Below are 72,089 nucleotides of genomic sequence, written 5' to 3' on the forward strand. Positions count from 1 at the left end.
GAAGATAGAGAGAGAATGAAAGTCATTCCCTATGCCTCAGCCATAGGTTCTATAAAGTATGCTATGCCATGTACCAGACCTATTGTATACCCTGGCCCGAGTTTGGCAAGGGAGTACAATAGTGATCTAGGAGTAGATCTCTGGATAGCAGTCAAAAATTGTCCTTAGAGGACTAAGGAAATATTTCTCGGTTATGGAGGTGATAAAGAGTTCGTCGTAAAGAGTTACGTCGATGCAACCTTTAACACTGATCTGGATGACTCCGAGTCTCGATCTGGATTCATATTGAAAGTGGGAGCAATTAGCTAGAGTAGCTCCATGCAGAGCATTGTAGACATAGAAAATTTGCAAAATACATACGGCTCTGAATGTGGCAAACCCGTGGACTGAACTTCTCTCACAAGCAAAACATGATCACACCTTAGTACTCTTTGGGTGTTAATCACTTAGAGATGTGAACTAGATTACTGACTCTAGTAAACCCTTTGGGTGTTGGTCACATGGCGATGTGAACTATGGGTGTTAATCACATGGTGATGTGAACTATTGGTGTTAAATCACATGGCGATGTGAACTAGATTATTGACTCTAGTGCAAGTGAGAGACTGAAGGAAATATGCCCTAGAGGCAATAATAAAGTTGTTATATTTCCTTATATCATGATAAATGTTTATTATTCATGCTAGAATTGTATTAACAGGAAACTTGATACATGTGTGGATACATAGACAAAACACCGTGTCCCTAGTAAGCCTCTACTAGACTAGCTCGTTAATCAAAGATGGTTAAGTTTCCTAACCATAGACATGTGTTGTCATTTGATGAACGGGATCACATCATTAGGAGAATGATGTGATGGACAAGACCCATCCGTTAGCATAGCGTATTGATCGTTTAGTTTTATTGCTATTGCTTTCTTCATGACTTATACATGTTCCTCTGACTATGAGATTATGCAACTCCCGAATACCGGAGGAACACCTTGTGTGCAATCAAATGTCACAACGTAACTGGGTGATTATAAAGATGCTCTACAGGTGTCTCCGAAGGTGTTTGTTGGGTTGGCATACATCAAGATTAGGATTTGTCACTCTGTGTGTCGGAGAGGTATCTCTGGGCCCTCTCGGTAATGCACATCACTATAAGCCTTGCAAGCAATGTGACTAATGAGTTAGTTGCGGGATGATGCATTACAGAACGAGTAAAGAGACTTGCCGGTAACGAGATTGAACTAGGTATGATGATACCAACGATCGAATCTCGGACATGTAACATACCGATGACAAAGGGAATATCGTATGTTGTTATGCGGTTTGACCGATAAAGATCTTTGTAGAATATGTAGGAGCCAATATGAGCATCCAGGTTCCGCTATTGGTTATTGACCGGAGATGTGTCTCGGTCATGTCTACATAGTTCTCGAACCCGTAGGGTCCGCACGCTTAACGTTCGATGACGATTTATATTATATGAGTTATGTGATTTGGTGACCAAATGTTGTTCGTAGTCTCGGATGAGATCACGGACATGGCGAGGAGTCTCGAAATGGTCGAGAGGTAAAGATTCATATATAGGACGATAGTATCGGACACCGTAAGTGTTCTGGGGGTACCGGGTACGTATCGGGTCACCGGAAGGGGTTCCGGGCACCCCCCGGCAAAGATATGGGCCTTATTGGGCCAAGGGCGGGACAGACCAGTCCCTAGTGGGATGGTGTGCCCCATATATGCCAAATATGAGGAGAAGGAAGGAGGGGAAGAGAGAAAGGAAAGAGGAGGATTTGGCCTCCCCTTCCCTTCTCTCCCCCCTCTCTTTCCTTCCCCCTCCAACACTTTTGGAAGGGGGAGGCCGAATTGGACAAGGCCCCCAAGTAGGATTCGTCCTACTTGGGCGCGCCCTTGCTGCTCCCCTCCCCCTCCCACCTATATATACGTGGGGAGGGGGCGCCTAGAACACACAACAAACATTGTTAGCCGTGTGCGGCGCCCCCCTCCACAGTTTACGCCTCCGGTCATATTCACGTAGTGCTTAGGCGAAGCCCTGCGCGGATTGCTTCACCATCACCATCACCACGCCATCGTGCTGACAGAACTCTCCCTCGACCCTTTGCTGGATCAAGAGTTCGAGGGACGTAATCGAGCTGAACATGTGCAGAACTCGGAGGTGCCGTACGTTTGGTACTTGATCGGTCGGAACGAGAAGAAGTTCGACTACATCAACTGCATTGTCAAACGCTTCCACTTTCGGTCTACGAGGGTACTTGGACACACTCTCCCCCTCTCCTTGCTATGCATCTCCTAGATAGATCTTGCGTGATCGTAGGAATTTTTTTGAAATACTGCGTTCCCCAACATTAAGTTCATGGAAAAATGGAGTAATGCAATAAGAACGATGACATGATGTAGACAAGATCTATCTATGTAGAGATAGGCCCCATTGTTTTATCCTTAGTAGCAACGATACATACGTGTCGGTGCCCTTTCTGTCACTAGGATCAAGCACCGGAAGATCGAACCCACTACAAAGCACCTCTTCCCATTGCAAGATAAATAGATTAAGTTGGCCAAACAAAACCCAAATATCGGAGAAGAAATACGAGGCTATAAGAGATCATGCATAAAAGGGATCAAAGAAACTCAAATACTTTCATGGATATAAAAAGATAGATCTGATCATAAACTCAAAGTTCATTGATCCCAACAAACACACCGCAAAAGAGTTGCATCATATGGATCTCCAAGATACAATTGTATTGAGAATTCAGAGAGAGAGAGAGAGAGAGAGAGGAAGCCATCTAGCTACTAACTATGGACCCTAAGGTCTACAAAGAACTACTCACGCGTCATCGGAGAGGCACCAATGGAGGTGGTGAACCCCATCCGAGATGGTGTCTAGATTGGATCTGGTGGTTCTGGACACTGCGGTGGCTGGATCAATATTTCGTTGACTCCCCTAGGGTTTTGGGAATATTGGGGTATTTATAGAGCAAAGAGGCGGTTCGAGGGGCACCCGAGGTGGGCACAACCCACCAGGGCGCGCCTGGGCCTCCTGGCGCGCCCTGGTGGGTTGTGCTCTCCTCGGAGCACCCCCCAGGCGCAGCCAGGGCCCATTACCTGTCTTCTAGTCCATAAAAATTCTCCGTGAAGTTTCGTTGCGTTTGGGCTCCGTTTGGTATTCATTTCCTGCGATGTAAAAAACATGCAGAAAATAGCAACTGGCACTTGGCACTATGTCAATAGGTTAGCACCAAAAAACGATATAAAATGATTATAAAACATCCAAGATTGATAATATAATAGCATGGAACAATCAAAAGTTATAGATACGTTGGAGACGTATCAGAGATGCACTGTTTTATCGCCAACCTGGAAGGAGATCGTCTTCAGTTGCCAGTGACAATTCATAGGGCTGTGCTGCGACAGCCAATCCATGCCTAGTACCCCGTCATACGCACTGAGTTGGAGCACACGCAGATCGGTGTGGAAAGTGTGCCCCGACACTTCCCATTGCAGTGATATGACGATCTTGTCACAATGCAGGCGCTGGCCATTCGCAACACGAACAGAGACTGGCGGCAGAGGTTCAGTTTGGACAGACAACCGTGAGAGGAATGACTCGCTGACGAAACTGTGGGTACTACCTGAATCGACCAACAACAACATCACCTGATCCCCTACTTGAGCTCGGAGGCGCATGGTAGAGGGTGCTTCCTCGCCGGAGATGGCATGGTGGGATAGCGAACAACAGTCTGGTTCTTGAGCTTCTGGTGGGTCGAGCAGTTGCAGAGCATGTATTGTGTCATCTGACAGAATTTCACCGTAGTCGCCCACCTCGATCATGAGTATCTGCCCAGTTCGTTTGCACTGATGTTATCTGAAGTATTTATCTCCACAACGAAAACAGAGTCCATTAGCGCGCTGGTATTCTTTCAACTGTCGCTCCCGAGCGAAATCATCATCGCCTTGGCGTGGAGGAATTGTTGCTCTAGCAGGTGCTGGGTTGTTGAGTGCTGGCGGTGGTCGTCCCACTGGTGTGATCCTGTTGCGCCGTGCTCTCTATTTCTCTAGTTCCTCCTCCTGAATGCGCGCGAAGACTGCCGCGCGAGTGATGCTGGTGGGTGCCTGTAGCCTGGCGCCAAGTCGGAGCTCATCCTTGAAGCCCAGTAAGAACTGAGAGATGAACAACTTCGAGCTCAATGTGGGATCCAAGGAGAGCAAGTGAGACATGGCCGTCTCGAACTCCTGACGATATTCCTGCACTGTACCAGCCTGTCTCAACTGAACCAATGTGTGCATCTGTACTTGAAACTCCTCTGGTCTGAATTCCTCTTCCACTGCTACTCTGAATGTCGCCCAGGTGATGTTAGTATGCTTCTGTCGGTAGGCCTGAAGCCACATCGCAGTCAGGCCCTCCATGTAGAGCACGGCGGTGGTGACCCAATTGTGCGCCGGCACACGGTAGAGCTCAAAGTAGGAAGTGCAATGCTCGAGCCAGATGTGCGGGGTGGTGCCGTCGAAATGAGGGAAATCATGCTTGGGCGGCTTGGTGAAGGTGTCGGCGTAGCGTCCGTGCTCATGTGCCCTCCGTGTAGAGGGGGGTCGGCGCTGGGCGAGGTGGCAGCGGTGGTGGTGGCACATGTGCCGTGGAGCCCGCAGTCACCGAGGGAGACCGTGCTTCGGCGCTGCCCATGGCCGCGGGATCGGGCGACGGCGCGCCCTTGCGGGCCTCGTCCATGTCGGCCTGCGTGAGGTCGATCTGCTTCGCGAGATGCTTGAGCTCGGTGGAGACGTGGTCGTTGTAGGAGACTACGCCTGGTGGCGTTCGTCGGCGGTCTTCTGATTCGCGTCCAGCCGGCGAATCACCGACTCGAGCAGGCTCTGCAACTTGTCGGTGGTCTCCGTCATCGCGTCCAGGACATGGCGGGTCTGCGCCGAAGGCTTGGATGGCGGCGCCGTCGTCTCGGTCCGAATCGAACCGAACCTCGAGCAGGATTTTGTGCGAGCTCGCCGGGGCGACTCGCACCTGGCTCAGTGGATGTTACCGGACGATCAAGAGGTTGGGAGAGCGGCGACGCGGCGTGGATCGGAGAAAAAATTGGCTCTGAGTACCAGATTGTAATGCCCTGGGATCCCTGATCTAGAATTGGGGGAGAAGGAGAGAAAGGGGAGTAGGTGAGAAGCATGTGAGGGGAGAGTTTAGTTCAGATCTTTTCCTTCCTGCCGAATCATCCGGGTCTTGGTGCAATATGTAGCCGGCACAACGGGCCAGCCACCCTCGACACACGCACGCTTACAAGGCCCACGGCCCAGCTCGCCACGCAGGGCGCTGCAGGTGCAATTCAGGTGCAACTCTGAACCTGTACTTCTTCAGTCCGCTGCATATGCAGGCTACTGTCATATGCAGGCGCGACAGTTGTTCCTTTTTTTATTCAGATTTTGTTCATGAATCATGATGACTTCTTTTTTCTTTTGACTTCGTATTGAGACAGTTTGCTGTGTATCCGTGCTACAGAACATTTTATAATATTTTTCTTCATATATACTGCAACAAGTGAGATACATTTTTCATTTCCTGATGCTATATAGCATTTTACAACGATTTCCCTTGTCTGATCTGTAGCAAGACCTACAATACACATATACAATCTGTAACAATGTTTGCGCTGCTGTACAAAAGAATCCATTCTGATCTAGATATATCCACCATGTCAAATATCACCATATAATTAACTGATGATAATTGCGACGTGCATTCGCACGTGCACGCTTACTAGTTGACTGATAAATATACGATTAATAGATAAATAGTGTTCAAAACAATTTTACCTATAGATAGAAAGATGGATGGATGGATGGATGAATGAATGGATTGATTTATTGATAAATAGAGTAACAAGAATTTATCTACCAGCTTTTGCTGACCCTCCACATTGAGGTACCTTTGGATAACAAAAGCCTCGAAAAGGCCGCAAAGAAATACGCCGAGGTAGCAGAGCAGAAGCATGAGGATCCTCATGCGGGGGTTGTTGTGGTGGTCGACCAGACAGGCGATGCGAAGAAGCGAGATGCCAGCGCAGCCAATAAGGCACGTCACTGCCCATCTGCTACGCTCGTCGGCCTCCGGCACCGCCAGTTCCACCTCCTCCTCCAGCTCGTCGGCGGCCACATCACTATATCATTTCTTAGTCAAACAAACAAGGCACGCATACATTCGCCCCCCGAAAAAGCAAGACGTACATGCAGAATATGGATGAAGTTAGTGTGACATTCAACAGAGTATCGATCTCATGGGCAAATGTATAGTTGTAGATATGTACTTACTACTTAGATGAATGCATCGACGGATGAGTGGATTTATTTTTTGTTTCTTTTGAGAACTGAATGAATAAATTAAGAAGATGTGCTTTAGCAAAACTGATAAATTAATAGAGCAGCAAGAATTTATCTACTAAGGTTCTCCGGACAAAGGTACCTGTCGTTTGCATAAAGCCACGCAAGGTCGTAAACAAATACGGCGAGGAGGCCGAGCAGAAGGATGAGGAGCGTCAAGGGCGGGTCGTCAGTGACCAAGTGGCAGTAGATGCAAACAAGCGAGACGCCGGCGCAGCCCACAGGGTGCCGCGCTATCCAACGGCTACGCTCGTCGGCCTCCGGCACCACCAGCTCCTGCTCCTGCTCCTGCTCCAGCTCGTCGTCGGCCATCGTCGGTTCAACCTCCGTCAAGCGATAGATCTACTTGGGGGGTGGCGTTGGGTTGGGTTGGTCTGGTAGTGCGTTGTACAATGATCTGTTTGTTGGGATCCATCTTTATTTCAGGGAGGTTTGTTAGGGTCCATAGTCGAAGGGGTGAAGAATTTTTTTTTTCCGAAACTGAAGCAAAAGATTAGTCTCATTGATTAATTAAGCAGAAGAGAAAAATGATCCCCACGTCCGTAACTCGAGCCCGTGGGCGCCGCTGCACTGGCCTGGCCCGAGTCACTGGTAGTCAGTCATGCATGCCGCTCAGAAAGAAAAACAAAATGCAGCTTAGAGCATCGCCAGTCGTGCCCCAGGAGACGATTTTCGCCTACCTGGGCCGAAATCAGCGCCGGCGGACCCAGGCCGAACCCGGCGCGCTGGGGGCGCCCGGGGGCGAGCGGTTTTGGCGCGAAAGAGCCGCGGGCCAGCCGCGTCAGTGACACCGCGCCTCGTCTTCCCCAGCCGCGTCAGAACGCCTAGGTTTCCCGCGGGGAATCAATGGCAAGGCTGCCGCCGGCCAGCCTTGCCATTGATTCCTCACGGGCGGCGCGGCGACGCCTCCCCTCCCGCCACGCGTACACACGGGCGCGGTTATATAAGCCGGTGGCCTCCCTCGCCTCTGGCCACACCAGTGCCCGAGCCGCCGAGCTCTCCCTCTCCCATGCGCCGCCGCCGAGCCCTCCCTCTCCCTCCCCCGTGCGCCGCCGCCGAGCCCTCCCTCTCCCCCCACCGACAGCCCCGATGGCCGAGCGTTTCCCCGACGACGAGGCGGCGGCCAACGGCTTCGGCCGCCGCTCGCTCCGCGAACAGGAGTCGTGGCTCCTATTCGAGGCGAACATCCCGACGCCGCCGGACATGCGCGCCGGGCCGACGGGGTGGAGGCTCAGCAACGGGGGAGTGCCCATTCCTCCGTTGCCCGACGCCGTGGCGCGCGCCTCCTACTTTGCGGCCGAGGTCGAGATCGTGCGCGACTCCCTCACCGACGAGCAGCTCGCCCTCCCCCGGTACGCCGCCGACAACCACGCGGCGTGGGCGGCATACTTCGAGCGCCGTCAGCAGCAGAGGCTGGCGTCCACCAACAGGACGCCGGTGGTGGGCGGCATGAAGAACAACGAGGGGCGCCAGCTGTGGTGGGGCGTCCCCGGTCGCACGCTCGAGGGCGTGCTGACGCACCTTGAGGGCGGCAACAACCCGCCGCTGGCATACCCCCCGGCGAGGGCGGCCGCCCTGGCCCACAGCCGATGCGACGGGCAATGGATGCCCAGGAGGTTTGGCTCCTCCTCTTCTTCCTACTCGCACTCTTCCTCCCACTCCTCCGGCTCTCCGGCGCTGCTCGGCGTCAAGGCCGAGCCCGCGGCGGAGACGCCGCTCGGCCGGCGCACTCGCAGCGCTGGCATCGTCATCAATGAGGGCGGCCGGCGCGCCCCCTCGTCGGCTCCTCCACGCTTCGTCAAGCCAAAGACGGAGCCGGGTCTCCCCGCTGTGAAGAAGGAACACGGCGACATGGAGCTCGACGACGACGCGACGCTCGAATGGGCGCGCAAGGACTCCCTGAAGATGGCGAGGGAGCGCCAGTGCGCCGCCCTACGGCGCTTCGTGCAGCGCCGCCGGGGCTGCGACGAAGGAGGAGGAGTCGTCATCGACAACAGCGACGACGACAACACGCCGCCGCCGCCACCAGTCCGCCATGGCGACGCCGGGCAGGGCTCCACCAGGGATGGCCGCGTCAAGGAGGAGAAGGGCCGACGATGACGACAGCGGTGAGGATGGCGGCGACGACGGCGACTACTCCGCTTCAGCCAGTTCCTTTTTAGTTAGATATATATTTGCTATGTAAAAAACGCAAACATGTCAATATATGCTAAAGTTTGCCAAAATTTAGACGTGTTTAACCGAACTTCGCCGAACGTTTCAATTTTTAACGCGCCTGGGGGCGGCCCTGGGGCCGACGGCTGGGGACCAACTCGCCCCAGACTGATTTTTTGAGCCGGCTCATCCTCAAACGGTGATTTTAGACGCTCCCTGAGGGGCAACGGCTGGAGATGCTCTTAAGCGACGCGTACGTGCCTCCTCGGCCTACTCACCGGCGTCGAGCGGCCGAAGCTCTCACTTCTGGCTCAAATAGCCATGGTGCCCGTGTACGACGAGTGGATCGATTAGCCTAATCGATCACCTACTAATCCATCAATACAGGGAGAGCATATTATTGGCTACATGTATCAGTCCATGCATGCATGGTTGTAGACGAACGTAATTGGTAGGTCGCATGCAGTCCTTGGAATGCAAATTTTACATGTTCAGTAATCTTAACCACTAGTAGAAAAAGGGCCTATTGTCCCGGTTGGTAAGGGCATTTTGTCCCGGTTTTTGAACCGAGACTAAAGGGTCGTTACTAATGGCCTAACCCTTTAGTCCCGGTTCTTACACGAACCGGACAGATGGGCCACCACGTGGCCGGTGCGGCGAGCCCAGGCAAGAGGGCCTTTGGTCCCGGTTGGTGGCATTAACCGGGACCAACAGGCATCCACGCGTCAGCATTTTAGGGGCTGGGGTTTTTATTTTTTTTGAAGGGGGGGTTGGGGGTTTTGAGGGGTTAATTTAGGTGTTTCATATATTGTGTTAGCTAGATAATTAATAGAGAGAAGTGTCCTCTCTTATCTCCGTGCTTGGTCGACGCTACGTACTATATACGTATGGAGAGGACTAGACATGCTAGCTAGTAATCAAATGAAGGAAACAGAAGATCGTCATGAACATATGCATACAGAGAGAACTGATATCGACCACCTCTCCTTCTCCGAGAGATTGGTCGAACAACAAGTTCTCGTATATCTATCCGACACTACCGGCTACATATATACAATAATTATCTCTTAGAATATAATCTCCTAATTAAATTGTAAGAACACAGGGTTCACATAGTATTCTCCGTTTTCAGTGATCACGTGGTCAAGGAAGAATGCCGCCAATTCCTCTTGAATTGCTCGCATACGATCTGGTGCTAGGAGTTCATCCTGCATCCGAAAGATCTAATTTGAAGAAGGGGGTCAATACATATATATATATATGAATAAATGAAACTCAACACAAATGATGGTAATAAAATAAAATCGTGAATATTATTGCTTACGCACTTCATATTGTTCGTCAGAGTAGCCCCGCTCACAGGTCGTGTAGCGGATGGACTCGCAAACGTAGTATCCACAGTAATTATTCCGGGTTCCTGCCACAACCACTTTACAAGAAATAGAGGTCAATCAAACTGATAAGCAAGCACGCTAAATGGTATTGATGAAACTAGCGCTTGAATCACTAGGAGATGCGTGGAACATGCTACTATAGTACTTACTTTCGGGTGTTTAAATTGCAGCTTCTTCGGCAGTCCCGGAACTTTTTTGGTGAATTTTCTCCAAACCCTGCCAGACAAAGAAAACAATTACTTGATATCAGGAAATGAACAAAGTTGCTGATATGGTGGATAATGATCGATTTAACTTACTTCTCGAGCATTTGAGTCATGTCCGCATAGTCCTGGGGATCTTTTCGTCTCGAGTCTAAGACGGTTACTACTCCCTGCTCAAGCTTAATCTCTAGGGGAATATAGTGGAAGCTGCGCACGCATGTATAAGTCATCAATTACATTACTACAACCTGGACTAATAAGGGAAACCGAATATGCACAAAACAGTAACACTCACTTGAAGTTGTAAGGAAAGAGTATTATATCTTTGTTTTCATTTATTACCAACGATCGTAGCAAGTTGGCCTCGGTATTTTCGGCATGATATTTAACCTCAGTTGCATCTGTGAGATTTGTGTTAATGAACCCAATATCACCGATTTGTCTTTTCTTCAATTCGGCGATCTTCAATCTGCATAATATAGTGAGGATAATTATAAATACATGCAATGAAGGAGCTGGTCTATATAGAGACTTAATGACAGAAGTAGTACTACTTACAGACAGTAGCAAGTGATCGTTGATTTATCGAGGGCCTTTTGATTGAAAAACTGGAATAACTCCTCAAATGGAACATTCAACAGTTCAATTCCAACGAGGTCATGCTCCGGTTTAACTCTCAGCGTCAAAGTATTCGTCCCCCCAGACTCTTTGCAGGTTTTCATGTACCAATCATGTAATCTTCGCATCATCATTGTTAGAGATCTTTCATCTTTGACGAGAGGCTTCCCGTAATGGTATTTGTGTTCGTCTACCTCCAAGATATCATAATGTACATCGTCGGGCAGGTAATCTCCAAGATTGCTATAACCGGGCACCATCCTCGGATCATTAGCGACGATGTCGCTAGACACCTTGAGCGGGGGGCACAATTGGTTTGCTTGTTCGCCGAGCTAGGCAATTTTTTTCCCAGCTCGTCGTTCTTTTAACCTTTGATCACTGACACTACTTCCCGACCGCTCCGTTTCGGCAAATGTCTTTGCAATAATGTGCTCATAGTTGCCTTTCGGCGGAGACTTTGGTGGTTTTGTCAGGGCAGCCAGAGTGCGCTTCGCTTTCACCGGATCTACCTTCTCCTCCGGAGGTGGATGTTTATTTTCTTTCACCCCTTCAAAGAAGTTCATCACTTCGGCTCGCACGATCTTCGTGGTTTCCTCCTCGATCCTCTCGTATGGTAACTTCTCTGGAGTCTTTAGAGAAGGACCGAATCTGTATTGGCTCCCGCCTCTGGCTGTACTGCTAGACGCCGGCAGAGCAGACGGAGCTGCTGCGGCTGTCTTCTTTCCTTGCTTACGAGGCGGAGGAGAAGGACTACGACGCGCCGGAGCAGCCGGAGCGGCGGCGGGTCTCTTCCGCCCTTGCTGACGAGGCGGAGAAGGAGGAGGCTGGCTGCTCTGGCGCGCCGGCGCAGGCGGAGAAGGAGGCGGAGTGCCGCCACGCGCCAGAGAAGGAGGCGGAGTGCCCTGATCACTCACCAGAGGAGGAGGCGGAGTGCCGCCACGCGCCAGAGAAGGAGGCTGAGTGCCCTGATCACTCGCCGGAGGAGGAGGCAGAGGAGGAGGCGGAGTGCCCTTACTCGCCGGAGGCGTCCAGTTCGGAAGGTTGATGAGCTCCTTCCGCCATAGGCATGGAGTCTTCAGAGCAGAACCTAGCCAAGTCTCCCCTTCACCGGTAGGGTGGTCAAGCTGGAGGTCCTCAAATCCCTCCGTTATTTCATCCACCATCACCCTAGCATATCCTTCTGGAATCGGCCGGCAGTGGTAGGTTGCGCCGGGTTCAGGAGGTAAAACAGAGCCAACAGCCGCCTTGACTTTGAAGTTCTGCCATTGCGTCATAAGGTGGCAATGTTGAGACTCCGTGATAGCATCCACGGGGTAGCTAGCAGGAGCCGTCAAGACATGCTCCGGCTGAAGCAGCTCGGTGGAAGCCACGCTGCTTCTCCGCTGAGATGGCGGGGTAGCTTCGGGGGTAGTTTCGGCATGTCGATTGCCGTCTCGTTCCTCTAGCGCTTGAACCCTTTCGTGCAGCTTCTGAATTTGGGTCTGCTCCACTTTTTTCCTCCTCTCCTGGCTTTTGTAACCGCCTGCGTCCGGAAAACCAGCCTTCCACGGAACGGAGCCTGGCGTGCCTCGTGTCCGTCCAGGGTGCTCAGGATTCCCGAGGGCCATTGTGAGCTCGTCGTTCTCTCTGTCTGGAACGAACGTCCCTTCCTGCGCTGCATCGATATAGTGCTGAAGCCTCTTGACTGGTATTCTCAAAAGCTCGTCCGTCCAAACGCACCTCCCTGATACAGGGTCCAATTTTCCGCCAGCCCCGAAGAACCAAGTCCGGCAACGGTCTGGCCAGTTCATTGTCTGTGGTTCGATCCCTTTATCAAGCAGATCATTCTCAGCCTTGGCCCACTTAGGCCGGGCTTTGAGGTAGCCACCTGACCCCGTGCGATGGTGAAGCTTCTTCTTCGCAGCATTCTTCTTGTTTGTCGCTGACATCTTCTTACTCTTTTCCGATGTCTTGTGGGCCACAAATGCGGGCCAGTGATCTCTGATCTTCTCATACCGGCCGATGAATTCTGGTGTCTCTTCTTTGTCGACAAACGTTTTCAGCTCATTCTTCCACCTCCTGAATAGGTCTGCCATCTTCTTAAGAGCATGAGACTTGATTAATTGCTCTTTAACTGGCTTCTCCGAATCCTCCTCTGGCGGTAGGGTGAAATTTGCCTTCAGCTCAGTCCAAAGATCATCTTTCTGCATATCATTGACATAAGACACCTCAGGGTCTTCCTTCTTAGGCTTATACCATTGGTGGATGCTGATCGGGATCTTGACCCTAACAAGAACCCCGCACTGAGCAGCAAATGCATCCTTTGTCCGGATGGGTTCAATCTGTTGGCCGTCGCGCGCGATTGCTGTGATCTCAAACCTTTCATCCGAGCGCAACTTTCTCTTCGGGCCTCGTCTCTTTACCGAAGTTGTGCTCGATCCAGAGGGCTAGAAAAAAGAAGAAAGACAAGAGTTAATTAATATGTGTACATACCAAAACAATGAATGCATCAATTAACTAGTCAACACTGGCTTAACTAATATATTTACCTGGCCGGACTCTGTTCGGTCACCGGAGCCATCACCACGGGCTCCTTCTTGCACCAGCATTGGGTCACCGGAGCCATCATAATCATTTCTTTCCTCCTCCACTCTTCGATCACCATAGCCTGCTTCTTCACCCTGTTCTTCCAGACCATCATTGTCGTTAAGATATGACAAGATATCACCTCCGGCTAAGATTATGTCCCCCAACACCTCTTCTGCTTCCTCGTCTCGTCCGTGCTCCATTGTTTCTGCAAATATTACAACATGGCAATTATTACACAAACATGACAGCAGGTGGATATATTAGTGCAAACGTAGACCTAGCTTATTCCGGGTTTGGGGTGGCCTCGAGAGTTTTGGTCAAGCGGGAGGGTCGGGGGGTGCTCCCGTGGTATAAGTTATCACGGTCGAAGTTATCCGGGAGGGGGTTATATCGACGACGACGACATACATACATGGGAAAATAATGTTATCGGGGAGGGGGTAGGTCGAAACCCCCCTCCCCTCGTGTTGAAGTTATCGGGACACTGGGTATATCGACAACGACATATCCGATAAAAAATAAGAAGACGAAGAAGAAATAAAAAGAGGAGAAGACGATATTAATAGAGGAGAAGATTGAAGAAAAAAAGAAGAGATAAAAAGAGGAGAAGAAGAAAGGAATAGAGGAGAAGGTTCTCTATTCTATTTTTTCTTCTTCTTCTCCTCTTCTTTTTCTTTTTTTCTATTCTATTTTTTCTTCTTCTCCTCTATTCCTTTCTTCTTCTCATCTTCTTTTTCTTCTTTTTTCCTCTTCTTTTTTATTTCTCCTCTTCTTCCTCTCCTCTTCTTCTCCTTTCTTCCTCTTCTTATTTTCGTTTTTCCTCTCCTTCTTTTTCTTCTTCTTCCTTTCGTAGCTAGATATATAAAACTTTTCTAAAAATGTAACTTTTGCATATATAAAACTTTTCCATGGGTCATCATTTCTCATATATATCCATCTATAGCCACATACATATATAAATGGAAAAAAATGCTATGAACAAAAATACATATATACTTGGTAAATATTCTATGAACATCGTTTCTCATATATATCAATGCATACATCCATGGATCATCACTGCTCATATATCCATAGTCATATATAAAAACTTTCTGTATATGAACAAAAAACTTTCTATGAACAAAAGAACATTTTTGACATATTTAGCACATTCTAAATTTTCCTAACTCTTTTACAACCACAAAAATTACTCCAACTTCATGACAGTACCCACACTCAGAGAACATATGTAGATAAATCTTTTCTAAAAATCTAACTTTTGCATATATGTATTTTTAAAACATCATTACAATTGAAAAAATACATACATACATACAAAAAACATGTAAAAAATACATACATACATATATGAACATACATAAAAAAATACATATATCTACAAAATACATCGGGGCAGGAGCGGCGCGCGACGACGACGTCGGGCGAGGGCACGGCGACGGCGACGACGGGCGCGGGCGACGGCGACGGGCGAGGGCGCGGGGCATGGGCGGCGCGCGTCGGGGCAGGGACAGCGCGCGGCGACGATGTCGGGCGAGGGCGCGGCGAGGGCGCGGGCGACGGCGACGACGGGCGCGGGCGACGGCGGGGGCGGCGGGCGGCATCGGGGCAGCCTGGCGGCGTCGATGTTGTCGAGGGGTCGTCAGGGGCAACTGCGAGATGAAGATGAAAATTTTCACAAGTGTTGGTTATATACCCAGAGCATTGGTCCCGGTTCGTGGCACCAACCGGGACTAAAGGGGGGCATTGGTTCTGGTTGGTGCCACGAACCGCGACCAAAGGTGTGCATTGGTCCCGGTTCGTGGCACCAACTGGGACCAATGTACTGTGCCTGCCAAAGCCGCGGTGCGGTGGGATGTTTAGTCCCACCTCGCTAGCCGAGGAGCGGCAGGACCTGTTTATAAGCCCTGCCCCGCCATCTCCATTGAACTCCTCTGAACTGCAGGCCTCTGGGCCTAATCTTGCACTGCTATGCCTGTGGGCCTTCTGCGGGCCTGAATCCTGGCCCATGGATGGGTTTCTAGTCGTATTCAGGCCGTGGTGGCCCAGTAGGTGGCATTTTTTATTTTTTTCCTATTTTTTGTTTTCTTTTTTCCTTTATTTATTTTATTTTGTTTCTACTTACAACAAAATACTTATTTATTTTATTTCTAATTACTTATTTATTTTACTTTATGATAATTCTTTTTGCTATTAAAGTTTCTATCAAAAAAAGTTCTTTATGAAAATTCGTTTTGCTTTTAATGATTTTGAACAGAAAATACTTCAATAAGTTTAGTTGCATCAATTTTATATGATTTTAGTTTGAATAATACTAGAGGTTTCTTATAATGTTTTGAACAGAAAATAGTTTGTTAATTTTTGATTCATAAATTTTAAAGTTTATTTTATTTTGTTTCTACTTATATATTTTAATAAAGTTTATATTATTTTGTTTCTAATTACTTATTTATTTTATTTGTTATTTTTCATGCATTTACTAATTATTTTGAGCTATAAGACCCTAAAATTAAAAAGCATTTCAAATGAACTCTGAAAAGGTTGAAAGTTGGCATGGTATCATCATTTCATCCACATAGCATGTGCAAGAAAGTTGAGAGGGTTACGGCAAAAACTAGATGCACTTCGTGTACAAAACGGACAATGGTATCATACTCGTCTGTTACAAAGTTGGCATGGTATCATCATAATAGTTGCAAGAGAAAGTCTTCGCTTTTTCTTCGCTTGTGTCATTTGCTTGTTGCGCCGTAACCATGGATAATCTTCATCATTTATCAGGATGCTTGGGTCAGCCTTAACTTTGAAGGGAGGAATTTCATGAAACTTTACATAATCTTCAGACATGTCTGTCTTGCCCTCCACTCCCACAATGTCCCTTTTTCCTGAAAGAACTATGTGGCGCTTTGGCTCATCGTATGATGTATTCGCTTCCTTATTTTTTCTTTTTCTTGGTCTGGTAGACATGTCCTTCACATAGATAACCTATGCCACATCATTGGCTAGGACGAACGGTTCGTCAGTGTACCCAAGATTGTTCAGATCCACTGTTGTCATTCCGTACTGTGGGTCTACCTGTACCCTGCCTCCTGACAGATTGACCCATTTGCACTTAAACAAAGGGACCTTAAAATCATGTCCGTAGTCAAGTTCCCATATGTCCATTATGTAACCATAATATGTGTCCTTTCCCCTCTCGGTTGCTGCATCAAAGCGGACACCGCTGTTTTGGTTGGTGCTCTTTTGATCTTGGGCGATCGTGTAAAATGTATTCCCATTTATCTCGTATCCTTTGTAAGTCAATACAGTCGAAGATGGTTCCCTGGACAACGAGTACAACTCATCACAAACAGTGGTGTCACCTCTGAGACGTGTTTCCAGCCAACTGCTGAAAGTCCTGATGTGTTCACATGTAATCCAGTCGTCACACTGCTCCGGGTGTTTGGAGCGCAGACTGTTCTTATGTTCATCAACATACAGGGTCACCAAGGTAGAGTTCTGTAGAACTGTGTAGTGTGCTTGAGACCAAGAATGCCCGTCCCTGCATATTATTGAGTCTACTCCTAGCGTGCCTTTTCCAGTCAGTCTCCCCTCATACCGCGATTTAGGGAGACCTATCTTCTTAAGGCCAGGAATGAAGTCAACACAAAACCCAATGACATCCTCTGTTTGATGGCCCATGGAGATGCTTCCTTCTGGCCTAGCGCGGTTACGGACATATTTCTTTAGGACTCCCATGAACCTCTCAAAGGGGAACATATTGTGTAGAAATACGGGCCCCAGAATGACAATCTCGTCGACTAGATGAACTAGGACGTGCGTCATGATATTGAAGAAGGATGGTGGGAACACCAGCTCGAAACTGACAAGACATTGCGCCACATCACTCCTTAGCCTTGGTATGATTTCTGGATCGATCACCTTCTAAGAGATTGCATTGAGGAATGCACATAGCTTCAAAATGGCTAATCGGACGTTTTCCGGTAGAAGCCCCCTCAGTGCAACCGGAAGCAATTGCGTCATAATCACGTGGCAGTCATGAGACTTTAGGTTCTGGAACTTTTTCTCTGGCATATTTATTATTCCCTTTATATTCGACGAGAAGCCAGTCGGGACCTTCATACTGAGCAGGCATTCAAAGAAGATTTCTTTCTCTTTTTTCGTAAGAGCGTAGCTGGCAAGACCTGAAGGAAATATGCCCTAGAGGCAATAATAAAGTTATTATTTATTTCCTTATATCATGATAAATGTTTATTATTCATGCTAGAATTGTATTAATCGGAAACATAATACATGTGTGAATACATAGACAAACAGAGTGTCACTAGTATGCCTCTACTTGACTAGCTCGTTAATCAAAGATGGTTATGTTTCCTAGCCATAGACATAAGTTGTCATTTGATTAACGAGATCACCTCATTAGGAGAATGACGTGATTGACTTGACCCATTCCGTTAGCTTAGCACCCGATCGTTTAGTATGTTGCTATTGCTTTCTTCATGACTTATACATGTTCCTCTGACTATGAGATTATGCAACTCCCGTTTACCGGAGGAACACTTTGTGTGCTACCAAACGTCACAACGTAAATGGGTGATTATAAAGGTGCTCTACAGGTGTCTCCAAAGGTACTTGTTGGGTTGGCGTATTTCGAGATTAGGATTTGTCACTCCGATTGTCGGAAAGGTATCTCTGGGCCCACTCGGTAATGCACATCACTATAAGCCTTGCAAGCATTGTGAGTAATAAGTTAGTTGCGGGATGATGTGTTACGGAACGAGTAAAGAGACTTGCTGGTAACGAGATTGAACTAGGTATCGAGATACCGACGATCGAATCTCGGGCAAGTAACATACTGATGACAAAGGGAACAACGTATGTTGTTATGCGGTCTGACCGATAAAGATCTTCGTAGAATATGTGGGAGCCAATATGGGCATCCAGGTCCCGCTATTGGTTATTGACCGGAGACGTGTCTCGGTCATGTCTACATAGTTCTCGAACCCGTAGGGTCCGCACGCTTAAAGTTACGATGACAGTTTTATTATGAGTTTATGTATGTTGATGTACCGAAGGAGTTCGGAGTCCCGGATGAGATCGGGGACATGACGAGGACTCTCGAAATGGTCGAGACGTAAAGATCGATATATTGGACGACTATATTCGGCATTCGGAGTACCGGAGAGTTACGAGAATACGTATTGGGCCTTATTGGGCCATACGGGAAAGAAGAAAAAGGGCCTCAAGGGTGGCCGCACCCCTCCCCTTGGTCTGGTCCGAATTGGACTAGGGAAGGGGGGCGCCCCCTTCCTTCCTTCTCTTTTTCCCTTCCTCTTTTCATATTCCATATGGGAGGTGGAATCCTACTAGGACTAGGGAGTCCTAGTAGGACTCCACACTTGGTGCGCCCCCTCCTAGGGCCGGCCTCCTCCTCCCTTGCTCCTTTATATACGGGGGCAGGGGGCACCCCAGAGACACAACAATTGATCCTTGAGATCTTTTAGCCGTGTGCGGTGCCCCCTCCACCAAATTACACCTCGATAATATCATTGCGGAGCTTAGGCGAAGCCCTGCGTCGGTAGAACATCATCACCGTCACCACGCCGTCGTGCTGACGAAACTCTCCCTCAACACTCGGCTGGATCGGAGTTCGAGGGACGCCATCGAGCTGAACGTGTGTAGAACTCAGAGGTGCCGTGCGTTCGGTACTTGATCGGTCGGATCGTGAAGACGTACGACTACATCAACCGCGTTGTGATAATGCTTCCGCTGTCGGTCTACGAGGGTACGTGGAGAACACTCTCCCCTCTCGTTGCTATGCATCACCATGATCTTGCGTGTGCGTAGGAAATTTTTTTAAATTACTACGTTCCCCAACAGTGGCATCCGAGCCTGGTTTTATGCGTTGATGCTATGCACGAGTAGAACACAAGTGAGTTGTGGGCGATATAAGTCATACTGCTTACCAGCATGTCATACTTTGGTTCAGCGGTATTGGGAGATGAAGCGGCCCGGACCGACATTACGCGTACGCTTACGCGAGACTGGTTTCACCGTTCGGAGCACTCGTTGCTTAAAGGTGGCTGGCGGGTGTCTGTCTCTCTCACTTTAGTTGAACCGAGTGTGGCTACGCCCGGTCCTTGCGAAGGTTAAAACAGCACCAACTTGACAAACTATCGTTGTGGTTTTGATGCGTAGGTAAGAACGGTTCTTGCTAAGCCCGTAGCAGCCACGTAAAACTTGCAACAACAAAGTAGAGGACGTCTAACTTGTTTTTGCAGGGCATGTTGTGATGTGATATGGTCAAGACATGATGTGATATAAAGTGTTCTCCCTGAGTATGCACTGTTGCAAAAGTTCTTCGTGCTGAGACACCACGTGTTAATCGGGTGTGATAGGCTCTACGTTCAAATACAACGGGTGCAAAACAGTTGCACACGCAGAATGCTCAGGTTAAACTTGACGAGCCTAGCATATACAGATATGGCCTCGGAACACAGAGACCGAAAGGTCGAGCGTGAATCATATAGTAGATATGATCAACATAGTGATGTTCACCATTGAAACTACTCCATCTCACGTGTTAATCGGACATGGTTTAGTTGCTTTGGATCACGTAATCACTTAGATGATTAGAGAGATGTCTATCTAAGTGGGAGTTCTTAAGTAATATGATTAATTGAACTTAAATTTATCATGAACTTAGTCCTGATAGTATTTTGCAAATTATGTTGTAGATCAATAGCTCGCGTTGTTGCTTCCCTGTGTTTATTTTTTGTTCCTAGAGAAAAATTATGTTGAAAGATGTTAGTAGCAAAGATGCGGATTGGATCCGTGATCTGAGGATTATCCTCATTGCTGCACAGAAAAATTATGTCCTTGATGCACCGCTAGGTGACAGATCTATTGCAGGACCAGATGCAGACGTTATGAACGTTTGGCTAGCTCAATATGATGACTACTTGATAGTTTAGTGCACCATGCTTAACGGCTTAGAATCGGGACTTCAAAGACGTTTTGAACGTCATGGACCATATGAGATGTTCCAGGAGTTGAAGTTAATATTTCAAGCAAATACCCGAGTTGAGAGATATGAAATCTCCAACAAGTTCTATAGCAAAAAGATGGAGGAGAATCGCTCAACTAGTGAGCATGTGCTCAGATTGTCTGGGTACTACAATCGCTTGAATCAAGTGGGAGTTTATCTTCCAGATAAAATAGTGATTGACAGAATTCTCTAGTCACCATCACCAAGTTAGTAGAACTTCCTGATGAACTATGGTATGCAAGGGATGACGAAAGTAATTCCCGAGCTCTTCGTGATGCTGAAATCGACGAAGGTAGAAATCAAGAAAAACATCAAGTGTTGATGGTTGACGAGACCACTTCAAGTGTTGATGGTTGACGAGACCGCTAGTTTCAAGAAAAGGGCAAAGGGAAAAAGGGGAACTTCAAAAAGAACGGCAAGCAAGTTGCTGCTCAAGTGAAGAAGCCTAAGTCTGGTCCTAAGCCTGAGACTAAGTGCTTCTACTGCAAAGGGACTGGTCACTGGAAGCGGAACTACCCCAACTATTTGGTGGATAAGAAGGATGGCAAAGTGAACAAAGGTATATTTGATATACAGATTATTGATGTGTACTTTACTAGTGTTTATAGCAATCCCTCAGTAATTGATACTGGTTCAGTTGCTAAGAGTAGTAACTCGAAACGGGAGTTGCAGAATAAACAGAGACTAGTAAAAGTGAACAAAGGTATATTTGATATACAGATTATTGATGTGTACTTTACTAGTGTTTATAGCAACCCCTCGGTAATTGATACTGGTTCAGTTGCTAAAGAGTAGTAACTCGAAAACGGGAGTTGCAGAATAAACAGAGACTAGTAAAAGGCGAGGTGACGATGTGTGTTGGAAGTAGTTCCAAGATTGATATGATCATCATCGCACACTCCCTGCACTTTCGGGATTAGTGTTGAAACTAAATAAGTGTTATTTGGTGTTTGCGTTGAGCATGAATATGATCTGATCATGTTTATTGCAATACGGTTATTCATTTAAGTTAGAGAACAATTGTTGTTCTGTTTACATGAATAAAACCTTTATGGTCATACACACCAACGAAAATGGTTTGTTGGATCTCGATCGTAGTGATACACATATTCATAATATTGAAGCCAAAGATGCAAAGTTAATAATGATAGTGCAACTTATTTGTGGTACTGCCGTTTAGGTCATATTGGTGTAAAGCGCATGAAGAAACTCCATACTGATGGGATTTTGGAATCACTTGATGCTTGGGAACCGTGCCTCATGGGCAAGATGACTAAAACGCCGTTCTCCAGAACTATGGAGAGAGCAACAGATTTGTTGGAAATCATACATACAGATGTATGTGGTCCGATGAATATTGAGGCTCGTAGCAGGTATCATTATTTTCTGACCTTCACAGATGATTTGAGCAGATATAGGTATATCTACTTGATGAAACACAAAGTCTGAAACATTTGAAAAGTTCAAAGAATTTCAGAGTGAAGTGGAGAATCATCGTAACAAGAAAATAAAAGTTTCTATGATATGATCGCAGAGGTAAAATATTTGAGTTACGAGTTTGGCCTTCAGTTAAAACAATGTGAAATAGTTTCACTACTCACGCCACCTGGAACACCACAGTGTAATGGTGTGTCCGAACGTCATAACCGTACTTTATTGGATATAGTGCAATCTATGATGTCTCTTACCAATTTACCACTATCGTTTTGGGTTATGCATTAGAGACAGCTACATTCACGTTAAATAGGGCACCATCAAAATCCGTTGAGACGACGCCTTATGAACTGTGGTTTGGCAAGAAACCAAAGTTGTCATTTCTTAAAATTTTGGGGTTGCGATGCTTATGTGAAAAAATTTCATCCTGATAAGCTCAAACCCAAATCGGAGAAATGTGTCTTCATAGGATACCCAAAGGAGACAGTTGGGTACACCTTCTATCACAGATCCGAAGGCAAGACATTCGTTGCTAAGTATGGATCCTTTCTAGAGAAGGAGTTTCTCTCGAAAGATGTGAGTGGGAGGAAAGTAGAACTTGATGAGGTAACTGTACCTGCTCCCTTATTGGACCACAGAAATCTGTTCCTGTGACTTCTACACCAATTAGTGAGGAAGTTAATGATGATGATCATGTAACTTCAGATCAAGTTACTACCAAACCTCGTAGGTAAACCAGAGTAAGATCCGCACCAGAGTGGTACGGTAATCCTGTTCTGGAGGTTATGTTACTAGACCATGACGAACCTACAACTATGAAGAAGCGATGGTGAGCCCAGATTCCGCAAAATGGCTTGAGGCCATGAAATCTGAGATGAGATCCATGTATGAGAACAAAGTGTGGACTTTGGTTGACTTGCCCGATGATCGGCAAGCAATTGAGAATAAATGGATTGTCAAGAGGAAGACGGACGCTGATAGTAGTATCACTATCTACAAAGCTAGAATTGTCGCAAAAAGGTTTTCGACAAGTTCAAGATGTTGACTACGATGAGAGTTTCTCACTCGTATCTATGCTTAAGTCTGTCCGAATCATGTTAGCAATTGCCGCATTTTATGAAATCTGGCAAAGGGATAAACAAAGCTGCATTCCTTGATGGATTTATTAAAGAAGAGTTGTATATGATACAACCAGAAGGTTTTGTCAATCCTAAAGGTGCTAACAAAATATGCAAGCTCCAGCGATCCATCAATGGACTGGTGCAAGCATCTCGGAGTTGGAATATACGCTTTGATAAGTTGATCAAAGCATATAGTTGTATACAGACTTGCGGTGAAGCCTGTATTTACAAGAAAGTGAGTGGGAGCACTACAGCATTTCTGATAAGTATATGTGAATGACATATTGTTGATCGGAAATAATGTAGAATTATTCTGCAAAGCATAAAGGAGTGTTTGAAAGGAGTTTTTCAAAGATAGACCTCGGTGAAGCTGCTTACATATTGAGCATCAAGATCTATAGAGATAGATGAAGACGCTTGATAAGTTTTTCAATGAGTACATACCTTAACAAGATTTTGAAGTAGTTCAAAATAGAACAGTCAAAGAAAAGAGTTCTTGCCTGTGTTACAAGGTGTGAAATTGAGTAAAGACTCAAAGCCCGACCACGGCAAAAGATAGAAAGAGAATGAAAGTCATTCCCTATGCCTTGGCCATAGGTTCTATAAAGTATGCCATGCTGTGTACCAGATCTATTGTATACCCTACACTGATTTTGGCAAGGGAGTACAATAGTGATCTAGGAGTAGATCACTGGACAGCGGTCAAAATTATCCTTACTGGAATAAGGATATGTTTCTCGATTATGGAAGTGACAAAAGGCTCGTTGTAAAAGGTTACGTCGATGCAAGTTTTGACACTAATCTAGATGACTCTAAGTCTCGGTCTAGATACATATTGAAAGTGGGAGCAATTAGCTAGAGTAGCTCCATGCAGAGCATTGTAGACATAGAAATTTGCAAAATACTTACGGATCTGAATGTGACAGACCCGTTGACTAAAATTATCTCACAAGCAAAACATGATCACACCTTAGTACTCTCTGGGTGTTAATCACATTGCGATGTGAACTAGATTACTGACTAGTAAACCCTTTGGGTGATGGTCACATGACGATGTGAACCATGGGTGTTAATCACATGGTGATGTGAACTATTCATGTTAAATCACATGGCGATGTGAACTAGATTATTGACTCTAGTGCAAGTGGGAGACTGAAGGAAATATGCCCTAGAGGCAATAATAAAGTTATTATTTATTTCCTTATATCATGATAAATGTTTATTATTCATGCTAGAATTGTATTAACCGGAAACATAATACATGTGTGAATACATAGACAAACAGAGTGTCACTAGTATGCCTCTACTTGACTAGCTCGTTAATCAAAGATGGTTATATTTCCTAGCCATAGACATAAGTTGTCATTTGATTAACGAGATCACCTCATTAGGAGAATGACGTGATTGACTTGACCCATTCCGTTAGCTTAGCACCCGATCGTTTAGTATGTTGCTATTGCTTTCTTCATGACTTATACATGTTCCTCTGACTATGAGATTATGCAACTCCCGTTTACTAGAGGAACACTTTGTGTGCTACCAAACGTCACAACGTAAATGGGTGATTATAAAGGTGCTCTACAGGTGTCTCCAAAGGTACTTGTTGGGTTGGCGTATTTCGAGATTAGGATTTGTCACTCCGATTGTCAGAGAGGTATCTCTGGGCCCACTCGGTAATGCACATCACTATAAGCCTTGCAAGCATTGTGACTAATAAGTTAGTTGCGGGATGATGTGTTACGGAACGAGTAAAGAGACTTGCCGGTAACGAGATTGAACTAGGTATCGAGATACCGACGATCGAATCTCGAGCAAGTAACATACTGATGACAAAGGGAACAACGTATGTTGTTATGCGGTCTGACCGATAAAGATCTTCGTAGAATATGTGGGAGCCAATATGGGCATCCAGGTCCCGCTATTGGTTATTGACCGGAGACGTGTCTCGGTCATGTCTACATAGTTCTCGAACCCGTAGGGTCCGCACGCTTAAAGTTACGATGACAGTTTTATTATGAGTTTATGTATGTTGATGTACCGAAGGAGTTCGGAGTCCCGGATGAGATCGGGGACATGACGAGGACTCTCGAAATGGTCGAGACGTAAAGATCGATATATTGGACGACTATATTCGGACTTCGGAAAGGTTCCGAGTGATTCGGGTATTTTTCGAAGTACCGGAGAGTTACGGGAATACGTATTGGGCCTTATTGGGCCATACGGGAAAGAAGAAAAAGGGCCTCAAGGGTGGCCGCACCCCTCCCCTTGGTCTGGTCCGAATTGGACTAGGGAAGGGGGGCGCCCCCTTCCTTCCTTCTCTTTTTCCCTTCCTCTTTTCCTATTCCATATGGGAGATGGAAACCTACTAGGACTAGGGAGTCCTAGTATGACTCCACACTTGGTCCGCCCCCTCCTAGGGTCGGCCTCCTCCTCCCTTGCTCCTTTATATACGGGGGCAGGGGGCACCCCAGATACACAACAATTGATCCTTGAGATCTTTTAGCCGTGTGCGGTGCCCCCCTCCACCAAATTACACCTCGATAATATCATTGCGGAGCTTAGGCGAAGCCCTGCGTCGGTAGAACATCATCACCGTCACCACGCCGTCATGCTGACGAAACTCTCCCTCAACACTCGGCTGGATCGGAGTTCGAGGGACGTCATCGAGCTGAACGTGTGTAGAACTCGGAGGTGCCGTGCGTTCAGTACTTGATCGGTCGGATCGTGAAGACGTACGACTACATCAACCGCGTTGTGATAACACTTCCGCTGTCGGTCTACGAGGGTACGTGGACAACACTCTCCCCTCTCGTTGCTATGCATCACCATGATCTTGCGTGTGCGTAGGAATTTTTTTGAAATTACTACGTTCCCCAACAGGACCTTCATACTGCTTCGGAGGCATGCCGTCTTTTTCGTGCAAACATTGCAGGTCCTCCCGTGCCTCACGTGTATCTTTTGTCTTCCCATACACGCCCAAGAAGCCTAGCAGGTTCACGCAAAGGTTCTTCGTCACGTGCATCACGTCGATTGAAGAGCGGACCTCTAGGTCTTTCCAGTAGGGTAGGTCCCAAAATATAGATTTCTTCTTCCACATGGGTGTGTGTCCCTCAGCGTCATTCGGAGCAGCTAGTCCGCCGGGACCCTTTCCAAAGATTACGTGTAAATCATTGACCATAGCAAGTACGTGATCACCGGTACGCATGGCGGGCTTCTTCCGGTGATCTGCCTCGCCTTTGAAATGCTTGCCTTTCTTTCGACATTGATGGTTGGTCGGAAGAAATCGACGATGGCCCAGGTACACATTCTTCCTGCATTTGTCCAGCTATATACTTTCAGTGTCATCTAAACAGTGCGTGCATACGTGGTATCCCTTATTTGTCTGTCCTGAAAGGTTACTGAGAGCGGGCCAATCGTTGATGGTTACAAACAGCAATGCGTGCAGGTTAAATTCCTCCTGTTTGTGCTCATCCCACGTACGTACACCGTTTCCATTCCACAGCTGTAAAAGTTCTTCAACTAATGGCCTTAGGTACACATCAATGTCGTTGCCGGGTTGCTTAGGGCCTTGGATGAGAACTGGCATCATAATGAACTTCCGCTTCATGCACATCCAAGGAGGAAGGTTATACATACATAGAGTCACGGGCCAGGTGCTGTGATTGCTTCTCTGCTCCCTGAAAGGATTAATGCCATCCACGCTTCAACCAAACCATACGTTCCTTGGGTCAGCTGCAAACTCAGCCCGGTACTTTCTCTCGATTTTTCTCCACTGCGACCCGTCAGCGGGTGCTCTCAACTTCCCGTCTTTCCTACGGTCCTCACTGTGCCATCGCATCAACTTGGCATGCTCTTCGTTTCTGAACAGATGTTTCAACCGTGGTATTATAGGAGCATACCACATCACCTTCGCAGGAACCCTCTTCCTGGGGGGCTCGCCGTCAACATCACCAGGGTCATCTCGTCTGATCTTATACCGCAATGCACCGCATACCGGGCGTGCGTTCAGATCCTTGTACGCACCGCAGTAGAGGATGCAGTCATTAGGGCATGCATGTATCTTCTGCACCTCCAATCCTAGAGGGCATACGACCTTCTTTGTTGCGTATGTACTGTCGGGCAATTCGTTATCCTTTGGAAGCTTCTTCTTCAATATTTTCAATAGCTTCTCAAATCCTTTGTCAGGCACAGCATTCTCTGCCTTCCACTGCAGGAATTCCAGTACGGTACCGAGCTTTGTGTTGCCATCTTCGCAATTGGGGTACAACCCTTTTTTGTGATCCTCTAACATGCGATCGAACTTCAGCTTCTCCTTTTGGCTTTCGCATTGCGTCCTTGCATCGACAATGACCCGGCGGAGATCATCATCATCGGGCACTGGTTCCTCTTGATCTTCAGCAGCTTCCCCCATTGCAGCATCATTGGGCACATCGTCTGGTTCCTCTTCATCTTCAGCAGCTTCCCCCATTGCAGCATCACCATATTCAGGGGGCAGATAGTTGTCATCGTCCTCTACTTCTTCGCCGTCTTCCATCATAACCCCTATTTCTCCGTGCCTCGTCCAAACATTATAGTGTGGCATGAAACCCTTGTAAAGAAGGTGGGTGTGAAGGATTTTCCGGTCAGAGTAAGACTTCCTATTCCCACATGTGGGGCATGGACAACACATAAAACCATTCTGCTTGTTTGCCTCAGCCACTTCGAGAAAATCATGCACGCCCTTCATGTACTCGGAGGTGTGTCTGTCACCGTACATCCATTGTCGGTTCATCTGCGTGCATTATATATAATTAAGTGTGTCAAAAACCTTTACAGAACATCATGAATAGATAATTAAGTGACCAAATTAATAGAAGTTCATCATCACATTAAAACCAAAGTACATACATAGTTCTCATCTAACAACATATAGCTCTCCAGAGCATCTAATTAATTAAACCATACATTGAAACTATGTAAAACATTTCAATGCGAAAACAAATGCGATCATAATCGCAACCAAGGTAACAATTCATCCAACGGCATAATGATACCAAGCCTCGGTATGAATGGCATATTTTCTAATCTTTCTAATCTTCAAGCGCATTGCATCCATCTTGATCTTGTGATCATCGACGACATCCGGAACATGCAACTCCAATATCATCTTCTCCACCTCAATTTTTTTTATTTTTTCCTTCAAGTAATTGTTTTCTTCTTCAACTAAATTTAACCTTTCGACAATAGGGTCGGTTGGAATTTTCGGTTCAACCACCTCCTAGATAAATAAAATCTATGTCATGTTGGTCGGCATAATTGTCATAAACAATAAATGACAAATAGTTATAAAAAGACAATATATACCACATCCGAATCATAGACAAGACGAGGGCCAACGGGGGCGGATACCAAAACCATCGCACTATATAGTAAGAAGGAATAATAAAAGTAACAAAATTAGACAAGTATCTATCTGAAGTAAGAATTTTTTTTTCTTTCAGAAAGAAGATAAGAACAAGAGGCTCACCACGGTGGTGCTAGCGACGAGATCGGCGCGGGCGATCGACGGCGGTGAAGACGGGGACGGGACGTGACGGACCGCTAAATCTAGACAAATCTCGGGGGAAATGGAGCTCGGAGGTCGAGTTTCGAGAGGAGAAAGATTAACTAGTGTGGCTCAGACATTTCATCGAACACCTCATGTGCATAGGAAGTGAGCTAGAGCACCCAAATGCCCTCCCCTCGATGGCCAGAAAAAATAGAGCACTGTGGACTGCCCTGCTGCGGCGATGGGGTATATATAGGCAGCTCATTTGTCCCGGTTTGTGGCTGGAACCGGTACTAAATCCGGGCCTTCTGTCCCGGTTCATGCCAAGAACCGGGACCAATGGTTGTGGGCCAGGAGCGAGGCCCATTAGTCCCTGTTCATGCCTCGAACCGGGACCAATGCCCACGAGGCCCCGGCTGGCCCCCTGGGCTCATGAACCGGGACGAATGCCCCCATGGGTCCCGGTTCGTGACTGAACCGGGACTAATGGGCTTGCCATGCCCGAACGAAAGCCCTGTTTTCTACTAGTGAACTACAACAAATCCGTGACCCACATGAACCTCAAATTAGCATTGAATCGGTCATTTTCCCAGAGCCATGTTCCAGCGAGCCACGTGTTGTGAAGCACGGGAGACATGACGTATTGGCCATTACTCGCCACTCATGTCCCCACATCGCTCAAACACCTATTCACACCCATCTATCACCGCCTTTCGTTTTCATTGATGGCGGTCCATGCTCTACAACCACACAGCCAAACTAGCCTCCGTCGGCGATAGCACCCAAGACCGCTGGGTTGTGGCCGTGACGCAGGGGGTCTTCATCCCCGGACAGTTGGAGAGGGTGTTGAAGTCTCCTTCCCCCATATGCACAAGGCCGCGAACCGTGTGTATCGACTGCCCATCGACAGTAGGTACTTCGACTACTAAGTCAGGGACTTTAGTTTGGTTGCTACTTGCTAGGACATCCCCCATGGAAGGGGCGGGGATTTCGACGATCCCATCGGGGTTTGCTTCGGCGCCATCCGCTCTATCTCCGTGGCAGCAGTTCTATCTCTGGCGAACGCTGTAAGTACATCAAACTCGACAATGCTTCTTCGATTGTGCAGATTCGATTATATTTTAGCGGCTAGGTTTCTAGGGTGGCTGCTGCTCCAACGGTGATGCTAGGATCATAGCACCATATCGATTTTGCATCTTCTCATGCCATCTATCTTAACCCTCTTGGTCATTCTAGGAGCAACCACTTGTAACACCTCGGCCGCAACCACTGGTTCCATGCTGTTGCACCTCGCCTGGTCCTACGGACCAACACTAGTTTTCTCTACGCACATTGTCCTCATTCGAGCACCTCGCCAGATCTAAAAACTTCTCGGTCAGTCACCCATCCTAAAATTACAGCAGACCAAGCACGCTTAACCTGGAGGTTGTTTGGAGATGAGGTTTCAGAAAAGAAGGTGTACCTTGTTGATATGAGTAGTTTATCATTCCTATTAAGTTGGGATTTCACACCATCGGTCCTCATTTAGAATTAGGTTCAAAATGATATCTCACAGTACCGAAGGTAAAACCACTTATCAGTGCCACTTGTCTCATTTTAGTGTAGTGTTTACCGGTTTTTGACCATTTGTACCCCCCCCCCTTCCGTATTCTCCCGCCCCCATTAAAGTTGGCGCCTGCCAGTGTTAACCGCCAACACAACCCGCCTCACACTCCTTAGCCAGGTACCCCTTTGCCGCCTCAACCTCTAGCTCGCCACACATGCCCCGGTGAACCCTACCCACAACAAATTTGCAACAGGGCATGACCAATGCATAGCCCCAGGGTGATGCCCCGTAGGCGACATAGGATCAGATGTCAAGAAAAGTAGGTTCGGACGGAGCAGCGGGATCCACTGCATGAGGCAGGTGCTTTGGGAGAAAAAGTGTGGTACGGTGCATAAAGCTGAAAAAGTTGAAGTGGAGAGTAGAGATGTATGTGTAGTGGGAGTCTTTATTTTCTATTCTTTCATGAGGCCCACTAGTAGTAGCTTACATTGGGGAGAAAAAATCAATGTAGATGCCTCAAGCTACTTTTTCTCATGGGGAAACCGTATTCATATGCCACCATAGTTCATGCCCTCATGTGGCTCCCCCGACCTCCAACACACCCTCCTTGTGGTTCCCCTACCTCCTCATGCTCCCATGTGCTCCTCTTCGACACTTTGTATGTGTCTCCATCTCCCATGTTGATGTCGTAGGGGCGGCAATGGTCGTCGTAAGCCGATGGAGCTTGTTGACTATGGTCTGTTGAGTATCACACTACTTCTCCATTTGTGGTTAATCATTTTTCTTTTTTCCTCTTCCCTTTTCTTATTAACTATTTTCTTCTTTAGAAATTTCTTAATTAACTAGCTAAGATATAGAAGAATGTTTCGGTAACTTGAAGATGCGTCACACGTGCTCGTGATAATTGAAATTTTGCGAAATATGGTCCCTTAACTTTCTTACGAAATCTGAAGAATCATAGGGCCAGAAGGATGACTGAAAATCTATTGGAAGCAACAAAAAATTTCCTAGTTTCTTGCCCAAACTTTTCTCTAAAATATGTGGTACTTTTCATATGATTATTCATTGGCTTGCAAAGATGATCCGTAAATTCACAAGAACTCTACAAAACCTTGTCAATAAATTTTTGATTGATTTAACCGTCTTTCCAAACTTGTTGAAATACCCCAAGAACTTTTTCAATAATATTTTTTATGAAAAACACAAAGGCTATCTCTTGTTCGTAACCGTCCTCCATGCTTGTTCTTGCACCTCCTCTGGTTTTTTAGTGGATCCGGTACTAAAGTTGAAGATTTATGCTAAAGGCCTTCGTGAAGACCATGTTAGAACTTTGTCAAAAACTTTGGAGGGCTTTTCACAAAATTTATAAGAAATGAACTGAGTACAGAGCTTTGCAAACATATTATCCAAACCTTGTGTTTAACTTCTGAAAAACAATTGAGGACGCATTACCGAACCTTTTAGTTTTAGCTAATACAAACCTAATAACCTATTACTACAAATTAATTAGTGAGGTTTCACTTGACACATATGCTCAGTCCTACATTCCTCACAATTTGAAATATTTTGGTCACCAGACTTCTTTTGAAGAGCTGGCCACGAAAAAAAATGAAACATCAAAACAAATTTAAATTTGCACACCACAAAAAGTCTATACAAGCCATGAATGGGTTGTTGTGCATTGATGCTTGATCGAGATACCTTTGTAGTACCAGGAACATCTGTTGGTGACCATCCGACTAACATCCCCATCCGGAGGAAGTACATGTATTTATTTTTGTGAAGATATTATGGTAGGGAACTCTTTTGTCCTAGTGATTTCTGTTGCTGTGCAACAATAAAAGTGGTGAAAACATCTGTCATTAGAATACCGATGCATTGACAGAGTCATCAATCTATCAGAGATGTCACAATCAAAGATACCTAAGCTTAGACTAGCCACAATAGGAGTAACTTCACCAGTAACATCAAGTCCAACTCAGCAAATTTGCTTATGTGGCAATGAGTTAATGATGAGAGAGGTAGTTTGAGTAACTTACTGTAACATCACATGTCCCAATGCAATATGAGTCTATAACCTAATAAATGAAGCTTTGCATGACACCACACTTATGTTATTACTACCCACTATGAAGGTACTTCCTCCGCTCAGTTTACAAGTCCTACGCGTATACCTAGATTGCCAATTTTATCATCCTAATATAAACTATATAACACAAAAATTATATCGTTTGAAAATAGAACATCTGAAGTTTATATTAGTATATTTTTTGTAATATATGACTTGTATTAGGTTGCTCAAATTGACGATCTAGGGATACGCGCACGCCCTGTAAACTGAGAGAGAGGAAGTAGTAACATAGTCTAGGGATATGTGTATGTTACTATTGTATGTTACTCTCCATTGTGGCTAGTCTTACGGAAATTAAATCATGGATGCATCCATGTTTTCCTGCAAAAATATGAGCGCATTTTTTTCGAACATCAAAAAGAAAAGAATATTCTCTTGCAACTAAGAGCATCTCCAGCCGTTCGGCCCCCAGGGCGCCGAAAAAGAGCGGCCTGGGGGTGCGCCGGTGATAAACTCGGCACTGGGGGCGGTTCGGCACCCAGCCGTCGCCCCCCAGGTCGACCCCACACGCCAAATTCAGCCCAGCTTTCGGCCCAAAAACGGCCCGATATCTGCGAGAATCGGCCCATATTCGGTGCGGTTCGGCGTGTTTCGGCGTGAATTTTTGCATACAAATAGAAATCAATTTGTTCGTCACATAGTTCGGCGTGTTTCGACGTGTTTCATCACATAGTTCGGCGTGTTCAACAAATAGTTCACTACAAACTATATAGTTTAACAAAAAAACTCAGGTTTCATCACACGTCATTCCCGGCCTCGCCCTTGAGCCTCCATAGGTGCTCCACCATATCCTGCTGCAGCTGATGATGCACCTGTGGGTCTCGGATCTCCTGACGCATACTGAGGTAGGCAGTCCAGGTTGCCGGTAGCTGGTGATCAACTTCGGCTAGAGGGCCTTGCCTGTAGTATGGTTCAGTGTCAAACACTGGCTCTTCCTGCTCACTCTCAATGATCATGTTATGCAAGATGACACAACAAATCATGATCTCCCACATTTGATCTTTCGACCAGGTCTGAGCGGGGTACCGGACAACAGCAAATCGAGATTGGAGCACACCAAATGCCCGCTCGACATCCTTCCTGCAAGCCTCCTGAATCTTCGCAAACCAGGCTTTCTTGCCTCCTGGCACAGGGTTTGAGATGGTCTTCACAAATGTCGACCATCTCGGATAGATGCCATCAGCTAGATAGTACCCCTTGTTGTACCGGAGGAGAATGACCTTCAACAAGCTTGGCAAAGACTGGGGAGCACTACAGGACGTTGATGTCATTGTGAGTTCCTGGCATCTCAAAGAAGGAGTGCCAAATCCAGAGGTCATGTGTGGCCACTGCCTCAAGCACCACACTGCAACCGCCTTTGGCGCCTTTGTACAACCCCTGCCAAGCAAATGGGCAATTCTTCCATTTCCAATGCATGCAGTCGATGCTTCCAAGCATCCCAGGAAATCCTCTTGCTGCATTCTATGCTAGGATCCGAGCAGTGTCTTCCGCATTGGGTGTTCTCAAGTATTGCGGTCCAAACACTGCCACCACTGCCCCACAGAACTTGTAGAAACACTCTATGCTGGTGGACTCGGCCATGCGCCCATAGTCGTCGAGTGAATCACCGGGAGCTCCGTATGCAAGCATCCTCATAGCTGTCGTGCACTTCTGGATGGAGGTGAATCCAAGTGTGCCGGTGCAATCCTTCTTGCACTTGAAGTAGTTGTCGAACTCCCGGATGGAATTCACAATCCGGAGGAAAAGCGTTCGGCTCATCCAATAACGGCGCCGAAATGTTTTCTCACCATGCAATGGAGCGTCGGCGAAGTAGTCCGAGTAGAGCATGCAGTAGCCTTCCAGACGATGCCAGTTCTTTGCTTTCACCCGCCCAAGCGCCGAGCCACCTCGCCGCGGCTTCTCATTGCTCGCGAGCAGGCCGGCGAGGGCGGCGAGCACCATGAGACGCTCCTGCTCCTGGACGTCGGCTTCGGCTTCCTCATCCAGCAACACCGTGAGCGCCTCCTCATCTTCGGAGTCCATCGCCGGGCCGGGCAATTCACCAAACACCTTGTGGGCGAGGTGGGCGCAAGCCCGCCGATGTACAGGCCCTGCGCGGCCGGAGCGCCGGAAAAGGTGCCTGGGCGGCTGCGGAGAGGCTGCCTCGGCGAAACCCCTTCTTTTTCCCGGCGGGGGATGGTCTACCTAGCTGCGGCGGGCGCTGGTCGGCGCCGGGATCGGCAGGGTGGCGCAGGGTGCCGGCCGAGCGCGGGGGTAGGAGGCGAATCTAGGCGGGTGGCTTGACTTTTCGCATGTCAATATGGCCCCAGGAACGCTTTTCCCTTGCGCCGGAGCCCCCGAACGTCCCCAGTGCGCCGGGCGCAAAAACGGGCCGAGCCGGCGGAATTCGGCGTCCTGGGGGCGCGACTGGGCCGTTTTTTCTTCACCGGCGCAAATAAACCACCTGGGGATGCCGTTCTGGGGGCACGGCTGGAGATGCTCTAACCACAACATGCATCATGTTCTGTGGTTGCCATTACATGTGATTTAATTTAGTTCTCCTGAAACTACTGCCACGTTTTCTTTCTAAACAAGAAAGTAATTCATCAACACACTACAATAAGCCCAAACTTCTCCAGACTTCCACCAAAATGAGAGATTGACAAACTACTGCCAGCTTCCTTCATAATATAGCACAACCCCTCCATCTATTAGTTATAGGAAACCTGCAAAATAAAGAAAAATATATGAGGCATATTTGACTCAGCATGGAAAAGAAAGACTCAAATCGAAAATCAAATAACTGAGTAAACCGAAGTACTATTATTGTCCATTTATCTCACCTCCCAAAATTAAATCGAAAGTGAGTTAGAGTCTTTATGTTTAGAAGGGAGTTATGTTTGGAAATAACTAAGCATGTTTACTTTGTAGCACAAAATTACATATTTACCATTAGTTTGGAAATAACAAGCTTCAGTTTTAGAGACTATTAATTGTTATATATAGTGATTCCTCGCAATGAGAGGTCATCAGTCATCACTACCACAAGCGAAAATAAAGCATTCAGAGTCCTGACAATGAGAATGAATGGCTAATAGTGTGGGTGATAAACAAAGAAGCATTTGGTAAGGTGGTCGATAGAATCATACCCATTTGCCACTTCTAGACGAAACTAAACATATCATCTGTCGATTCCACGCAATCTTTGTTGCCTGAAAAAATGGTTTCCACGGTCAAGGTACAATAACTTTGATAGCAGACGCAATGCTAACCCAGAACAATTTGTTGTATGATTTGGATCTTACTGAGGTATAATTACACCAAAGTACAGGCTAACAAACTGAGGTACAACTACACCAAGCCGCCGGTCACTAGATCAATAGTGCAGTATTTGATTGCCATTCATGTTTGGATCTTACTGACAACATCAATTCGACACAAAAATTCATCCATGAACAACTCAAAATCTTCTGTCCAAGCACAAACCAATCAAGCAATACACCAGGAAATGCAATACTGAAATGTAAGGACACTGGTAGCAGTAAAACAAGCAGGTGATTACATACCTGCCGTGGGGATCCGGCTTGATCCAAGCCACGGTGGAAGCACGCATGGTATGAGAGAAAAGTACTCGTCTTCAAGCCGAGAGGCCCCGATCACCTTCCCATTGTGCATGTCCACGACGAGGACGTGCTCGCCGACCTTGATGTAAATGACACTGTCGTCGAGAGGGTCAAGAACGGCTATCTGCGGCGCCGATTGAGCCGAGTTCTCCTGCCACGGGTAGCCTCCGTCCGCCAAGACCTTCCTGAGCGACACCTGGTGCTCCAGCTTCCAGCCGCTGCCCTCGCCGTCGTCGAGCGCATATGAGCTGAGCAGAAACGGCCCGCCCGGAGTCACCTCGGCGTAGCGCAGCCTCCCCTCGTTCACGCCGATTCGCCGGCGCCTGGCCAGCTCCAGCATGGACAGAGCCATTTCCTCGACTTTGCTGAGATCTCGTTCGTCCGCACATGCAGGCGCAGGAAGCACGCTCCCCCTCGGCAGCTCGACGAAGCGGATCTCCGGCCGGTCGGCGAAGGGGTCGACGGAGACGGCGCCCAAGGTCAGGTCGACCCACCACAGCCGGCCGTCGAAGGCAACTGTCTCCTGGTTCATCTCCATCTCGCGCGGGAGCAGCGGTCCGCCGGGCGAGCCCATCATCACCGTCTTCCACTTGCCTTCGTCGGAGAGGAACCGCGCCAGGGCGGAGCCGTTGAAGACGAACTCGGCGACGGCGAACCTGTCGGGCGGCCCGCAGCCGAGCCCTCCGTTGGCCTGGGTGAGGAGGCCCATGTGGTGGACGACGAGGATCTTCCTGCAGCCGCCGATGTCGGGAAGGCGGAGCATCTGGCCGGTGAGGGGGTTGCAGACGAAGCGCTGGATCTCGGGGTTCCCGGTGAGGTCCCAGGAGGTGCAAGGGCCCTCCGCCCGGAGGTCGTGGTAGCTGAGCAGGAGGTGGCCGTCGCCGCTGGCGGCGCCGACGTGGCCGAAGAGGACCTGGACGACGTTGCCGCTGAGGTATTGGACCTTGCTGCTGTCCGCGGTGGGGCGTGCCGTGGGGTCGATGAGGTGCGCCGGGGCGGAGATGCTGGAGACGCCCGGGGGGTCCGCGGGGCGGAAGCGCGCGGTCTGGGCCGACGACGACCGGTCAACCTCGGCCGAGTGGTCGATGATGGCCCATGGTGGCGGGTGCGAGGAGGCAGCGCCGGTGGAGAGGGAGCGGCGAAGGCGGCCGGAGACGGCGCTGTTGGCGGAGAGGTAGCGGCTGGAGACGGCAGCGGTGGAGAGGCCCAGGAGGCGCCGGAGCGACATGGTGTGGTCGGTGGTCCGTCCGTTGGACTGGTGGATGTTTGGGTGACTCCTTCCTGTCGATAGTCAGTGTGCAGTCTTCCCTTCCTGACAAAAGAAAAAGGTTGCAACTTGAATTCCAAGTTCAAAAAACCAAGAACAGTTTGCTTCTAATATCGGAATTGTGGTACTGTACATATATCTTCAGAGTGATTTTGTGGATATTTGGACTGGTTTTACTGTCAATAAAAAAGCGGAACATGCAGAGAATCGTGTTCTTGTGGCCCTGTCACCGTGCAGGAGTGTTGCATAGGCATGGGTGGGGTTGCGGCCGGAAGGCTCGGCAAGAAGTTTTGAATTTAGTTCAAAAAGAGTTTTGAATTTCATTTATAGTATGGAAATAAATGGTTGTATGGAGAACTCATAGGCAACTTGGAGCCTCAGCATATGCCGCGCTCCATGCTTGCACACTAACATTTGGAAAAATAGAATTTTGCATCAGATAAAAAATAAACATAAATGTTATTGTACCAACATTTGGTGGGAATGATTTTTAAGCGAACGCTCAGTGGACCGTTGGATTAAGTGCATGAATCTTGGCAAACAACGTCTCGCCACCTCATCATCAAGCAAGCATTCTCTTGGGGGGTCTTTCGGGGGGGGGGGGGGGGGGGGGGGGACCTCGTTAACGGGCCAATATAGTGTGCTCTATGTCGGAGTCGCATCACCCCGCCCACTCGTCATGTCTCACCCGCACTCCCCATTGCCTCTTCCCCTCTCCCGGCGATTCAGTCGGTGACGTGTGCAATAGAGGGGGATGTTTGCGATGGTGCGGTAGGCAGCGACGTTGGCGGCTAGGACGCAGGGTTGGCAATTGACCCACTCACCCACCAGTCCACCACCCATCTCCAACCGATGGAGATGGGCATCTACGACTCATTGCAAACGTCCTGATGGTGGGGATGGTGGCCTGCTGAATATGTTATTTCAGGCCCGAGTGTCGGAGCTTCACGGTGGAGTAGTGCCAAACTCAGGTGACGACCATCAATGCGGGGTGGCTGCAGTTCAGGAGACCCAGGGCTTGGGGGCTTAGGGGATGCTTGGCTAGGCCGAGGTGCATGCGAATCCCACAATAGGCACTGTTGACGGTGCCCAACGAGGCAACGACGGTAGGGAGCATCATCGGTGGATGCGACATGAGGGCCGCCGATAGGCACGCGCGTGGAGGGCAGATACGGCACAAGAAGCTATCTTTGGGAGGGGCCGAGAAACATAGGTACTGCATTTTACCTACTGCAGGTTTTTCATGGCTAGCCTCTCATGCTCTACATGTTGAATATGCAGTAACACCAATCAATTTTCAGTCAACAGATTGCACAACCAGCAAACTGTACATGACAATTAGTTTGCATTTTATTCGATGACAACTCTTCATATTTTTTGAATACAAAATAAAAAAGGCAAAATTATGATGTCTTATCATGGCAAATTATGTTGACGAATGGTGAATTAAGATGTGTTTGCCATGGCATCTTCAATTTTTTCGCCATGGCAACTTAATTTTTGACCCATGACAATTAGTAGTTCTTTTCCTATTTTGTCAGATAGCGGTGTCGTTGATTTTTTTAATAGAAGTAAGTGCCTCGTGCAGCTATTGTGAGCAAAGAAATAGTTTGTACTAGTTTCATGGCAAATACAATTCCAGATCCATGGCAAAAAAAAATCTGTTATTGGCAAATTTTGCAGAGCCATGGCATTTTTTTGTTTGCTCTACATAATGGCAATTTTTTGTAAGTTTTTGTTCTTCTCCTTAAAAAAATATGTAGAACACATTTGTTCTATATCATGGCATTTGCCATGACCTACATAATTTTTTTAAAACATGCCATGTTTATTTGTACTGTTTTTTTTCTATATTGCCATCATGTGGACTACTCACATTGTAAAACTTGAAAGTTTGTCTCTCTACAATTGCCATTGCAAATTTACAATAACAATGTTTTTTACGGCTACCATACTCATGTGATCCCTTTTTCAAATCCTATACTTTTGCCATGTCACCAATACATTTTTTTCCTCATTCCTCATGACCTACATAGCTTTTTATTAAAACAAACTTGCCATTTCTATTTGTACTATGTTTTTTTTTCTACATTGCCATCATGGGTGCTTATACTCACATGGCAAAACTTAAAATTTTGTCTCCTCTACAATTGCCATGTCAAATTTACGATAAGCACATTTTTGAAAAGTAGCATGTGTGACTGATGAGGACATAGACCTAGGGTAGGGCGATAGGCCTGACCTATACGTCCTACCTAAGGTCCTTGTCCTAGAAGTAAAGAAGTTCAAGAGCAAATAGAGAGGGCTCAACAAAGGTGTCGAGTGCAATCCACTCGACCTACCATTCACTCGGAGATCTCTCCTTATTTATGTCACTCGACCACTCAACCACTCGACATGCAGAAGACCTAAAGCCACTCTGCGCAGCAACGGTCGGACATTTACTCATAGACTTAATGATCATTTATAGCACTTTATTATTGACGTTACCTGTAACGCTCTCACTTTATGTACATTGAATCCTGTGTAACGGAGGGGAGCTGGGGTCCTGGCACACTCTATATAAGCTACCCCCTCCTTTGAGACTAGGGTTCGCACCCCCTGTAACACACACACACACACGCATATAATCCAGTCGACCGCCTCCGGGCTCCGAGATGTAGGGCTGTTACTTCCTCCGAGAAGGGCCTGAACTCGTAAAACTCTTGCGTACAACTTCTCCATAGCTAAGATCTTGCCTCTACATCCCTACCCCCCATTCTACTGTCAGACTTAGAACCATGACAGTTGGCGCCCACCTTGGGGCAGATGTCTTAGCGACTTGTTGGAGAAGTTGTGATTTTTCCGATCCCCATCAGCATGGTTTCAGGCGGAGGATTGGCTGAGGGCCGCGAGATCCGTTTCGGCGCGCTCGTGTTCGTCGCCGACGACTCCGCTTGGCAACAAGAAGCTCCACTCGACGTTGAGGCGCTCCCCGTCCGCGGGGCAACGCACTTTCGCGCGTGCGTCCGCGGCGTCCTCCTGCGGCAGCCGTCGACTCAGTATTGGTCGGCTCCGGTGGCGTCTTCACTCCCTGCTGCCCGCCGGCACAAGCGTTCCGGTCGGTCGAGGCTCCAGCGGTGGGTGAGGCACGCGGTGGCTCGCCAATCGGCCACCCCCAAGTCGCGGCAATCGAGCCCGACGAAACTCTCTACGGCCTGTTCGACTGGCTCCGTTGAGACCGCGTCCGAGTGCGACAATAGTGACCCCGCGGCGGAAGTCCTGATGGTCAACGGACCGCGCAGTCCTCCTGGCTTCCCCCGCGAGGATGGTGGCGACGGCGGAGGCAATCCGTCGCGTGCCCACGAGGAGTACCGCCCCGAGCCCCTCTCTTCGCAGCAGAGGGAAGAGCTTCGCCGCCGCAACATGGATGCACTTCACACTCCTATCGTTGGAGAAACCCCCGAGGCCCAGGCCTTGGAGGAGGTGCGCCTGGCCAACTTGGCTGAGCGCACTCAACTGGAGAATCTCCAGCATGCACTCGACGAGCGTGCTCGGTAGCGGATTCCTGAGTCCAGTCGATGACAACTTTTTTCGCCTCCTACTCAGGTATACCGAACTCCGATTCAGAATCTCACAGCTGCAGCCCGAATAGCAGAGTCAATCCAGCCCTCCCAGTCAGAAGCTGGCAGAGGTTTGATGCAGACCAGGGCTTTACTCTGGGCAGCAGGAGAACAAAACACAGTAGTATCTCAGTCGCGGAATAGGATCCATAGCAGATCCGTGGTAGCAGACATAGTCCAGTCGGCTCACAGTCCAAGATCACTCCCGAGGCGTGAGGGACGTGGAGACCGACGAGATCTGTACAAAAACCGTGAGCAGTATGATCACCGACTCGACCACGATGATCGTCACTGAGTGCCCACGCCTCCCCCAAGGAGTGGGTCATACGCACCTCGGCAATACGATGACAGGTGCCCTCACAGTGGTGGGCGAAGGACTCCAGTCGATCCCCGGGAGCCAGGCTTTGACGCGAGATCCATTCTCGTTCAAGGTTTGGTTGACAGGAATAGAGCACACAGAGATGGCCACGATAGAGATTACCCGACCGACAGCAGGGTGCATGTTTCGGGTCCCGAGTGTTTCAGCAGAGCCATCAGAGCAGCAGTGATTCCTCCCAACTTCAGGTTGGCGACTGGAGTCAGCAAATTCACTGTTGAGTCCAAGCCTGACACTTGGGTTGAGGACTACCGAGTGGCTGTGCAGATTGGTGGTGGCAATGACGAAGTGGCCATGAAGCACCTGCCTCTGATGTTAGAGGGTTCGGCCAGAGCGTGGTTGAATTAGTTAGCACCTGGCAGTATTTACAGTTGGGAAGAGCTTGCCCGAGTGTTTGTCAGAACATTTGAAGGTACATGCAAACGACTAGCGGGGCTAACTGAGCTACAGTCTTGTGTGCAGAAGTCGAATGAAACTTTGAGAGATTATATCCAGAGGTGGATCACGTTACACCACACAGTGGAAAATGTGTCTAATCACCAAGCAGTTTGTGCCTTCAAGGAAGGCGTCAAGTATCGAGAATTGAATCTGAAGTTCGGTCGGACTGGAGATATGTCTCTGAGTCGAATGATGGAAATTGCTACCAAGTATGCTAATGCCGAAGAAGAGGATCGGCTCCGGAGTGGCAAACACAAAACAGTCGCCCACGAAACCGGGGGAGGGAACTCCAGTCGGAAGAAGAAGCGCAAAGCCGAGCCAGCTGCTCCTGGAGAAACATTAGCCGTGACTCAAGGAAAGTTCAAGGGGAAGCCCAAAGGGCCATGGAACCCCAAGAAAGTAAAAGATCAAGACGGAAATGATGTGTTGGATTTACCATGCCACATTCACATCAAAAAAGATGAGGAGGGTAATCTCATCTACCCGAAACACACCACTCGACAATGTCGGCTCCTAATCCAGCAGTTCCGAGAGAAACAGCCCAAAGAAAAGGAGAAAGAATCGGACAAAGTTGAGGATAAGGAAGAGGACGATGATGGTTACCCCCACGTCAATTCCACTCTAATGATTTTCGCTGATGTTGAGAGCAAGAGTCGACTAAAAGTCATCAACCGAGAAGTGAACATGGTCGCTCCGGCGACGCCCAGTCATTTAAAGTGGTCCCAGACCACCATTACATTCGACCAGTCTGATCACCCGACACACATAGCCACCCCTGGGAGGCAAGCGTTGGTGGTCGACCCAGTCGTCGAAGGCACTCGGTTGACTAAGGTTCTGATGGATGGTGGCAGTGGTCTGAACATACTGTATGCGGAGACCTTGAAAGGAATGGGCATTTCGATGTCCAGACTCAGTGAAAGCAATATGAGTTTCCATGGGGTTATTCCTGGCAAGAAGGCTGAGTCGCTCGGCCAGATCGCCCTCGATGTGGTTTTTGGTGATTCCAATAATTATCGCAAGGAAAAGTTGACGTTTGAAGTCGTCGATTTCCCGAGTGCTTATCATGCTATTCTGGGCAGGCCGGCTTATGCACGTTTCATGGCTCGACCATGTTACGTTTACCTTAAATTGAAGATGCCTAGTCCTAAAGGAGTGATTACCATCACTGGCAATCGGAAGATGACAGAAGAGTGCTTCCAGAAGGGCTCAAAGATCGCCGATGCACAAATGGCAGTTGTGGAATTACAGGAGTATTAAAAAAATGCAGATCCGAGTGATTTGTTGCGAGCTAAGAAGCCTGCCACGGATTCAGCATTTCAGTCGTCTGGTGAAACGAAGCCGATTCATATTCACCCGACTGATCCCAATGCTGCTCCGACTCACATCTCGACAACACTCGACTCCAAATAGGAAGAAGCGCTCATCCAGTTCCCCCGTGAGAACTGGGACATCTTTGCATGGAAACCTTCTGACATGCCAGGTGTTCCCAGGGGGCTGGCTGAGCACCGTTTGCGAGTCGACCCAAAAGTGAAACCGGTCAAAGAACACCTTCGACTGTCCGCCGTGCAGAAGAGAAAAGCAATCAGTGAAGAAGTGGCTCGACTCCTAGCAGCTGAGTTTATCCGAGAGATTTACCACTCCGAGTGGTTAGCCAATGTTGTCATGGTCCCCAAGAAGGACGACTCACTTCGCATGTGCATTGACTTCAAACATATCAATCGGGCCTGCCCGAAAGATCACTTTCCTCTCCCCCGCATCGATCAAATTGTCGACTCGACTGTAGGGTGTGAGCGCTTGTCCTTTTTGGACGCTTATTTCGGGTATCATCAGATCCGACTGTATGGACCCGATGAGATAAAAACGGCTTTCATCACTCCATTCGGGTGCTTCTGTTATGTCACCATGCCATTCGGTCTGAAGAATGCTGGAGCCACATTCATGAGGATGATTCAGAAGTGTTTACTCACTCAAATTAGTCGGAATGTGGAAACATACATGGATGACATTGTGGTCAAGTCACGTAAAGGTTCCGACCTGTTGGCTGACCTTGCTGAAACTTTGGCCAACCTCAGAAGGTATGATATCAAGCTTAATCCATCAAAGTGCACATTCGGAGTTCCGGGCTGAAAATTACTCGGTTTCCTCGTTTCCGAACGAGGGATCGATGCTAACCCAGAGAAAGTTGGTGCCATTCTCCGAATGAAGCGCCCTGTGCGTGTGCACGATGTCCAGAAGCTTACAGGTTGTTTGGCCGCCTTAAGTCGATTCATTTCTCGCCTCGGTGAAACGGCATTGCCTCTTTACCGACTAATGAAGAAGTCTGATAAGTTCGAGTGGACTCCTGAAGCTGATGCAGCATTTGCAGAGCTCAAAGCCCTGCTTTCCACGCAGCCGGTGCTTGCTGCCCCAATCAGCAAAGAGCCTTTACTACTTTACATTGCAGCCACTGGACAAATTGTCAGTACAGTACTTACGGTCGAACGGGAAGAGGAAGGAAAAGCCTATAAAGTTCAGCGCCCAGTATATTATGTTTCTGAAGTTTTGACCCCATCAAAGCAAAGATATCCACATTATCAGAAGCTTGTTTATGGGATTTATATGACCACGAAGAAGGTTGCACATTATTTCTCTGACCACTCCATTACAGTCGTCAGCAACGCTCCATTATCAGAGATTCTGAACAACAGAGATGCAACTGGTCGAGTGGCAAAGTGGGCGATTGAACTCCTTCCCTTGGATACTAAGTTTGAGGCAAAGAAAGCTATCAAGTCCCAAGCAATAGCAGATTTCCTCGCCGAGTGGATCGAATAGCAACTGCCGACTCAAATCCACTCGGAGCACTGGACCATGTTCTTTGATGGTTCCAAGATGCTGAATGGTTCCGGTGCTGGGGTGGTACTGGTATTGTTGGAAATATGCCCTAGAGGCAATAATAAAATGGTTATTATTTTATTTCCTTGTTCATGACAATTGTCTATTGTTCATGCTATAATTGTATTAACTGGAAACCGTAATACATGTGTCAATACATAGACCACAACATGTCCCTAGTAAGCCTCTAGTTGACTAGCTCGTTGATCAATAGATGGTTATGGTTTCCTGACCATGGACATTGGATGTCATTGATAACGGGATCACATCATTAGGAGAATGATGTGATGGACAAGACCCAATCCTAAGCATAGCACAAGATCGTGTAGTTCGTTTGCTAAGAGCTTTTCTAATGTCAAGTATCGTTTCCTTAGACCATGAGATTGTGCAACTCCCGGATACCGTAGGAATGCTTTGGGTTTACCAAACGTCACAACGTAACTGGGTGGCTATAAAGGTGCACTACAGGTATCTCCGAAAGTGTCTGTTGGGTTGGCACGAATCGAGACTGGGATTTGTCACTCCGTATGACGGAGAGGTATCTCTGGGCCCACTCGGTAATGCATCATCATAATGAGCTCAATGTGACTAATGAGTTAGCCACGGGATCATGCGTTACGGAACGAGTAAAGAGACTTGCCGGTAACAAGATTGAACGAGGTATGGGGATACCGAAGATCGAATCTCGGGCAAGTAACGTACCGATAGACAAAGGGAATTGAATACGGGATTGATTGAATCCCCGACATCGTGGTTCATCTGATGAGATCATCGTGGAACATGTGGGGGCCAATATGGGTATCCAGATCCCGCTATTGGTTATTGGCCGGAGAGGTGTCTCGGTCATGTCTGCATGGTTCCCGAACCCGTGGGGTATACACACTTAAGGTTCGGTGACGCTAGAGTTGTTATGGGAAATAGTATGTGGTTACCGAAGGTTGTTCGGAGTCCCGGATGAGATCCCGGACATGACGAGGAGCTCCGGAGTGGTCCGGAGGTGAAGATTGATATATTGGACGAAGGGTATTGGAGTCCGGAATTGTTCTGGGAGTACCGGGTGACGACCAGCGTGACCGAAAGGTACTTCGGAGGCCCCGGCAAGCCTTGGGGGGCCTTATGGGCCAAGGGGAGGGGGCACACCAGCCCACTAAGGGGCTGTGCGCCCCTCCCAACCCCTGTCACATAACGTGGAGAGGTGGGGGCGCCTCCCCTAGGGCAGCCACCCCTGCCGGCTTGGGGGCCAAGTTTCCCAGGGGTGGGGGCGCCCAAACCCATCTAGGGTTTCCCCTGTGGCCGCCGCCCCTCCCCTAGGGAACCCTAGGGCGCCTCCTCCACCCCCTCCCCCCTATATATAGTGATGGAGAGAGAGGGCAGCCGCACCCCTTGCTTGGCGCAGCCCTCTCCTCCTCCAACTCCTCCTCCTCCTCCGTAGTGCTTAGCGAAGCTCCGCTGGAGAACCACGAGCTCCATTACCACCACACCGTCGTGCTGCTGGAGTTCTCCCTCAACTTCTCCTCTCCCCTTGCTGGATCAAGAAGGAGGAGACGTCCCCGGGTTGTACGTGTGTTGAACGCGGAGGCGCCGTCCGTTCGGCGCTAGATCAGATCCTCCGCGATTTGAATCGCCGCGAGTACGACTCCATCAACCGCGTTCTTGTAACGCTTCCGCTTAGCGATCTTCAAGGGTATGAAGATGCAGTCCCTCTCTCTCGTTGCTAGCATCTCCTAGATTGATCTTGGTGACACGTAGGAAAATTTTGAATTATTACTACGTTCCCCAACAGTGGCATCATGAGCCAGGTCTATGCGTAGATTCTATGCACGAGTAGAACACAAAGTAGTTGTGGGCGATGATTTGTTCAATTTGCTTACCGTTACTAGTCTTATCTTGATTCGGCGGCATTGTGGGATGAAGCGGCCCGGACCGACCTTACACGTACTCTTATGTGAGACAGGTTCCACCGACTGACATGCACTTGATGCATAAGGTGGCGAGCGGGTGTCTGTCTCTCCCACTTTAGTCGGATCTGATTCGATGAAGAGGGTCCTTATGAAGGGTAAATAGCAATTGGCATATCACCGTTGTGGCTTTTGCGTAGGTAAGAAACGTTCTTGCTAGAAACCCATAGCAGCCACGTAAAACATGCACCAACAATTAGAGGACGTCTAACTTGTTTTTGCAGGGTATGCTATGTGATGTGATATGGACAAAAGGATGTGATGAATTATATATATGTGATGTATGAGATCGATCATGTTCTTGTAATAGGAATCACGACTTGCATGTCGATGAATATGACAACCGGCAGGAGCCAGAGGAGTTGTCTTAATTTATTGTATGACCTGCGTGTCAATGAAAAACGCCATGTAATTACTTTACTTTATTGCTAACCGTTAGCCATAGTAGTAGAAGTAATAGTTGGCGAGACAACTTCATGAAGACACGATGATGGAGATCATGATGATGGAGATCATGGTGTCATGCCGGTGACGAAGGTGATCATGCCGCGCCTCGAAGATGGAGATCAAAAGGCGCAAGATGATATTGGCCATATCATGTCACTTTATGATTTGCATGTGATGTTTGTCATGTTTACATCTTATTTGCTTAAAACGACTATAGCATAAATAAGATGATCCCTCACTAAAATTTCAAGAGATGTGTTCCCCCTAACTGTGCACCGTCGCGAAGGTTCGTTGTTTCGAAGCACCACGTGATGATCAGGTGTGATTGATTCTAACGTTCGCATACAACAGGTGTAAGCCAGATTTACACATGCGAAACACTTAGGTTGACTTGACGAGCCTAGCATGTACAGACATGGCCTCGGAACACAAGGGACCGAAAGGTCGAACATGAGTCGTAAGTAGATACGATCAACATGGAGATGTTCACCGATGATGACTAGTCCGTCTCACGTGATGATCGGACACGGCCTAGTTGACTCGGATCATGTATCACTTAGATGACTAGTGGGATGTCTATCTGAGTGGGAGTTCATTAAATAATTTGATTAGATGAACTTAATTATCATGAACATAGTCAAAAGGTCTTTGCAAATTATGTCGTAGCTTACGCTTTAGTTCTACTAAGATATGTTCCTAGAGAAAATTTAGTTGAAAGTTGATAGTAGCAATTATGCGGACTTGGTCCGTAAACTGAGGATTGTCCTCATTGCTGCACAGAAGGCTTATGTCCTTAATGCACCGCTCGGTGTGCTGAACCTCGAGCGTCGCTTGTGGATGTTGCGAACATCTGACATACATGTTTTGATGACTACGTGATAGTTCAGTGCGTAATGTTAAACGGTTTAGAATTGAGGCACCGAAGACATTTTGAAACGTCGCGGAACATATGAGATGTTCCAAGAGCTTTAATTGGGATTTTAGGCTCGTGCCCACGTCAAGAGGTGTGAGACCTCCGACAAGTTTCATAAGCCTGCAAACTAAGGGAGAAAACCTCAATCGTTGAGCATGTGCTCGGATTGTCTGAGTACTACAATCGCTTGAATCGAGTGGGAGTTGTCTTCTAGATGAGATAGTGATGGTTCTCCAAAGTCACTGCCACCAAGCTACTAGAGCTTCGTGATGAACTATAACATATCAGGGATAGATATGATGATCCTTGAGCTATTCGCGATGTTTGACACCACGAAAGTAGAAATCAAGTAGGAGCATCAATTGTTGATGGTTAGTAAAACCACTAGTTTCAAGAAGGGCAAGGGCAAGAAGGGATACTTCATGAAACGGCAAATCAGTTGCTGCTCTAGTGAAGAAACCCAAGGTAGAACCCAAACCCGAGACTAAGTGCTTCTGTAATGAGGGGAACAGTCACTGAAGCAGAACTACCCTAGATACTTGGTAGATGAGAAGGCTGGTAAGGTCGACAGAAGTATATTGGATATACATTATATTAATGTGTACTTTACTAGTACTCCTAGTAGCACCAGGGTATTAGATACCGGTTCGGTTGCTAAGTGTTGGTAACTCGAAATAAAAAGCTACAGAATAAATGGAGACTAACTAAAGGTGAGATGACGATATGTGTTGGAAGTGTTTCCAAGGTTGATGTGATCAAGCATCGCATGCTCCCTCTACCATCGAGATTGGTGTTAAACCTAAATAATTGTTATTTGGTGTTTGCATTGAGCATAGACATGATTGGATTATGTTTATCGCAATATGGTTATTCATTTAAGGAGAATAATGGTTACTCTGTTTATTTGAATAATACCTTCAATGGTCTTGCACCTAAAATGAATGGTTTATTGAATCTCGATCGTAGTGATACACATGATCATGCCAAAAGATATAAGATAGTAATGATAGTACCACATACTTGTGGCACTGCCATTTGAGTCATATTGGTATAAAACGCATGAAGAAGCTCCATGTAGTTGGATCTTTGGACTCACTCGTTTTTGAAAAGATTGAGACATGCGAACCATGTCTATTGGTATATATGCATGAAGAAACTCCATGCAGATGGATCGTTTGGACTCACTTGATTTTGTATCACTTGAGACATGCAAATCATACCACATGGGCAAGATGACTGAAAGGTCTCATTTTCAGTGAGATGGAACAAAAGAGCAACTTGTTGGAAGTAATACATTTGATGTGTGCAATCCAATGAGTGCTGAGGCACGCAGTGAATATCATTATGCTCTTACTTCACAGATGATTTGAGTAGATTCTAAGTATATTTACTTGATGAAATACAAGTCTGAAGTAATTTCAGAGTGAAGTAGAAGATCGTCGTGACAAGAGGATAAGATGTCTATGATATGATCATAGAGATGAATATCTGAGTTACGAGTTTGGTACACAATTAAGACATTGTGGAAATTGTTTCACAACTAATACCGCCTGGAACACCATAGTGTGATGGTGTGTCCGAACATCATAAATGCACCCTATTGGATATTGTGGATACCATGATGTCTCTTATGGAATTACCACTATCGTTTATGAGTTCGGCATTAGAGACAACCGCATTCACTTTAATAGGGCACCACGTAATTCCGTTGAGATGACACCGTATGAATTATGGTTTAGAGAAACCTAAGCTGTCGTTTATTAAAAGTTTGGGGCTGCGACGCTTATGTGAAAAAGTTTTAGGCTGATAAGCTCGAACCCAAAGCGGATAAATGCATCTTCATAGAATACCCAAAACAGTTGGGTATACCTCCTATTTCAGATCTGGAAGCAAAAGTGATTGTTTCTAGAAACGGGTCCTTTCTCGAGGAAAAGTTTCTCCCGAAAGAATTGAGTTGGAGGATGGTGGAGACTTGATGAGGTTATTGAACCGTCACTTCAACTAGTGTGTAGCAGGGCACAAGAAGTTGTTCTTGTGGCACCTACACCAATTGAAGTGGAAGCTTATGATAGTGATCGTGAAACTTCGGATCAAGTCACTACCAAACCTCATAGGACGACAAGGATGTGTACTACTTCAGAGTGGTACGTAATCCTGTCTTGGAAGTCATGTTGCTAGACAACAATGAACCTACGAGCTATGGAGAAGCGATGGTGGGCCCAGATTCCGATGAATGGTTGGAGGCCATAAAATGCGAGAGAGGATCCATGTATAAAAACAAAGTATAGACTTTGGAAGAACTACTTGATGGTCGTAAGGCTGTTGGGTGCAGATGGATTTTAAAAGGAAGACGGACAATGATGGTAAGTGTCACCATTAAGAAAGCTCGACTTGTCGTTAAGATGTTTTCCGACAACTTCAAGGAGTTGACTACGATGAGATCTTCTCACTCGTAGCGACGCTAAGAGTCTGTTGGAATTATATTAGCAGTTACTGCATTATTTACGAAATCTTGCAGATAGGATGTCAAAAACATTGTTACCTCGACGATTTTCTTGAGGAAAGGTTGTATGTGATACAACCAGAAGGTTTTGTCAATCCTGAAAGATGCTAACAAGTATGCAAAGCTCTAGCAATCCTTCTAAGGACTGGAGTAAGCATCTCGGAGTTGGAATGTACGCTTTGATGAGATGATAAAAGATTTTGGGTTTTTACAAAGTTTATGAGAAACTTCTATTTCCAAAGAAGTGAGTGGGAGCACTATATAATTTTTGATGAGTATATGTTGTTAACATATTGTTGATCAGAAATGATGTAGAATTTCTGGAAAGCATACAGGGTTATTTGAAAAGTGTTTTTCAATGGAAAACCTAGATTAAGCTACTTGAACATTGAGCATCAAGATCTATAAGGATAGATCAAAAATGCTTAATAGTACTTTCAAATGAATACATATCGTGACAAGATTTGAAGGAGTTCAAAATAGATCAGCAAAGAAGGAGTTCTTGGCTGTGTTACAAGGTGTGAGTATTGAGTAAGACTCAAGACCTGACCACGGCAGAAGAGAGAGAAAGGACGAAGGTCGTCCCATATGCTTTAGACGTAGGCTCTACAGTATGCTATGCTGTGTACCGCACCTGAAGTGTGCCTTGCCATGAGTTAGTCAAGGGGTACAATAGTGATCCAAGAATGGATCACATGACAGCGGTCGAACTTATCCTTAGTAACTAGTGGACTAAGGAATTTTCTCGATTATGGAGGTGGTAAAAGAGTTCGTCGTAAAGGGTTACGTCGATGCCAACTTTGACACTAATCTGGATGACTCTGAGTAGTAAACCGGATTCGTATAGTAGAGCAGTTATTTGGAATAGCTCCAAGTAGCGCGTGGTAGCTGCATCTACAAGATGACATAGAGATTTGTAAAGCACACACGGATCTGAAAGGTTCAGACCCGTTGACTAATAACCTCTCTCACAAGCGAGATATGAACAAACCCCATGGGTGTTGGATTCATTACAATCACATAGTGATGTGAACTAGATTATTGACTCTAGTGCAGGTGGGAGACTGTTGGAAATATTCCCTAGAGGCAATAATAAAATGGTTATCATTGTATTTCCTTGTTCATGATAATTGTCTATTGTTCTTGCTATAATTGTATTAACTGGAAACCGTAATACATGTGTCAATACATAGACCACAACATGTCCCTAGTAAGCCTCTAGTTGACTAGCTCGTTGATCAATAGATGGTTATGGTTTCCTGACCATGGACATTGGATGTCATTGATAACGGGATCACATCATTAGGAGAATGATGTGATGGACAAGACCCAATCCTAAGCATAGCACAAGATCGTGTAGTTCGTTTGCTAAGAGCTTTTCTAATGTCAAGTATCGTTTCCTTAGACCATGAGATTGTGCAACTCCCGGATACCGTAGGAATGCTTTGGGTGTACCAAACGTCACAACGTAACTGGGTGGCTATAAAGGTGCACTACAGGTATCTCCGAAAGTGTCTGTTGGGTTGGCACGAATCGAGACTAGGATTTGTCACTCCGAATGATGGAGAGGTATCTCTGGGCCCACTCGGTAATGCATCATCATAATGAGCTCAATGTGACTAATGAGTTAGCCACGGGATCATGCGTTACGGAACGAGTAAAGAGACTTTCCGGTAACAAGATTGAACGAGGTATGGGGATACCGACTATTGAATCTCGGGCAAGTAACATATCGATAGACAAAGGGAATTGAATACGGGATTGATTGAATCCCCGACATCATGGTTCATCCGATGAGATCATCGTGGAACATGTGGGAGCCAATATGGGTATCCAGATCCCGCTATTGGTTATTGGCCGGAGAGGTGTCTCGGTCATGTCTGCATGGTTCCCGAACCCGTAGGGTCTACACACTTAAGGTTCGGTGACGCTAGAGTTGTTATGGGAAATAGTATGTGGTTACCGAAGGTTGTTCGGAGTCCCGGATGAGATCCCGGACATGACGAGGAGCTCCGGAGTGGTCCGGAGGTGAAGATTGATATATTGGACGAAGGGTATTGGAGTCCGGAATTGTTCTGGGAGTACCGAGTGACGACCAGCGTGACCGAAAGGTGTTTCGGAGGCCCCGGCAAGCGTTGGGGGGCCTTATGGGCCAAGGGGAGGGGGCACACCAGCCCACTAAGGGGCTGTGCGCCCCTCCCAACCTCTCTCACGTAACGTGGAGAGGTGGGGGCGCCTCCCCTAGGGCAGCCACCCCTCCCGGCTTGGGGGGCAAGTTTCCCAGGGTGGGGGCGCCAAAACCCATCTAGGGTTTCCCCTGTGGCCGCCGCCCCTCCCCTAGGGAACCCTAGGGCGCCTCCTCCACCCCGTTCCCCCCTATATATAGTGAGGGAGAGAGAGGGCAGCCGCACCCCTTGCTTGGCGCAGCCCTCTCCTCCTCCAACTCCTCCTCCTCCTCCGTAGTGCTTAGCGAAGCTCTCCCGGAGAACCACGAGCTCCATTGCCACCATGCCGTCGTGCTGCTGGAGTTCTCCCTCAACTTCTCCTCTCCCCTTGCTGGATCAAGAAGGAGGAGACGTCCCCGGGCTGTACGTGTGTTGAACGCGGAGGCGCCATCCGTTCAGCGCTAGATCGGATCCTCCGCGATTGGAATCACCGCGAGTACGACTCCATCAACCGCGTTCTTGTAACGCTTCCGCTTAGCGATCTTCAAGGGTATGAAGATGCACTCCCTCTCTCTCGTTGCTAGCATCTCCTAGATTGATCTTGGTGACACGTAGGAAAATTTTGAATTATTACTAGGTTCCCCAACAGGTATCCCCCCAAGGAGACAAGCTCAGATATGTTCTCCAGATTCACTTTGATTCCACCAATAATGAAGCGGTATATGAAGCACTTTTGTATGGGTTACGTATGGCCATCTCACTCAGCGTCCGTCGCCTCATGGTCTACGGCGACTCAGATTTGGTAGTCAATCAAGTGATGAAGGAGTGGGACGTCAGAAGCCCAGCTATGACTGGTTATTGCAATGCGGTGAGGAAGTTGGAAAAGAAGTTTGAGGGGTTAGAGCTCCATCATATACCCCGACTGAAAAATCAAGCAGCCGATGATTTGGCAAAGATAGGTTCCAAGAGAGAAGCCATTCCTAGCAACGTATTTTTAGAACACATTCATACACCTTTAGTTTCAAGAAGATCCTTTCACTGAAGAGCCCCCGCAACCTAAGAGTGCCACAGATCCGACTGAAGTCGAAGTCCCTGCCGTGGTCGACCTTATCACGGAGGTTTTGGTCATCACTCCTGACTGGACAGTGCCATACATTGCCTATATCCTTAGGAAGGAACTCCCAGAGGATGAAGAAGAGGCTCGACAGATCATCCGTCGATCCAAAGCCTTCACTGTGATAAAAGGGCATCTGTTCAGGGAAAGCATAACTGGAGTCAGCCAGAAATGCATAACATCAGAAGAAGGTCGAATGATCCTCAACGACATCCACTCGGGGACCTGTGGTCACCATGCGTCCTCTCGGACTATTGTGGCCAAAGCATACCGAGCTGGATTTTACTGGCCACGAGCAAATGAAATGGCGAAAGATATAGTCGACAAATGTGAAGGCTGCCAGTTTTACTCCAATATGTCCCACAAGCCTGCGTCAGCCCTGAAGACTATTCCACTCGTCTGGCCCTTTGCTGTTTGGGGATTGGATATGGTTGGACCCCTGAGGACTGGTAGGAGCGGCTTCACTCATGTGCTTGTAGCAGTCGACAAGTTTACCAAATGGATTGAAGCCAAGCTTATCAAGAATCTTGAGGCCAGTACTGCCGTCAGTTTCATCAGAGAATTGACATTCAGATACGGAGTTCCGCACAACATCATGACTGACAACGGGTCGAACTTTGATTCTGATGAGTTCAGAGCCTTCTGTGCTTCCCAAGGCACACGAGTCGACTATGCTTCAGTCGCCCACCCGCAGTCGAATGGACAAGCAGAAAGAGCAAATGGCTTGATTCTCAAAGGACTGAAACCCCGCCTAATGCGTGATTTCAAGCATGTAGTAGGCGCCTGGGTCGATGAACTTCCATTAGTTCTTTGGGGATTGAGGACAACTCCCAATCGGTCGACTGGCCGAACTCCATTCTTTTTGGTTTATGGAGTTGAAGCTGTTCTACCGAGTGACTTGCTTCACAATGCACCCCGAGTCGAGCTCTTCTCTGAAGATGAAGCAGAATAGGGCCGGTAGGACGCAGTCGATCTCCTAGAGGAGGAAAGAGAGATGGCCTTAATCCGGTCGACCATTTATCAGCCAGACTTGCATCGATTCCACGCCAGAAACCTGAGGGGCCGAGCCTTTCAAGAGGGAGACTTGGTTCTTCGAGTGGATCAGCAGAAACCACACAAGCTCGCCCCTGCTTGGGAAGGTCCCTTCATTGTCACCAGAGTTCTCCACAATGGAGCATACCATCTTTACAATGTCGAGCATCAGAAAGACGAGCCATGGGCTTGGAATGCGGAGCTGCTCTGCCCCTTTTATACTTGAGTACTCATTCGGATGAGATGTAATAAGAAATACCTTTGTAGTTTGTCTATCAAAGACAAGAGCTTTACAGTCTTCCTAAATGGTTGTTGTTACTTTTGTTTGCGTCTGAAATCCCCCAGTGGGTGTCTTTGCCGCAAAAACATTTCGCCTTAGTTTGAAAATCCTACCGAGTGATGAGCAAGCCTCTCACTCGGGGGCTTAGCCGCGAATCCGTTTCGCCTAAGTTTGAAAAATCCTACCGAGTGATGAGCCAGCCTCTCACTCGGGGGCTTAGCTGCAGTCCAGTACTCGCCTAAGTTTAAAAAATCCTACCGAGTGATGAGCAAGCCTCTCACTCGGAGGCTTAGCTGCAGTCCAGTACTCGCCTATGTTCAAAAAATCCTACCGAGTGATGAGCAAGCCTCTCACTCGGGGGCTTAGCTGCAGTCCAGTACTCGCCTAAGTTTAAAAAATCCTACCGAGTGGTGAGCAAGCCTCCCACTCGGAGGCTTAGCTGCAGTCCAGTACTCGCCTAAGTGTAAAAAATCCTTCCGAGTGGTGAGCAAGCCTCTCACTCGGGGGCTTAGCTACAGTCCAGTACTCGCCTAAGTTTCAAAAATCCCACTGAGTGGTGAGCAACCCTCTCACTCGGGGGCTTAGCTGCAGTCCAGTACTCGCCTAAGTTTAAAAAATCCCACCGAGTGGTGAGCAACCCTCTCACTCGGGGGCTTAGCTGCAGGCGAGTACTTGCCTAAGTTTAAAAAATCATACTGAGTGATGAGCAAGCCTCTCACTCGGAGGCTTAGCTGTAGTCGAGTACTCGCCTAAGTTAAAAAAATCCTACCGAGTGATGAGCAAGCCTCTCACTCGGGGTCTTAGCTGCAGTCCAGTACTCGCCTAAGTTTAAAAAATCCTACCGAGTGGTGAGAAAGCCTCCCACTCGGAGGCTTAGCTGCAGTCCAGTACTCGCCTAAGTGTAAAAGATCCTACCGAGTGGTGAGCAAGCCTCTCACTCGGGGGCTTAGCTGCAGTCCAGTACTCGCCTAAGTTTAAAAAATCCCACCGAGTGGTGAGCAACCCTCTCACTCGGGGGCTTAGCTACAGTCCAGTACTTGCCTAAGTTTAAAAAATCCAACCGAGTGGTGAGCAACCCTCTCACTCGGGGGCTTAGCTGCAGTCCAGTACTCGCCTAAGTTTAAAAAATCCCACCGAGTGGTGAGCAACCCTCTCACTCGGGGGCTTAGCTGCAGTCCAGTACTCGCCTAAGTTTAAAAAAATCCTACCGAGTGGTGAGCAAGCCTCTCACTCGGGGGCTTAGCTGCAGTCCAGTACTCCCCTAAGTGTAAAAAATCCTACCGAGCGGTGAGCAACCCTCCCACTCGGGGGCTTAGCTGTAGTCCAGTACTCGCCTAAGTTTTAAACACATCTTTATCCGCAAGGACGACAAGGTGCAGGTCGACTACAACCTTCTCCTCGGAGCTACGCCACAAATACAACGTACACTCCATCCTCATCCGCAAGGACGACGAGGTGCAGGTCGACTACAACCTTCTCCTCGGAGCTATGCCACAAATACAACGTACGCTCCATCCTCATCCGCAAGGACGACGAGGTGCAGGTCGACTGCAACCTTCTCCTCAGAGCTACGCCACAAGTACAACGTACGCTCCATCCTCATCCGCAAGGACGACGAGGTGCAGGTCGACTGCAACCTGCTCCTCGGAGCTACGCCGCAAATACAACGTACGCTCCATCCTCATCCGCAAGGACGACGAGGTGCAGGTCGACTGCAACCTTCTCCTCGGAGCTACGCCACAAGTACAACGTACGCTCCATCCTCATCCGCAAGGACGACGAGGTGCAGGTCGACTGCAACCTTCTCCTCGGAGCTACGCCACAAGTACAACATACGCTCCATCCTCATCCGCAAGGACGACGAGGTGCAAGTCGACTGCAACCTTCTCCTCGGAACTACACCACAGGTACAATGTACGCTCCATCCTCATCCACAAGGACGATGAGGTGCAGGTCGACTGGAATCTCCTCCTCAGAGCTGCATCTCAGGTTCAAAGATTATTCCGAGTGAAGAACAAAACCCACTTGAAGACAAACGCAAGCATATTTCAAGGTAAACAAAGTTCAGATAAATCCTAAGGTTCTGGACCACATATCAAAAGTAGTCGAGCATCAAGCCCGAAGAAATTTAAAGACTACACAATCACTCGGCATTCCGATGCAAATAAAGGTGGAGCATAATGTTTTTTGGTCACTCATCGGGAGAAGGACTGGCTGGGACGCAGAAACTGTCAAAGTCTATGCTGTCTGCGATGCGAGTGGCAGCGTCAAGGAAAGTGTCCATAAAGGACTGGAAAGTGTGCCTTTTTGTGTTAGCAACCTTGAGCTCCGCCAGCTTGTCTTCTTTGACATCCTTGCAGTGCACTCGGACCAGAGACAAGGCGGCATCAGCACCGCAGCGAGCAGATGACTTTTTCCATTCTTGCACTCGGTCAGGTATTTGGTTCAGTCGAGCCATCAGAGACTCGAGGTCTTGAGATAGTTCCGCCTGAGGCCAGAGTTCAGCATCAACCCGAGTCATCACCGCCTTCAGGCGGGCAAGATAAGCAACCGCGCTGTCCATGCGAGATTCCAATCGCAGCACATTCATTGCGACGTCATCTTTGACTGGGCAATTTATGGGGTCGAGACCTGTCTCGACCCGCCCAGTTTCCACTTCAAAATCTTGGCAAAGCTCTGCACAGTTGAGTAAACAGTGAGTCGATGATATGATCGGGCTTGACAGTCGACCGCAATAAGTCAGTCAATCATCAGTACCTTCAAGTTTTAGGACCAGCTTTGCAGCACGCTGGCCCAGATAAGACTCCAACTCGCCCTTCCTGGCCTTGAGGCTCCCAAGCTCGTTTGTCAGCTTGTCCTTGTCTTTCTTCAGTCGCTCGACCTCCCGATTGGCGTCAGAAACAGCAGCCTTCAGTTTGGAGTTCTCTTCTTCTAACTTGCCGACTGAAGCAAGCTTCTTGTCAGCAAGCGCCGTCTTCTCTCGCGCTTCCTTCTGTGCAGCAGCAAGATCCCGATCCTTCTTCTCCAGAGCCTGCTTCATTTTCTCTAAAGAAATAACATTCTTCAGACGGGCTTGGAGTTGACGGTTTTCACTACATACATCTGCTCGAGTGGAGTCACTCGGTTCAAAAAATTGAAAGGAAAAGTGCCAGCAGTGAGATAGATAGTTGACGATTGGTTACCTCCCATGGCAGCTACTTCATCACGAGCAGTCTTGAGATTCTTCTTGGCCAATTCCAGATCAAGGTTGAGGCTGATTTGCTGTTTGTTCATCGCAGAAAGCTCAGCCCCAAGATCACAAGATTTCTGCAGTATAAGCCATATCAGTTGACTAAGATAAAAAAGACATCACAGTGATAGCTACTCTAAGACTACCACTGAATCAAACATTCAACGGCAGTCTCGGGGACTACACCCAGTGGGTGCACTTAGCGTGCCCCCACTGGTTTGAATAAACACTCGACATGGCCTGCCCAGCGCGAGAGTAAAAACAAAAGAAAAAAGTTCTCAGACCATAGTCGACTGCCCGCAGTCAACCACGGTCTCGGGGACTACACCCAGTGGGTGCACTTAGCGTGCCCCCACTGGTTCTGGTTTCATTCGACCTGGTCCGCCCAGACCGAGTGACAAAATTTAGATTCTCACACCACAGTCGACTGCCCGCAGTCAACTATGGTCTCGGGGACTACACCCAGTGGGTGCACTAAGAGTGCCCCCACTAGTTCAAAGATTCAATTCAAGATGACTCAAATTGCCTCGTACAACTTCATAACAGTCACATCCAGTGGGCGATCGGATGAGAAGTATGATCAATCAGGAATCAACTAACCTGGACATTGGTCTGCAGAGCTGCTCCGGCGTTGAAGGCCACCTGACTGGCCTCATGCACCACTTTCATTTGCCCCATCACAAGGTTCAACTGAAGAAGAGCTTCTTTGGCGGCAGCCGGTGGGTCGTCCGGAGTCTGATACGCAGTGAAAAGCGATGATGGCAGAGCAGTCGGTATTGGCGCAGCAGACGTCTGAGCAGCTGATCCTGATGGGAAATCAGTCGACAGCGGGATAGCGAAAGTGACGTTGGTACGTGCCGGATTTGTCGATCGCTTGACTGCCGTCTCAGGCATCTCAGTCGACTGAGGAACCTGGACCTCAGGCGTCTTCCCGCTCAGTTCTGCGTCCCTCCTCCTCCTTCCCCTCAGCGGTACTTCTTCTTCATCGTCTGGGAGCACAACAACGTCTCGTGGTGCTGCAACAGACAGAGAAAGTCAAAGAGATAGCTGACAAACAATCCAGTCGTCCAAATAAATTCGAGTCGGGCAGACTTACTGGCTTTGGAGGTAGCTGCATTGGCGGTTTCCTCGTCGACTGGAGTCTTGTCGATATCCATATCAGCCGCAGCCGAGGGTGGGCTGTAAAGGTTCATCATCCACTCAGTCAGTACAAGAGAATCGGTCAGAACAAGAAAATACAGGGATAACATTTACCCAGAAGCAACAGGAACGTCCATCTTGATTTTAGGGAGGGTCTTCCAAGCCTTCGAAGGATTGATCTTGGGCTGCTTGGTGACCTTCTCAGCCAATTCTAGAGTCGAAGACCGAGTGCGCTTTTGAGATGGAGCGCTCGAGGCCACAGCCTTGCCACACCTGCCCGCGGGATCATGGTGCTGTTTGGATCGACGTTCGGAACGAGGTGGTGAGTCGGCTACCTCCTTGTCGTCCGACTCATCGCTCTCATCTTCATCACCGTCGGCTGGTGACTCCCACTCCCCGCTCTCCTCCGTGCTGTCCTCGCCTTCATGGTCCTGCTCCAGAGCTTGCTCGCCATTGGGCATTGAGTACATCTGTGTATAAATCTACAAAACAAGGAGCCGAGTGGAAATCAGTCGGATCAGCAAACAGTCAGAAAACACATCCAAATTCAATCAAGTGTAGTGGCCAAACCTTGTCTGGCTGGTTGCTTTCGCTGAAAGGTTTGACCCTCCTGGCACCCCTGGGGTTGTCCTTGTTCCCGGTGATGCCCCTCAGCCACTCGGCCACTGTTTTGGCCTCCACCTCCTCCGGATGAACCCGAGCGGTGTCACCAGCCCCGGAGTACATCCACATGGAGTGGTCACGAGCTTGGAGTGGTTGAATGCGTCGACTGAGGAACACCTCCAGCAGATCCATGCCGGTGACACCTTGGTTGATCAGTTGAACTACTCTCTCGACCAACATGCCCGTCTTCGGCTTCTCCGCGGCGGTCACTTTCAACGAAGATGGAGTTTGAACACGATCAAGAGAGAAAGGGGGAAGTCCAGTCGATAGGCCTGGAGTTGCAATATCCTGGCAATAGAACCAGGTCGACTGCCAGCCCCTGACCGACTCAGGAAGAGTCATCGAAGGGAAGGAACTCCTCTTCCTCTTATGGATACCCAGACCCCACACATCTGGATAGCATGGGTTTTCTCGTCGTTCGAGTTCGCTTTCTTCACTGTTTGGGAGCGGATGGTGAAAATGTGCTTGAAGAGACCCCAGTGCGGTCAACACCCCAGAAAATTCTCGCACATGGACACGAATGCGGCAAGGTATGTGATGGTGTTGGGAGTGAAATGATGCAGTTGAGCCCCGAAGAAATTCAAGAAACCTCGAAAGAAGGGGTGTGGAGGAAGCGAGAAACCGCGGTCGACATGGGTGGCAAGCAGAATACACTCACCTGGTTGCGGCTGTGGCTCCGTTTCCCCCTCCGGCAGCCGCGCGGACCCATGGACGATCAGCCCTGACTCGGCCATATCATCCAAGTCCTCCTGCTGAAGCGAGGAACGGATCCAATCTCCCTGGATACAACCCCGCGGCAGCCCCGAGCGCGATGAAGATCCCCGATTCGTCTTCTTGCCTTTCGCCGCCCCCGTCGCCTTCTTCGCGCGCTCCAGCGCCGCCGTTTTCTCCTTCCCCATGGCGGCAGAGCGGAGGCGTCGAGACTGGAGAAGTCGGATGGGGTGAAAGAGCAAGAGGAAGAAGAAGGAGAATGGGCACGCACAGTGCGGATGCCTCGGCCTCGCCGCTTTTAAAGGCCCACTTCCGAGTGGCTGACGCGTGGGTCCGGGCGATCCTGTCAAATCCCGCAACAGTCGTACACGGGATACGTGGCGAAAAAGGTGGCGCAGAAATCGAAACGTCCTGTTTATCCACTCTGCTTACCACGGCACGCTCCGCCTGGCGCGCTTTCACCGAAATTTCGAATCCCGCGAAATCCGGGATCCTCTGCAACCGATCACGCCAAAGATTTCGCGTGAAAGACAACACTCGGCAGGTGACATTATAAAAACCAATCGGCAATTCCTGAATCGATCAAGGCGACTGAAACGAAGCCGAAGTGCCAACACTAGCCTCCGTTCAGAAATGAGTTCTTGAGAAAGGCAAGAGTCAAAGCAAGATCAACTTCAACCTTCTTTTCACTCGGACCTCAATCCATTCAGGGGCTAATGATGAGAACATAGACCTAGGGTAGGGCGATAGGCCTGACCTATACGTCCTACCTAAGGTCCTTGTCCTAGAAGCAAAGAAGTTCAAGAGCAAATAGAGAGGGCTCAACAAAGGTGTCGAGTGCAATCCACTCGACCTACCATTCACTCGGAGGTCTCTCCTTATTTAGGTCACTCGACCACTCAACCACTCGACGTGCAGAAGACCTAAAGCCACTCTGCACAGCAACGGTCGGACGTTTACTCATAGACTTAATGATCATTTATAGCACTTTATTATTGACGTTACCTGTAACGCTCTCACTTTATGTACATTGAATCCTGTGTAACGGAGGGGAGCTGGGGTCCTGGCACACTCTATATAAGCTACCCCCTCCTCCGAGACAAGGGTTCGCACCCCCTGTAACACACACACACATATAATCCAGTCGACCGCCTCCGGGCTCCGAGACGTAGGGATGTTACTTCCTCCGAGAAGGGCCTGAACTCGTAAAATTCTTGCGTACAACCTCTCCATAGCAGGCCACACGTAGTAGCGAGGCTGAACATCCTTTGCAACGGATCCATTGCCAGGATGAATAGGAATGGGGAAAGTGAACCCCCCTGCCTCAGCCCTTGCCGGTGTTGAATGGCCTCAGTTAGCTGCCCATTGATGATCACCCGAGAAGTGGATGTCCGGAGCAACATGGCGATCCACTCGCGCCAGCGCGCACCGAACCCTCGCGCCTCAAGCATGTCCAAGACGTAAGGCCAGGAGAGAGAGTCGAATGCCTTCGCAATATCAAGTTTTAGCAGAAATGCAGGTTGCTTTGCTTTATGCAGTTTTCTGATCGTGCTTTGTATATATAGGAAGTTCTCCTGGATGCTCCGTTTTTTGATAAAAGCACTTTGGCATTGGTCAACTAAGCTTGCAAGTTTAGGGGCCAGCCTGGATGCAAGGATCTTGGTCAGGATCTTGATGAGGCTATGCAAGAGAGAGATTGGTCGGAAGTCCTTTAGCATGTCAGCCCCTTGCTTCTTGGGAAGAAGGACCAAGATAGCAGTGTTAATGCGATTCAGGCCCCGGCTGTCCATGTGGTAGAGCTGGTTCATGGCTGCCAACAGGCCGGTCTTAATAATTTCCCAACAAGATTTGAAGAAGCCTCCTGAGAAACCGTCTGGCCCGGGTGCTTTTTCGGCGGGTATATCATAATATTCCTGTGCGTGTTGCCCCATTTCCTCGGAGATGAAGATCGGCCCCGACGGTCCCTGAAGTAGGTGGATGGTGTTGCGGTTATGCCGTGCATTTGCCTTTCTTTGGAAGAATTTGGTGTTGGCATCCCCTGCTTTCAGCCAGAACACACGGCTTCTCTGCCTTAGCTTTATTTTGAGGAGCACGGACAGCCCTAAGCTTCTAGATTTGAGGTGAGACCGCAACTCCCGCACCCCTGTGCTTAGAGGCCTATGGTCCTGGGCGGTGTCCAGTTGCAGAGTGATCCCGTTCACCATCAACAACTACTTGTGGATGTCTCCTATTATTGATTTTCTCCATGCTCTCAAGTCCTTGCTCAGTCGGTGGAGTTTATAGTTAAATTTGGTGATTGCAGAACTGTTGCGAACCGGCCCATTCCAAGATTGAGCCACGATCTCCTGAAAGCCTTGGATATGCTGCCAATAAGATTCAAAATGGAATCTTCTATTTGTCTTGATGATCATGTCGTTGACGAGCTGGAGAGGGCAATGTGTTGGAAATATGCCCTAGAGGCAATAATAAAATGGTTATTATTGTATTTCCTTGTTCATGATAATTGTCTGTTGTTCATGCTATAATTGTATTAACTAGAAACCGTAATACATGTCTGAATACATAGACCACAACATGTCCCTAGTAAGCCTCTAGTTGACTAGCTCGTTGATCAATAGATGGTTATGGTTTCCTGACCATGGACATTGGATGTCATTGATAACGGGATCACATCATTAGGAGAATGATGTGATGGACAAGACCCAATCCTAAGCATAACACAAGATCGTGTAGTTCGTTTGCTAAGAGCTTTTCTAATGTCAAGTATCATTTCCTTAGACCATGAGATTGTGCAACTCCCGGATAACGTAGGAATGCTTTGGGTGTACCAAACGTCACAACGTAACTGGGTGGCTATAAAGGTGCACTACAGGTATCTCCGAAAGTGTCTGTTGGGTTGGCACGGATCGAGACTGGGATTTGTCACTCCGTATGACAGAGAGGTATCTCTGGGCCCACTCGGTAATGTATCATCATAATGAGCTCAGTGTGACAAAGTGTTTGGTCACGGGATCATGCATTACAGTACGAGTAAAGTGACTTGCCGGTAACGAGATTGAACAAGGTATTTGGAAACCGACGATTGAATCTCGGGCAAGTAACGTACCTATTGACAAAGGGAATTGTATACGGGATTGATTGAATCCTCGACATCGTGGTCCATCCGATGAGATCATCGTGGAACATGTGGGAGCCAACCTGGGTATCCAGATCCCGCTGTTGGTTATTGACCGGAGAGTCGTCTCGGTCATGTCTGCATGTCTCCCAAACCCGTAGGGTCTACACACTTAAGGTTCGGTGACGCTAGGGTTGTAGAGATATTAGTATGCGGAAATCCAAAAGTCGTTCGGAGTCCCGGATGAGATCCCGGACATCACGAGGAGTTCCGGAATGGTCCAGAGGTAAAGATTTATATATGGGATGTCCTATTTTGGCCACCGGAAAATGTTCGGGATTTTTCGGTGTTGTACTGGGAAGGTTCTAGAAGGTTCCGAAGTGGGGCCCACCTGCATGGGGGGACCCACATGAACGTGGGTAGTAGGGGCAAGGCCCCACACTCCTGGTCAAGGCGCACCAAGATCCCACCTTAGAAGGAATAAGATCATATCCCGAAGGGATAAGATCAAGATCCCTAAAAAAGGGGATAACAATCGGTGGGGAAGGGAAATGATGGGATTTCTTTCCCCCACCTTTGCCAACGCCCCAATGGACTTGGAGGGCAAGAAACCAGCCCCCTCCACCCCTATATATAGTGGGGAGGCGCATGGGAGCAGCACCCCAAGCCCTGGCGCCTCCCTCCCTCCCATGACACCTCTTCCTCCCCGCTTGCGCTTAGCGAAGCCCTGCCGGGATCCCGCTACTTCCACCACCACGCCGTCGTGCTGCTGGATCTCCATCAACTTCTCCACCTTCCTTGCTGGATCAAGAAGGAGGAGACGTCCCCGCTCCGTACGTGTGTTGAACGCAGAGGTGCCGTCCGTTCGGCGCTAGGATCATCGGTGATTTGGATCACGACGAATATGATTCCATCAACCCCGTTCTCTTGAACGCTTCCGCTCGCGATCTACAAGGGTATGTAGATGCACTCCTCCCCTCTCGCTGCTAGCATCTCCTAGATTGATCTTGATGACACGTAGGAAAATTTTGAATCTCTGCTACATTCCCCAACAGTGGCATCATGAGCCAGGTCTATGCGTAGATTCTATGCACGAGTAGAACACAAAGTAGTTGTGGGCGATGATTTGTTCAATTTTCTTGCCTTTACTAGTCTTATCTTGATTCGGCGGCATTGTGGGATGAAGCGGCCCGGACCGACCTTACACGTACTCTTACGTGAGACAGGTTCCACCGACTGACATGCACTTGATGCATAAGGTGGCTAGCGGGTGTTTGTCTCTCCCACTTTAGTTGGATCAGATTCGATGAAAAGGGTCCTTATGAAGGGTAAATAGCAATTGGCATATCACCGTTGTGGCTTTTGCGTAGGTAAGAAACGTTCTTGCTAGAAACCCATAGCAGCCACGTAAAACAAGCAACAACAATTAGAAGACGTCTAACTTGTTTTTGCAGGGTATGCTATGTGATGTGATATGGCCAAAAGGATGTGATGAATTATATATGTGATGTATGAGATTGATCTTGTTCTTGTAATAGGAATCACGACTTGCATGTCGATGAGTATGACAACCGGCAGGAGCCATAGGAGTTGTCTTAATTTATTGTATGACCAGCGTGTCAATGAAAACGCCATGTAATTACTTTACTTTATTGCTAACCGTTAGCCATAGTAGTAGAAGTAATAGTTGGCGAGACAACTTCATGAAGACATGATGATGGAGATCATGATGATGGAGATCATGGTGTCATGTGGGTGACAAAGGTGATCATGCCGCGCCTCGAAGATGGAGATCAAAGGCGCAAGATGATATTGGCCATATCATGTCACTTTATGATTTGCATGTGATGTTTGTCATGTTTACATCTTATTTGCTTAGAACGACGGTAGCATAAATAAGATGACCCCTCACTAAAATTTCAAGAGATGTGTTCCCCCTAACTGTGCACCGTTGCGAAGGTTCGTTGTTTCGAAGCACCACGTGATGATCGGGTGTGATAGATTCTAACGTTCGCATACAACGGGTGTTGACGAGCCTAGCATGTACAGACATGGCCTCGGAACACAAGCAAAACACTTAGGTTGACTTGACGAGCCTAGCATGTACAGACATGGCCTCGGAACACAAGAGACCGAAAGGTCGAACTTGAGTCATATAGTAGATACGATCAACATGGAGATGTTCACCGATGATGACTAGTCCGTCTCACGTGATGATCGGACACGGCCTAGTCGATTCGGATCATGTATCACTTAGATGACTAGAGGGATGTCTATCTAAGTGGGAGTTCATTAAATAATCAGATGAACTTAATTATCATGAACATAGTCAAAAGGTCTTTGCAAATAATGTCGTAGCTTACGCTTTCGTTCTACTAAGATATGTACCTAGAGAAAATTTAGTTGAAAGTTGATAGTAGCAATTATGCGGACTGGGTCCGTAAACTGAGGATTGTCCTAATTGCTGCACAGAAGGCTTATGTCCTTAATGCACCGCTCGGTGTGCTGAACCTCGAGCGTCGTCTGTAGATGTTACGAAACTTCTGACATACATGTTTTAATGACTACGTGATAGTTCAGTGTGTGATGCTAACGGTTTAAAATTGTGGCACCAAAGACGGTTTTGAAACGTCGCAGAACATATGAGATGTTCCAAAGACTGAAATTGGGATTTTAGACTAATGCCCACGTCAAGAGGTATGAGACCTCTGACAAGTTTCTTAAGCCTGCAAACTAAGGGAGAAAAGCTCAATCGTTGAGCATGTGCTCAGATTGTCTGAGTACTACAATCACTTGAATCGAGTGGGAGTTAATCTTCCAGATGAGATAGTCATGGTTCTCCATAGTCACTGCCACCAAGCTATTAGAGCTTCGTGATGAACTATAACATATCAGGGATAGACATGATGATCCTTGAGCAACTCGCGATGTTTGACACCGCGAAAGTAGAAATCAAGAAGGAGCATCAATTGTTGATGGTTAGTAAAACCACTAGTTTCTAGAAGGGCAAGGGCAAGAAGGGATACTTCATGAAACGGCAAATCAGTTGCTGCTCTAGTGAAGAAACCCAAGGTTGAACCCAAACCCGAGACTAAGTGCTTCTGAAATGAGGGGAACGGTCACTGAAGCAGAACTACCCTAGATACTTCGTAGATGAGAAGGCTGGCAAGGTCGACAGAAGTATATTGGATATACATTATATTAATGTGTACTTTACTAGTACTCCTAGTAGCACCAGGGTATTAGATACCGGTTCGGTTGCTAAGTGTTAGTAACTCGAAATAAAAGCTGCAGAATAAACGGAGACTAGCTAAAGGTGAGATGACGATATGTGTTGGAAGTGTTTCCAAGGTTGATGTGATCAAGCATCGCATGCTCCCTCTACCATCGAGATTGGGGTTAAACCTGAATAATAATTATTTGGTGTTTGCGTTGAGCATAGACATGATTGGATTATGTTTATCGCAATACGGTTATTCATTAAAGGAGAATAATGGTTACTCTGTCTATTTGAATAATACCTTCAATGGTCTTGCACCTAAAATGAATGGTTTATTGAATCTCGATCGTAGTGATACACATGTTCATGCCAAAAGATATAAGATAGTAATGATAGTACTACGTACTTGTGGCACTGCCACTTGAGTCATATTGGTATAAAACGCATGAAGAAGCTCCATGTTGATGGATCTTTGGACTCACTCGTTTTTGAAAAGATTGAGACATGCAAACCATGTCTATTAGTATATATGCATGAAGAAAGTCCATACAGATGGATCATTTGGACTCACTTGATTTTGAATCACTTGAGACATGCAAATCATACCACATGGGCAAGATGACTGAAAGGCCTCGTTTTCAATAAGATGGAACAAGAGAGCAACTTGTTGGAAGTAATACATTTGATGTGTGCAGTCCAATGAGTGCTGAGGCACGCAGTGGATATCGTTATGTTCTTACTTCACAGATGATTTGAGTAGATGCTGAGAATATTTACTTGATGAAACACAAGTCTGAATTATTGAAAGGTTCACGTAATTTTAGAGTGAAGTTGAAGATCGTCATGACAAGAGGATAAAATGTCTGTGATATGATCATAGAGATGAATATCTGAGTTACGAGTTTGGCACACAATTAAGAAATTGTGGAAATTGTTTCACGACTAATACCGCCTGGAACACCATATTGTGATGGTGTGTCTGAACATCATAACTACACCCTATTGGATATGGTGCATACCATGATGTCTCTTATCGAATTACAACTATCGTTTATGGGTTAGGCATTGGAGACAACCGCATTCACTTTAAATAGGGCACCACGCAATTCCGTTGAGACGACACCGTATGAACTATGGTTTAGAGAAACCTAAGCTGTCGTTTCTTAATAGTTGGGGGCTGCGACGCTTATGTGAAAAAGTTTCAGGCTGATAAGCTCGAACCCAAAGCGGATAAATGCATCTTCATAGAATACCCAAAACAGTTGGGTATACCTCCTATTTCAGATCTGGAAGCAAAAGTGATTGTTTGTAGAAACGGGTCCTTTCTCGAGGAAAAGTTTCTCTCGAAAGAATTGAGTGGGAGGATGGTGGAGACTTGATGAGGTCATTGAACCGTCACTTCAACTAATGTGTAGCAGGGCACAGGAAGTTGTTCCTATGGCACCTACACCAATTGAAGTGGAAGCTTATGATAGTGATCATGAAACTTCGGATAAGTCACTACCAAACCTCATAGGACGACAAGGATGCGTACTACTTCAGAGTGGTACGTAATCCTGTCTTGGAAGTCATGTTGCTAGACAACAATGAACCTACAAGCTATGGAGAAGCGATGGTGGGCCCGGATTCCGACGAATGGCTCGAGGCCATAAAATCCGAGAGGATCCATGTATGAAAACAAAGTATAGACTTTGAAAGAACTACTTGATGGTCGTAAGGCTGTTGGGTACAGATGGATTTTAAAGGGAAGACAGACAATGATGGTAAGTGTCACCATTAAGAAAGCTCGACTTGTCGTTAAGATGTTTTCCAGCAAGTTCAAGGAGTTGACTGCGATGAGACTTTCTCACTTGTAGCGATGCTAAGAGTCTGTTAGAATTATATTAGCAGTTACTGCATTATTTATGAAATCTTGCAGATAGGATGTCAAAACATTGTTTCCTCAACGATTTTCTTGAGGAAAGGTTGTATGTGATACAACCAGAAGGTTTTGTCAATCCTGAAAGATGCTAACAAGTATGCAAAGCTCCAGCAATCCTTCTAAGGATTGGAGTAAGCATCTCAGAGTTGGAATGAACGCTTTGATGAGATGATCAAAGATTTTGGGTTTATACAAAGTTCATGAGAAACTTGTATTTCCAAAGAAGTGAGTGGGAGCACTATAGAATTTTTGATGAGTATATGTTGTTAACATATTGTTCATCAAAAATGATGTAGAATTTCTGGAAAGCATCCAGGGTTATTTGAAAAGTGTTTTTAATGGAAAACCTGGATTAAGCTACTTGAACATTGAGCATCAAGATCTATAAGGATAGATCAAAAACGCTTAATAGTACTTTCAAATGAATACATACCGTGACAAGATTTTGAAGGAGTTCAAAATAGATCAGCAAAGAAGGAGTTCTTGGCTGTGTTACAAGGTGTGAGTATTGAGTAAGACTCAAGACCTGACCACGGCAGAAGAAAGAGAAAGGACGAAGGTCGTCCCCTATGCTTTAGACGTAGGCTCTACAATATGCTATGCTGTGTACCGCACCTGAAGTGTGCCTTGCCATGAGTTAGTCAAGGGGTACAATAGTGATCCAGGAAGGGATCACATGACAGCGGTTGAACTTATCCTTAGTATCTAGTGGACTAAGGAATTTTCTCGATTATGGAGGTGGAAAGGGGGTTCGTCCTAAAGGGTTACGTCGATGCAAACTTTGACACTAATCCGGATGACTCTGAGTAGTGAACCGGATTCGTATAGTAGAGCAGTTATTTGGAATAGCTCCAAGTAGCGCGTGGTAGCTGCATCTACAAGATGACATAGAGATTTGTAAAGCACACACGAATCTGAATGTTGCAGACCCGTTGACTAAAACCTCTCTCGTAAGCATAACATGATCAAACCCTAGAACTCATTGAATGTTAATCACATGGTGATGTGAACTAGATTATTGACTCTAGTACACTCTTGGGTATTAGTCACATGGCGATGTGAACTTTGAGTGTTAATCACATGGTGCTGTGAACTAGATTATTGACTCTAGTGCAAGTGGGAGACTGTTGGAAATATGCCCTAGAGGCAATAATAAAATGGTTATTATTGTATTTCCTTGTTAATGATAATTGTCTGTTGTTCATGCTATAATTGTATTAACTGGAAACCGTAATACATGTGTGAATACATAGACCACAACATGTCCCTAGTAAGCCTCTAGTTGACTAGCTCATTGATCAATAGATGGTTATGGTTTCCTGACCATGGACATTGGATGTCATTGATAACGGGATCACATCATTAGGAGAATGATGTGATGGACAACACCCAATCCTAAGCATAGCACAAGATCGTGTAGTTCGTTTGCTAGAGCTTTTCTAATGTCAAGTATCATTTCCTTAGACCATGAGATTGTGCAACTCCCGGATACCGTAGGAATGCTTTGGGTGTACCAAACGTCACAACGTAACTGGGTGGCTATAAAGGTGCACTACAGGTATCTCTGAAAGTGTCTGTTGGGTTGGCACGAATCGAGACTGGGATTTGTCACTCCGTATGACGGAGAGGTATCTCTGGGCCCACTCGGTAATGCATCATCATAATGAGGTCAATGTGAGCAAGTGTTTGGTCACGGGATCATGCAATACGGTACGAGTAAAGTGACTTGCCGGTAACGAGATTGAACAAGGTATTGGTATACCGACGATCGAATCTCGGGCAAGTAACGTACCGATTGACAAAGGGAATTTTATACGGTATTTATTGAATCCTCGACATCGTGGTTCATCCGATGAGATCATCGTGGAACATGTGGGAGCCAACATGGGTATCCAGATCCCGCTGTTGGTTATTGACCGGAGAGTTGTCTTGGTCATGTCTGCATGTCTCCCGAACCCGTAGGGTCTACACACTCAAGGTTCGGTGACGCTAGGGTTGTAGAGATATTAGTATGCGGAAATCTGAAAGTCGTTCGGAGTCCCGGATGAGATCCCGGACGTCACGAGGAGTTCCGGAATGGTCCGGAGGTAAAGATTTATATATGGGAAGTCCTATTTTGGCCACCGGAAAATGTTCGGGATTTTTCGGTATTGTACCGGGAAGGTTCTAGAAGGTTCCGAAATGGGGGCCCACCTGCATGGGGGGACCCACATGAACGTGGGTAGTGGGGGCAAGGCCCCACACCCCTGGTCAAGGCGCACCAAGATCCCACCTTAGAAGGAATAAGATCATATCCCGAAGGGATAAGATTAAGATCCCTAAAAAAGGGGGATAACAATCGGTGGGGAAGGGAAATGATGGGATTTCTTTCCCCCACCTTTGCCAACGCCCCAATGGACTTGGAGGGCAAGAAACCAGCCCCTCCACCCCTATATATAGTGGGAGGCGCATGGGAGCAGCACCCCAAGCCCTGGCGCCTCCCTCCCTCCCGTGACACCTCTTCCTCCCCGCTTGCGCTTGGCGAAGCCCTGTCGGGATCCCGCTACTTCCACCACCACGCCGTCGTGCTGCTAGATCTCCATCAACTTCTCCTCCCCCCTTCCTGGATCAAGAAGGAGGAGACGTCCCCGCTCCGTACGTGTGTTGAACGCGGAGGTGCTGTCCGTTCGGCGCTAGGATCATCGGTGATTTGGATCACGACGAATACGACTCCATCAACCCCGTTCTCTTGAACGCTTCCGCTCGCGATCTACAAGGGTATGTAGATGCACTCCTCCCCTCTCGTTGCTAGAATCTCCTAGATTGATCTTGGTGACACGTAGGAAAATTTTGAATTTCTGCTACATTCCCCCACACAATGGTCCGAGACCGAGGAAGCTTTGGGCAGCAGCTTGGCGCCGGGAAGGAGCAATTCCCATTCGACAGTGCAGAATGCGTGGTCTAATATGACGAGGGTTGGCGAGTCCTGCTCGTTACTCCACGTGAAACGACACCCTATTAGCGGGATCTCATGTAGGCTTGATCTGTTTAGGGTGCGGCGAAATTTGTTCATCCATCTACGATTAACTCTCCCATTGTTCTTATCCTGGGGGTCCTTAATTAGGTTGAAATCACCAATCACCAACCATGGTTGGGTCATGGCGTTGTGGATTGCTGCCATCTCATTAAGGAAGGACTGTTTCCGGGCGTCATCATGAGGGCCATAGACCGTGGTCAATGCCCAAGCCGGCCGTCCTTCCGAAGGAGTGAAGGTTGCAGTAATGGAGAAATCCCTAATGGCAATGTTGCTCACACTGTAACACTCGGACCGCCAGCAAAGCACTATTCCTCCCCTCGTACCATCAGCGGCCAGGGCCGTGTGTTCGTCAAAGTGAGATCCAACGATCTCCCTT

General features: G+C 47.6%; 2 protein-coding genes across 3 annotated transcripts; both read right to left on the reverse strand.

The window, feature by feature from the left end:
* Window positions 1–5,730: 5,730 nt before the first annotated feature.
* LOC123124268 (uncharacterized) lies at window positions 5,731–6,761 on the reverse strand. 2 transcript variants are annotated; one of them, XM_044544921.1, is made up of 2 exons: window positions 6,472–6,761; window positions 5,731–6,180 (listed from the first exon to the last, which is right to left on the reverse strand). In XM_044544921.1, exons 1-2 carry the CDS (start codon window positions 6,699–6,701, stop codon window positions 6,090–6,092), a joined length of 321 nt encoding a protein of 106 aa, XP_044400856.1. In that variant the 5' UTR covers window positions 6,702–6,761; the 3' UTR covers window positions 5,731–6,089. The 2 variants fall into 2 exon arrangements, with proteins under 2 accessions (XP_044400856.1, XP_044400855.1); XM_044544920.1 differs by having other exon boundaries at window positions 5,731–6,376.
* A 27,887-nt stretch (window positions 6,762–34,648) lies between these two features.
* Window positions 34,649–37,001, reverse strand: LOC123124269 (uncharacterized). The gene is made up of 3 exons (XM_044544922.1): window positions 35,676–37,001; window positions 35,259–35,321; window positions 34,649–34,835 (listed from the first exon to the last, which is right to left on the reverse strand). Exons 1-2 carry the CDS (start codon window positions 36,958–36,960, stop codon window positions 35,272–35,274), a joined length of 1,335 nt encoding a protein of 444 aa, XP_044400857.1. The 5' UTR covers window positions 36,961–37,001; the 3' UTR covers window positions 34,649–34,835; window positions 35,259–35,271.
* Between the last annotated feature and the right edge of the window lie 35,088 nt (window positions 37,002–72,089).

The sequence above is a fragment of the Triticum aestivum genome, chromosome 5D, assembly GCF_018294505.1.
Source record: "Triticum aestivum cultivar Chinese Spring chromosome 5D, IWGSC CS RefSeq v2.1, whole genome shotgun sequence".
NCBI classification, from domain to species: domain Eukaryota; kingdom Viridiplantae; phylum Streptophyta; class Magnoliopsida; order Poales; family Poaceae; genus Triticum; species Triticum aestivum.

Bases quoted from the DNA above. Each gene is read 5' to 3' on its own strand.
- LOC123124268 (XM_044544920.1), bottom strand. From the start codon at position 6,701: ATGGCCGACGACGAGCTGGAGCAGGAGCAGGAGCAGGAGCTGGTGGTG. The intron at 6,377-6,471 runs GTACCTTTGTCC...TTATTCATTCAG, and splicing joins TGGCTTTATGCAAACGACAG to TTCTCAAAAGAAACAAAAAA.
- LOC123124269 (XM_044544922.1), bottom strand. From the start codon at position 36,960: ATGTCGCTCCGGCGCCTCCTGGGCCTCTCCACCGCTGCCGTCTCCAGC. The intron at 35,322-35,675 runs GTATGTAATCAC...CCATTTTTTCAG, and splicing joins AAGCCGGATCCCCACGGCAG to GCAACAAAGATTGCGTGGAA.